The sequence below is a fragment of the Haliotis rufescens genome, unplaced genomic scaffold, assembly GCF_023055435.1.
Source record: "Haliotis rufescens isolate VD_foot unplaced genomic scaffold, xgHalRufe1.0.p SCAF_5, whole genome shotgun sequence".
Classification (NCBI taxonomy): Eukaryota; Metazoa; Mollusca; class Gastropoda; order Lepetellida; family Haliotidae; genus Haliotis; species Haliotis rufescens.
This window is the reverse complement of record NW_025964223.1, coordinates 54,775,105-54,846,540: the sequence shown is the minus strand read 5'-3', so window position 1 is coordinate 54,846,540 and position 71,436 is coordinate 54,775,105. Positions and strand designations below refer to the sequence as shown.

General features: G+C 40.8%; 1 protein-coding gene across 1 annotated transcript; it reads right to left on the bottom strand.

The window, feature by feature from the left end:
• Positions 1-40,628: 40,628 nt before the first annotated feature.
• LOC124127275 lies at positions 40,629-60,486 on the bottom strand. The gene is made up of 2 exons (XM_048384205.1): positions 60,122-60,486; positions 40,629-42,554 (listed from the first exon to the last, which is right to left on the bottom strand). Exons 1-2 carry the CDS (start codon positions 60,346-60,348, stop codon positions 41,492-41,494), a joined length of 1,290 nt encoding a protein of 429 aa, XP_048240162.1. The 5' UTR covers positions 60,349-60,486; the 3' UTR covers positions 40,629-41,491.
• Positions 60,487-71,436: the final 10,950 nt, after the last annotated feature.

The following is a 71,436-nucleotide window of genomic DNA, read 5'->3' as shown; positions in this document are numbered from 1 at the left end:
TTTGACGTGGCTTGGTTCGTGCTTAATGCAAGGTATGGAGACAAATACCCCCACCCGGCCAGACTCCCACCCCCTAACCCCACCCCCCACATTCACGGCCCTGTCTCCAAGCTAGACCCAAGGCTTTGAATCCACCATGGATACTACAGACGACATATCAGGGTCGTAACGGTGTGGTTAGTTACTTTAGCAAACAGCGCTAAGTATAAGGTTTTGTTCATCACCAATGTACTAAAAATAGAGACAAATCAAAATGTAAAAAATAGCCTCATCTATTCAAAAAAATTGATTTGGGGTTCATTTGCTTTGCCTGTTCTTTTTTTGATCAATTTGCTAGTGATCCGTAGTGTGTAGTTTTTTAGATAGTGTTATATATATCTATATGGTTTCTCATATTTTACGCATATTGTATCATGCAGTTGGTTTGTTGACATTCCTTGGAATATTAAATGTAGACTACGCTCCATGTTTCTTCATGCTTGTAAACACAACAGCTGCAGTAGACTTAGTGTTGTGTATATCACATTCCCATTATGAATGTATCAGTGCATTTTTTCAACGTTTGCTTATAGAATTTAGTGCACGAACATACATCAGTGTGCATACGGGTTTCTCTGAACACAGTAGACCGAAGTCTCCATGCTGTTGGCACATGCTGGTATCGTAACGACGTGGAATAAAGTAGTATGTTAGCCGACTCTTTCAGATAGCATCAGGTCATTGTACGTGATCATTATCGGGTCCTTGATGTTATACTGGGTATCAGGTCAGGTCATCTGTGGGTTCAGGTCATCAGGGAATCGGGGTGAGATTTAATCCCGTGCAATCTGAAACGGTATGGAAGGCAACCTTTGTAACTTGACATACAAATCCAGGTAAAATGTTTCAGCATAACGGAATAAGTAGCAACCTATAATGTATTTTATGAACATTTTTTGTGTTGGTTTTTTTAAATCAAAATATTTGAAGAAACATTGAAAAAATGATATTGTATGGCTATTATCTGGCTATTTTAGTTCCGTTTAGTTGAGTTTTCCTCAAAGGTCAACACGTAGATTTAAAATATAATTCAAATATTTCTATCGGATTTATAAGAAATATTCACCTTCTTGAAATTTAATGTGACAGAGATAAATTGTATTATGGCACATCATAAGTTTCTCAAATAAATTATGAAGTTTGACCTTCCTTAAAAGTGCTTACATGAATCTTAATATTAATATTGAAAAAGGTTCCGATAAACGTGTTCCATAATGGTACTGCATTGAATGCAACCCACAGCAAGGAATAAGGGCGATGAGCGCCATGTAAACAACATTTCAATATATTGCAGAACATTTGTTTGGGCAAAGAAACAACTAATAACGTCACATTCAATCAAGAGTGTCAGAGATTAATTATTATCATTCCTTTCTCAGTAAATTCTCTTCATGACACCTTGGTATCCTGATGCCATGTGGCTGGTATATTGCGCAAAACTTACTCACTCACTCACTGTTCCCTCAGATGTTACAAAATGGAAATCCTAAGTGGTTTACCTTAGATAAAACAAACTACTCTAATAACGAACGTGGTTCCAACACGTTCTTTCCACCCGTTCTTTTAATGTGCACGACAATAAACGCTTCAGGATTCCAAAGTGACGTCATTAAATATTAATCATAAATGGCATAATATGTTAGCCGTCCATTTTGATGATAATGTCCAAAATATTTTATTGTTACCCAGAATTTGTTTCAAAGGTGTAATCAATTTCACTCTAAGGCAGGTACATCCTGCCCCTTCTCGTGTATATCTATGACACCGTCATTAATCATATACTACCCTTACCGTCATGTAGCCTCGGAAACCCGACCCTCCCCATGTCTGTCCGCTCCCCCATCAAGACGTGCACATCTTCGACGCTCCTACCCACGGGATTAGGTGTCGCCCAAACACAGTAACCCCACCCCCTCCACTTTGTAATAAATGTCACACCTCCTTCATCATATCTGAAATTGATCACCAGAAACGGACAGCAGGGATGTACAGGCTGAAGGTAGACTTAGCGCCAGTGCTGTGGTCTTGTCACTCTGACGGCTTCATCTCAATAGCCTGATATGGACATTGATGTGTATGAAATGTACATGCAATGGGCAAGTAATGACATCGTGTTCTTATTGTAGATGAATCTGTGACTTTTATAACGGGTGAAATGAACATTTCTTGAATGAAATATACAAGCTTTTGTTGGTTGTATATCAGTATGTATGCAGATAGCAACCTTGACACAGGGCTAGTGTGTGATATGAACATTGATGTATGTGTAATATACACACGGGAGGTGGTAGCAGATGTTCTAGATAACAACTATGATGAACGACGATAGTGTGATATTGGCATTGATATAGAGACAATGTTCATGCTATAAATACATAAATCCACTAATTTAAGCGGAGGTCGCCAGTATGTAGGTAAATATTTATACATGCTTGAAACATTCATTCTGATACATAAATGTATGTAATTTTGTGTCGTTAGTAAACACAAATAAAATAGACATTGACATACTTGCAATGGACAATCACTTACCTGTAGAAACAATGTTTTTGTGTGGCGGAGTACAGGAAGTACATGGAGGACACCCAAAATGTAAAAGGACATTTGGTGTTTTGTTTGTGTGTTGTATAACGCCGCACTCAGCAATATTCCAGCTATATGACGGCGCATTTGGTGTAACCCTGACCTCACTTTAATTAGAGTTTAAATAGCATGACATGATTCATTTCACTGCAATAAAAACAAATCATTCCAGGAAATTATATGTAGATGATGGACTTATTCAATTTCAAATCTCTTTAAATAGTAATCTAATACGCTGATGCCAGTATGGTAATATGTTGATAAACACATTATTAGCGCTGATACATTCAAATTTATGCGCGTATAATATATATATGTGTCATAGACCATTACTGAATAAAACCGCTTTCACAATGATTATGTTCAATGATTATGTGACAAAATGAACAAAGACAGTTAGTCTTTTTTTAGCCAATTTTAACAGTATTACAGTTATATCGCGGCGTGTCAGCTTAATGTGGGAGGGAAGCCTGAAGTGATGTAGGCCTCAGACGTTTACCACTTTTGTGAAACACGCGAGCACGGGTATGGTGCTGACAAACCTGGAAATATAATCAGGACGAATCTGAATTCGAATCCGCGATCATCAGATCCTGGAATGCCTAAGGGATACAACTCTGCATAGCAAATTGTACCGCCTGAGACGACGTGACCACATCACCCCTAGGGAAACAGATATCAGATGAAACATCTAATTGATACAAAATGCCATATTTACCCTAAAGGTGGCCATCCTCGATTTTACAGGGTATAATATATCAATTCTATTAGCATTGATACCCTGAACCCATTGACAACCATTGGGTCCGATTAGAGATACACAACACGTCTAATCAGATGTCACTCCTAAGGGAGATAAATTATGTGCAGAGAACGCGCGATGGAGATGGTAACATCATTTCTCATCGAAGCTGTGTTAGCCAGTGGCTCCACTGTATTTATAATCATTGTATGGACATACAATACAAGATACCTGTGTCATCAGCGGAATGATTTTCTTTGTTTGTTTGTTGTTAAACGCCGCACTCAGCAATGTTCCAGCGCTATATGACGGCGGTCTGTAAATAATCGAGTCTGGACCAGACAATACAGTGATTGCATCATGAGCATCGATCCACGCAATTGGGATACGATGACACCAACCAAGTCAGCGAATCTGACCACCCGATCCCGTTAGTCGCCTCATACGACAAGCATAGTCGCCTTTTACGGCAAGCATGGATTGATGAAGACCTATTCTACCCCGGATCTTCACGGGTGGAAGCGGAATGAATGGGGTCTAAATGATGCCAAAGATAGACGGGTGTATATGAACGATCAGTTTGTGAAGATCAGTACACCGTACTGATGACATGCTCTTATGTTATAAGTATCATAATGAAATATAAAATATCAGTTTCAATATGTTTTATAACCATTGATTTATCCTATTGTTCGGCAGTGGACAGATATTGATTTATATAACGTCAGCGCGAACGCATGAAAGGAAAATATAGATGAGAAAATGATATGAATATATTAATCACTAAAACGCAGTGATGACACCAGGGCCAACTTGCACAAAGCGACCTTAGCGCTAAGACTATTGTAAGCCCATGTTAAAGTATGGGAGTTAAGATCATCTTAGCGCTAAGATCGCTTTGTGCAAGTAGGCCCTGGTGTTCACGGTAAAGCTGACCTGCAGGTCAAATTGCAAAAAGGGGAAAATAGAACATGACGATAGGTGACGCCACTAGAAATAGAATGACGTCAGAATGGTCATAAATGTCAGTCGACGTCTGATAGGGCAATAAGCAATCAGATTTTAGCTGGATTTTATGACGAGAAGTGACAACAGAACATAAGAAATCCCCGTACGGATTGCGGTTCAAAGCAGGTCGCAAGTAACCTCTGCTTGTCGTAAGATGCGACTTGATCTGGTAGTCAACCCTTTGATGCGTTTCGTCCTACCCCGGCGTGGAGCAATGCTCCTAATATCAGTCACTGGATTGTCTTGTTCAGACTGGAATATTTACAGGCCGCATTCATTCGGCAGTTATATTGCCACGTGTTATAACAAACAAACACAAACAAACAAACAAACAAACAAACAAACAAACAAACGTTATGGAATCATATCGAAATACAGATGGAAATTGTCTCAACTGTTGTGCGATATATTCTAGGTGTTACCATGCTGACTTTGGTTGTGACTGTGTGTGTTGTAGAACGACGTTCTACTGGCCCTAGTAAGAACGTTTAACACACTGCTTAATAATTTCGTTCACGAAGTTTCCATTAAAAATATTTAAATATCACATAGCAGTAGGCAGACACAATTCATCATGCGAAGACACTGATATTAAACAACAAACACAGCAAGCTGAAATGTATTGAAAATTGTATGTCTGGAAAGTCTCCTTTAATTAATTTCTGTTTAGGCTTTGATATACGACACAATTAAACCTAATTCATGATTGAATTGCAAAATTCCTCAACGAAGTGTTCTTTTCAAGGCATACCTTTTCACGTCATGGGGGCTTAAGTAAAAAAAATATAAGCTCGTTCAGAGCTGTCACATTCATTGGATATCCAAATCTTATTATACTCATATGAATTAAACGTGGATAGTCTTGATGTCACGTGTCAGTCTTCGGCCAATCAACGGTTTTGTTCAAAACCATAACGAGGCTAAAGGCCACGTGACTCATTTCCGAGTGCCAGCGTTGTCAAATCGGGGACATATTGCCATGTTTGGTTTGTAACTTAAAACCATCTAACTGCCAATCAAGATTCGTTTCTATAGCAACATGTGTAAATAACATAAAAGACTAACATACCTGCGAGAGATGTGACAGACGGAGAGTGTTTTAGTCGGCAGTGACGCTAAAGCTTGACGTAGGGGGGTCGTATTACAAACGCAATGTAAAAAAATGAAAGACAGGGCCTGCTTTTTATTGATTAATTGCGACAGGTGATAGTCGTTGGAACAAGGTTCATTAGACCTAGCTGAGCGTGAAATCGCCAAATGAGGGGTTTGGAGTAGGGGATGGTATCTGTTGCTGGTGGACAATGTCACGACTGGTCACTTCTAGACAGTACACACCGGTCAAATCATCCCCTCTTGACAACAGGTGATTTTGGTATCAGTGGATGGCTTAGTGCTCACAAACACCAACAGGAAAAAGATCTTGACAAATGAAAAACAGAGTATTTACATTGGGTTGAAAGAGTGGGCGGCGGCCCGGTTTGTCGAAGGTGATGATTATAATGCACAGCTTCAAACACCTTTGTCACATGTCTCCCGTGTGATTATCAGGGGGACATTTCTGAAACACGAGTTCCCTATTTGTCAGTCATAATGTACACAGGCAACTAACTGGCTGTTAATGTTCCGTGGAACTGGCATACTTTTTCAAACACGTAAATAATCTAGTAATCGTCGTCTCTTTTCTTCTACTACTGTCGGTTACTTGACCTGGCATCTGATGCTGTCATATCAATAAACGGATGGCACAGTCGATGGCTTGAAGAAATACAAAAGATTAGAGTAATAATATGAATTTATCTAAGAATTAATTTTGTGAACCTTCAACCAGCACGGGAAAAAGTACCCAAATTAACATGAATCAATGCACAGGTTTATTTGAGTTATGACGGTGTGGATAGGAAAATGTTCTCTAATTATTTTCAACTAATTTTTTTATCTCTCGTCCTATTTCCAAATTTTCTCACACACTCTGTAGAAAACGTCACCCGCGCCTTCTGCAAAAAAACAACAACTTTTGTAATTTTTGTAAGAAAACGGATAGTATTACTATTCCACTCAGAATAGCAGACTCATGAATATTTCTGACATCTTTATACCACAGAATTTGTAAAGATTTCTTCTCAGCAAAGCCACTATTTGCAAAATCAGTGTAACTAGTTGAACGTGGTTGTATGATATGTGTATTTAAATGTTAGATGCTGTCTCATAATGATATAACGTTTCAACTGTTTCCTCCACCGTCTCCGCTTATCGCATGTATCTACGCTCCATTGTACTTGATACAAATATAAAACTAAAAAAAATCTGCGGAGTCATGTTTTAATGCTCCAGATTTGCAGCAAGGATTTAACCACTTCTTTTGTCAGTGTCCGTACACATATCCCATGTCATCGTACATTTGTGCACACGGACACTCTCCTCAATCATCATCTTACCTCGACGCTGAAGCGATAACAAATATCATTAGGCACTTCAAACTCTGTAACTTAAAACTTTCATTTTTTTAATCATGCCATTCCTAGTTGCGTTGTAATTTAACCTGACTGTAATCATTTAAAACCCTTCTCCGCACATATCATATACCCAGTATACTATTCACAGGTATATAAATGGCACTTTATTTTCCGTCGTGTCAATGTCTAGGCGGACATATCAAATGCATCAGAAACTGTAAATGTGCTCAAGTCACAGCGACTGTTACTATGGGAAAATTGGTCTCAAACTATTAACAAATTTTCCGAATTTTGGCGTGTCGTTTTAAACCATAAATGTGTTTTAGGTTTTCTGTTGTGATGTAAATTTTGAAAAAAGATTAAAAATTGGGATAATGTTACGCAGTTGCATAGCATGTTGGGACGCGGTTTCATTGTTGAAGATTGCGAAGATGAATTACCTGGAAAAGCACCGATGATGTTTATACGTTGTGTGTGAAAAGATGGCAGGCAACTGGCGTCGTTCACGGGGGTTAACAAAATACATCAAACGACACGATTCAGATGATGATTGTTATGATACATTATCACCTTTTACATACCGAGCACAGGGAGGTTTAAAGAGGTCTACAGGTATCATATGGCCACTTAACGTGAAACGACTATTAACACCCGTAAATGTGCTTGGCAATAATTACAGAATAGGTATGAGATAGTAATGTGGTGTACATGTATAGTAGACTACCCCATGTTTAGCAGTGTCAGGATATATGTTGGTTATCATGGACATATATTAACAGTAATATGATGTATTATATGGAGTGCGCATTGTAAATAAATAGGGTATATCAGAGGAGTGATCAGACCCGATTATGTAATCTAGGGGATGCTTTGTTCAAGAAAAAGCTTGGAAAATATATGTTTCAGGTTGTCTTGAAAAGATAGGCGTTGTCGGTGCTCAAAAACATTGCCCGGATCCTTTTGTTCAGGGAAAATTATGTCTTGAAGTAGGGACTTAAAATACGGTCTGCAAAACTTACAAAATCACGCCCCACCCCGGTCGATAAAACATTGCCTGTCTGTTGCACTGTGGCTGTTAGGGTCAATGGACAATGGACAAACAACGTTCCCTGTTATATATGGTGTGTAGACAATGCAGTTTGCCTATCCTTGATAACGTACTGTCTGAATACATGTACATGACGAAAGCCTAATTCTGTCTCTTTTATTTCAATAATATTTGTCTCAACATTTCGACATTTTTCTCATTATTTTCGAAATTCAATATTTAAAAAAATATAAATATATACCTAAATTTAGCGGTTTTTCTCTCATAATTTCACTCAGTTTCCCGTAATGTCAATAAGTTTCTCGTTATTTCAATTTTACACTTTTGTAGACAGGTCTCAAATGTATGGGAAGGTTGTATTGACAGATAATTATATGTCATGTACATAGATGTTACAGTCATCGAGGTACACTTGGGGCGCCGCGAGAATCACCCTCAGTACCCGCCTACCCCTGCCCTCAGTACCCGCCTACCCTAAGTACCCCCTGCCCTCAGTACCCGCCTACCCTAAGTACCCCCTGCCCTCAGTACCCGCCTACCCTCAGTACCCTCCTACCCTCAGTACCCTCCTGCCCTCAGTACCCCCTGCCCTCAGTACCCTCCTACCCTCAGTACCCGCCTGAAATCAGTACCCTCCTACCCTCAGTACCACTGCCCTCAGTACCCTCCTACCCTCAGTACCCGCCTACCCTAAGTACCCCCTGCCCTCAGTACCCGCCTACCCTCAGTACCCTCCTACCCTCAGTACCCTCCTGCCCTCAGTACCCCCTGCCCTCAGTACCCTCCTACCCTCAGTACCCGCCTGAAATCAGTACCCTCCTACCCTCAGTACCACTGCCCTCAGTACCCTCCTACCCTCAGTACCCCCGCCCCCAGTACCCTCTGCCCTCAGTACCCTCCTACCCACAGTATCCCTGCCCTCAGTACCCCCCTGCCCTCAGTACCCTTCCTTCCCTCAGTACCCCCCTGCCCTCAGTACCCGCCTACCCTCAGTACCCCTGCCCTCAGTACCCCCCTGCCCTCAGTACCCCCTGCTCTCAGTACCCACCTACCCTTAGTACCCCCTGCCCTCAGTCCCCGCCTACCCTCAATACCAGTACCAGTGATACCCTCGTCCCCTGTAATCCTGGGTTCCGGTCTGGTGATTGTATCACTGGTACACCCTTCCCGGATACTAGCGTTAAACTGTCATCAGAAATTAAGAAGATTGTGATGTTTTTTATTTAATGAAACCGTCAAATACGATGCTATCGTGTGTTGATTTTAAATGGCTGGGGTATCTTGACATGAAATCTTTACCTGTCTGAGGAGATCTGGAGACGCCGACCAAGCCATCTAGGCTGTTTTGTAGATGTCGTTACATTACTTCCAGCCTTGCTGTCTGGTGGAGGGGTTCATATTAATGACGGTCCAGGACATCAAGGTTGTAGAACGAGCAAGTGGGATGGGGGCAGAAACATAGGCAGGAATCGGACACGAAGGAGGATCATAGACAACTAGACGGGGACAGACAGGGACGTGGTCAGTTGGTCAGGCACACATGCCGACAGGGACACATCTTCCCGAGGCAAGGGAGTTAACTGACTACAAAAGCCCAGTTTCCAGTTTCCACTTATTTCAGGGTTCCAATTTCACCAGTGGCTGTAACGAGTTATGTCCCTTCTATGTCCCTCCTATTGACCAATCAGATTCTACCTCTCACATCACATGCATTTGCTTCAAACAAAATGGTGGTGACCAGTCAAGACAATCTGATCGATAATCAAGATCTAACTTGGTCTTATAACGAGTCGTAATTCAGAGTGCTTCAGACCATGTGAGCACCTTGATCAAAAAGATGAAAATAGTTTCAAAATATCTGTTGATGCCGAGTTGGCGGTACACATGCTTTGTAAATTCTGCAATCGGCAGTTTACGAACCGAATGTCTATTTTGATTGGACTCGTTAGTTCAGCCAAAATGTAACTCTATAATACCAGCCCAGTTCGGCAAGGGTGGAAACTAAACATTTATAGTCTCGGGAAGTAACAGACACATCGAGAGGTAGACATGCAGACGGAGACAGGGACCTAAGGACAGGCAACCACCATGCAGCTGGACAACTCAGACACGTTATCAGGCACACAGACAGGGACATTGACAGGCGGTCTAGTGTCTACCAGAAGGGAATCGGATACACAGACACGCACAAAATGTACTGAGTTGCGACCTGAAGGGAGTCTTACACGCGCATGTTTACGTTGTCAGACACATAGCCAGACAAGACTTGTCAGACATGCAGACAGGTGTCATGACAAACACGCAGGCACGTAAGATCAGAAGGAAATAAGGTCAGACATGTAGTCAGACACTTTCAAACAAAACGACGGAGAAGCATACAAATAAACACATGACCAGGCAGTGTCAGACAGGTACACAGTCAGACACATAGTCAGACACATAGTCAGACACACAGTCAGGGTTACAGATTGGTATTGACGGCCAGACAGGCAAACATTCGACCATGAGGTTTTATACAAATACGCAGTCAGACACCCAGACACACTGAGCGGCTGCCAGACATCCTTAAGAATGAATTTACTATCACTACACATGACTATATCTGCTTAGATATCAAATATTCCTGTATCGTCTTCAACTCTATCTGAGACATGTTTCAAGTCTATGGCTGATAATGCTCCGATGATTCAGGGAGGAGAATGTTCTGGAGAACACGTACTTAGTATGAAGCAGTCTGAAACATTTTACAAAGCTACGGACTTCAGACAAATGGCATATAAATATTCACTGTTGTTGACTTCGTGAGTTTTAACGCCGCTTTGAACAGTGTTTCCGTATTTACCGGGAAATCCTAAAGTGATGCAGGTTTTAAGCGTTGACTTTTTTGGTGCTGTCAAATCTAGGAACATAATCAGGGCAAATCTAGGATTTGAACCCATCATCATAGGATTCTGGTGCGCCTAAGGGACGCAACTCTTCACATCGAATTATGAGTGAGTTTACTATCACTACACATGACTTTAGTTGCTTAGATACCAAAGCGTCTTGTATCGTCTTTAACTATATGTGGAGACTGTTTCCAGTCCCATTCTGATACACTGACATTTGCCACATTCACTTTATCCTGAATAAGAATACAGATCGATGAACATTGAGGTGTACATAACGACAGCAGGTATTGTCCCATACATGCTTCCGTGCCATAATTGAACTGGGCCTATCTAGGTCATTGCAATGGTGCCATTATGGTAACTAGGTCAAGGAGGAGACACAATGACCTCATTATGGGCAGGTAATGTGATGACGTAACCATGATAGTTGTTGCACTGATAGCCATCACAGGAACACCTACTGGAGGGATAATATTACCTGACTCTCGTAAATATGCTACCTGTCTCTTTGATGTTCGCCGAACATCATCAAGGCAGGAAATGAACAATTCCCACAGGTAATTCTGCTGTGTACGAGCGTTAGACAAGCCATTGACTTCAATACAGTTCATAGGTCGTAAAGCTACGAATACTCCAAACCCAATCAACGTTCTATGGTCAGTGGGTTTACGAGTATATGACATACAGAAACGCCATAACGAGACGTGCAACAAGATTTTAACTCCAGTTATAATGCATACATGTGCTCCCATTACATGCAACATTGTGTATTATGTATTTTATAATATTAATAACGTCGGGATTTCAGAATACAAGCCACGGTAAGATGGGTTAAATTTCATAGTTTTTTTGTGCCGGGTATGTCACGACAGACGGCGACAAAAGAGATTGAGTTCATAAAGCGAAGGATCATCATACAATCTCCACCTTCTGTATATATCGTGTAGACTCCTTATTGTACAACGTGCGTTATTATACCCCTAGCGTCTGAACAACGCGGTTATAGCCCTCCTGGTTATCTATGATCAGGGCATTAAATTCACGTAACTTTAATACGGAAACTTGAACCGTTGGTATTCGCCTTAAACCTCAGAGGCATCGGCTATTAATCCCGAACAATAGGAAGCATTGGGGTTGTGATCAGGTGCTAATATTCCCAACGACATTAATTGCATAAATGTTGGCCCCAGACTCAGGGTGGGCAAAATATGAGTAAGCTTGTGACATAACTTGTATTATCTCAACACTGTGTAGCGAACATCGTGTGACGTACCCGCTGTTGAACTGTTAACGTTTTTCAGCACATGTTAACATTGGACAATTCAGCTGAACACACAGGGTGAATGGAAAACATAAGATTAATTTTGTTTAAGGAATAAAGTTTTAAAGAGGAACATGTTATTTCAGTGTCATGTAATCAATCTTGCTTAAAAAGTACAAAAGACTTCCTGCCATGCAGGTTGTACATATGGAATAACATTGTAACACCTTGTGCGGATTCTGACTCAGCTCAATAAACAAGCATGTGATTCGTGCAGGTAAGATGCAATGCCACACGAAACAAGCCTTTGTTCTTCTTTTTTCAAGTTGCTTTTTGTAAATGCTTATATTATGTGAAAATGATTTCTTTTGAAATCTGAAATTGTTTGTTAGATCTCTGGCATATGTTATTATCCACTAATGAAATATCAATGATGTAGGTCTTTAGGGTGTTATTAATTGTGTGAATACAGTATGGCGCAGACAAATTTTGGTTCTAAATCTGCACCTAGATATTTAACCTGTTCGTGATCCTCGTCTCACCAGTAACACTCCGTGGGTTCAGGGAGGAGAATATTCCGGCAAAACACGTTATTAGTTTGAAGCATTCTGAATCATTTTACAGAAATTACGGATTCAAGAAAAAAGGCATGTAAATATTCACTGTTATTGACCTAGCGAGTTTTTAGAACCGCTTTGAGTGTTTCCGTATTTTTCAGGAAATCCTTAAGTGATGCAGATTTTAAGCGTTGACCACTTTGGTGAAACCCACGACCACGGGTAAACCTAGAAACATAATCAGGGCAAATCTGGGATTTGAACCCATCATCAAAAGTTTCTGGCACGCCTTAGGGGCGCAACTCTGCACATCGAATTTCGGCGCCAAGTTGACTGGGATAAAGTACAGGTATTTCGTGATGCACATTTTCACCTCTTCGCAGCGTTATTAAAGCCAGACGCGTGATTTAAAGCCAACCATGTCTGTTTCGCCCTGTTTTGTTATCAAATTACCATGTATACATTCAGATATTGTAAATAAAAAATGACTCAATTTTACTTACAGGTACATGCGGATTTAAAGGACGCCATCGCCGGTTACCTAAAAGGCTGAAAGACCTAAAATTACACGTGATTGAAATAACCACTTTGTACAACAGTATTACAGCTACCAAGAGGGAGTTCTGTGCAGAAAACCAAGCGACTCTAAACACAGCACGATAACGTAAGCCTAGTTGAGCAGCCTTTGGAATTGACGCTCGATAGTTGCCGTTAAGTTGGTTCATGTTCACAGGATGAAAACGAGACACGCAAGTACGGTCAGCTATTGATACATCAAGGACTGTTGTAACGTACAGTCGGCAAACCGGAAATCAGTATAATCCGACTGAAGTGGTAACAGAAGTTAGTATTTTTTTATTTTTTATTTTATTTTTATTTTTTTATTTTTTTTTTTGGGGGGGGGGGGGGGGGGGGGGGGGGAGTTTAACAAAACTTTCATAACCATTCATGTTGATCATTAATTTAACTGTAGTTCACACGTCGCAATAACACGGTAGAAAGATCTTTGATTGGTGGCTCTGACGATGTTAAATCCATTTTAAAAGCTATAGCTGTTGTATTTGGGTCATTCAGGCTGCTATCTGTTCGTAAATGGAACCTGGTATATTGAGTAATAATTCATGATCACGAAAAGACCATTTTGTCGATTAAATATAAGTTGTAAACATACACATAAAAACGTCATCTATGTATAATGAGCTCTGCAGTTAATACTTTTTTTCAGACGTTAGACAAAGAAAATCGGGGACTTAGGCGACATCCTTGTCTGACCCCTTTCTCCGCTAGACTATTAGCCACCATCCTCCACTGACATGCTACATTAACTGATATGCTTGGCCTGTTGCGAAAGGACAGGCTTATTGGATGCACGTGTTTATGATAATTTCTGTGGATTATCATCAACATTAAACATTCAGTTTCACTCAACAACAAAGGACTTTCTTTGGTGAATACATCAGCTTAGATAGTCAATAGCAACAACAGTATCGCAAAGACCAGCGACGACTACTTTGTTCGCTAAATACGCGTGTGTTTCACTTTCAAATGAATGTATGAAAGAGGTTAATGTAATTGGTTGTTTATGAAGAAAGTTATTTTAATAACAAGAAACAAACATCACTTTGTATTACATGAACTCTCCTCGTAGCTATAAAGGATTCGGGTCGACTGGTTTTAATCAAATGTACAAAATAACATATGCAGCTTTTATGTTTTGAAAATATGTTTGAATTATATAAATTCTCAAGCTGTTGTAGAGGTCATCAACATACTCACTCAAGCTTTGCATCAGTCATACATTCTGAATTACCTACGCAAATAGTGTGCGTTCCATATATTGGTCACATGATCTGACAGCTGTCGGAAAGCTGTTTATTCGGCTCCTTCAATATCGAACTTTGAGTGCGTTGTTGTAAAACGCACCCAATAACCCCATCTGAAATGGGAATAATATGTCATTACATTTTTGACGATGGCAATGTATGATTGACTGCTGCACTGGTCCTCACAGCGGTTCAAGTGGCATTAAACGCTGCGTATTACTAACTCTAAAGATGTTTTAAGAATTTAGGAATCAAGTTGTCACCGCTTGACAGTAATGAAAGTGGCGATGATTTAAATGATTTGTAGCATCTTTGACCGACCAAACACACAGCTGATTGTTGTGTTGTAAGTTGTACGAATGTTGTATTTCCGTGTTGATGTGTTGTATAGGTAGGAATCGCGCTGTGTCGTGAGTCCGAATCACTTCTACTTGGTTGTATATAAGATGTCCAGTATATAGTTATCTGTATAGAATGTGGTCGGTATATTAGTTGTCAGACATTGTCTGTTGTCCTCCATGTTGTGTAAAGTAAGTTTATCGGATGGCGTGTGTTTATGTCGTGATCATGTGTAGTCGGTGTCTGCATATGTTGTCTGCATGTGTAGTCAGTGTCTGGAGATGCAGTTAGCATGTGTATTCGATGTCTGCATATGTAGTCAGCATGTGTAATCAGTATCTGCATATGTTGTCTGCATGTGTATTCGATGTCTACATATGTTCTCAGCATGTGTATTCGATGTCTACATATGTTCTCAGCATGTGTATTCGATGTCTACATATGTTCTCAGCATGTGTATTCGATGTCTACATATGGTGTAAGCATGTGTATTCGATGTCTGCAGATGTAGTCTGCATGTGTATTCGATGTCTTCATATGTTCTCAGCATGTGTATTCGATGTCTGCATATGTAGTCAGCATGTGTAATCAGTGTCTACATATGTTGTCTGCATGTGTATTCGATGTCTACATATGTTCTCAGCATGTGTATTCGATGTCTACATATGTTTTCAGCATGTGTATTCGATGTCTACATATGGTGTAAGCATGTGTATTCGATGTCTGCAGATGTAGTCTGCATGTGTATTCGATGTCTTCATATGTTCTCAGCATGTGTATTCGATGTCTGCATGTTCTCAGCAAGTGTATTCGATGCCTACATATGATGTAAGCATGTGTATTCGATGTCTGCAGATGTAGTCGGCATGTGTATTCGATGTCTGCAGATGTAGTCGGCATGTGTATTCGATGTCTGCAGATGTAGCCGGCATGTGTATTCGATGTCTGTATATTAGTCAACATATGTATTCGATGTCTGCATATGTTGTCAGAATGTGTAATCTGTTTTCTGTACTTGACACAGCTGCCGCTAGCTGTCTGAATGTGCTGTCGTAACGTGTCTTCGACTGTCCCGACTAGAATACACCCGCTATGTCTGTAAAATATCTGGCTATATCTCACCATATACACCTGGCAGAGAAACTCTGACTGACAATCAATAGGACACTCTCCAGCATATCAACTATACCATTTATCACTCGAGTACTCCGTCATCGCACCTCGTAACCCCGACCATTAAGTGACAGTGAAACGTCACCTCTCTCTGCACTTCAGCGTTAGTGCTGAATCGTGTTCACACTGCCACGCGCATATTTCAGCATGGTCGTCACCAACTCAGTGATTACCCGCATTGAGGGCCGGGCGGGACAGACATGGGAACATGCATATAATCATAGCCTAATTACATATTCTGGTCCATCGCTGTGGTTGACCCTGTCACAAGTGATAACGAATTCTGGGTTGACACGTGAAAGGTTTGTTTGTTATGTATATCTATTTTCCAGTGACACTTCCTTCGGAATACGACGTCCTTGGTTATCGCGTTTCAGTTGTGACGTCGAGATACTGGAGAAAAAGAGTTTGTGGCACAATGCAATTATTGCAAAACGTCGTGGGATTGTATTGTCCGCTCGTCACTCCGAAGACCTGGGTGGAATGCCTCACTTCGGTACAATGTGTGAAACGTTGTGGTATTGCTGGAAAGCTGCGTAAAACAAGTCTCACTCACTACTGAACCTATAACGTGGCAGACGTGTTAGTTTCTGATGGAAGATGCTTTCAAAGAAGGCGGTGACATTTACATTGTAGGAAGATAAAGCTACTCCTCTTATTATGACAATATATATATATAAGAACCCTTGTCAATGGTCATAAAGACGGGTGTATGCCTGTAAATAACAGTTCGCACACCAAAAACTGAAACATACACAGTGTTCGCACACCAAAGGCTGAAACATACAAAGATCGCACTTCACAAACTGAAACATACAAAGATCGCACTCCAAAAGCTGAAACATACAAAGATCGCACTTCAAAAACTGAAACATACAAAGATCGCACTCCAAAAACTGAAACATACACAGTGTTCGCACACCAAAGGCTGAAACATACAAAGATCGCACTTCACAAACTGAAACATACAAAGATCGCACTCCAAAAGCTGAAACATACAAAGATCGCACTTCAAAAACTGAAACATACAAAGATCGCACTCCAAAAGCTGAAACATGCAGAGATCGCACTTCAAAAACTGAAACATACAAAGATCGCACTCCAAAAGCTGAAACATGCAGAGATCGCACTCCAAAAGCTGAAACATGCAGAGTCGCACTTCAAAAACTGAAACATACAAAGATCGCACTCCAAAAGCTGAAACATGCAGAGATCGCACTTCAAAAACTGAAACATACAAAGATCGCACTCCAAAAGCTGAAACATGCAGAGATCGCACTTCAAAAACTGAAACATACAAAGATCGCACTTCAAAAACTGAAACATACAAAGATCGCACTCCAAAAGCTGAAACATGCAGAGATCGCACTCCAAAAGCTGAAACATACAAAGATCGCACTCCAAAAGCTGAAACATAGATAGATCGCACTCCAAAAGCTGAAACATGCAGAGATCGCACTTCAAAAACTGAAACAGAATGTTCGCACTTCAAACACTGAAACATGATAAGCTTTGCAGTTTACAACTTCTGAAAGACGATAACCTGTTCTGGCATCATCCTTATTACCAGCTTGTATATAAACATCTCGGGAAAAACTAAACACAATTTCTTCATTTTCATTGCTTCTGATATTTTGTGTCTTAGAAATATCTACATATGCCACTGAACTCGTTTTGATATAGGTTTATGGCAACACCGATACCTGGTGAAATGCTGGTACAGGAACAATGTACGTTTCCTAGCAAGTACTGGGCCCCATCGCATGATGCACAGAGGCGGACGAAGCAGTTGAAAGGGCCGTCCGTCATCAATGAACTATTGCTATGTTTGAGTTCAGAGTGAGTGAGTGAGTTTGGTTTAACGCCGCTTTTAACATTATTTAGTTATATCACGGCGTGACAGCTTAATGTGGGAGGAAAGCCCGAAGTGATGCAGGTCTCAGACGTTTACCACTTCCGTGAAACCCACGAGCACGGGTATGGTGCTGACAAACCTAGAAACATAATCGGGGCGAACCGGGATTCGAACCCACAATCATAGGTTTCTGGCGTGCCCAAGGGACGCAACTCTGCACAGCGAATCGCGGCGCCTTAGACGACTGGGCAACCGGTGCCCCCGTTTGAGTTCAGAAGTCCATACGGATATGAAACCGTTATAGATAACAACCTTACAACAACAAAAAAAGTTGTTATCCATAACAGTTTCATGTCTTCATGTTGCCACGTACCCGTTACAGTATTAAACGCCAAGGCCAGAGGATAATCAGTGTCGAAACATGTACAAATTCCATTGGTCGTAAATGGCAAAATAGCTGTGAGAATGATATGAATGGATCACTGAAAATCTGTGATGACACCAGGTGTTCGCGAAATGGGTTATCGTGTCTTTTTCATAATCTGTTCCCGTGTGTCAATATGAGTTTGTCACTTTGTGTACAAAACCAATGTGTTTCCTCAGCATATTAATACACTTTACGTTTTCTTAAAATGGCTATTTCATATTGGAATATATAGCGCGCTTTGTTTAACCTTTCATGGGTGTATTAGGAAATGAATATACCGATTGTATATGTCTGAATTGACAACTGCTCTCCACGACATGTCACGCTGTTAACTGATCTGTCAGCTGCTGAGGATACTCATCTATCTGATACAGTGCAAGTTCAATTCTCGCGGGTTCCCGTGAAGTGTCCACTCTATCTAGCTGTCGCCACAGCCACTATCCCCAGTAAACACGAGTGTGCGTTACACACGTTTAGTTGAATATGATAACTCGATCTTGTTCTCAAGTGCTTCGAGTGTTGACTCAGATCAGCTCGGCAAACGTCCATATTCATTGAACCTCGGACCCTTTCTCATTCGGCACTAAATCAGATTATCTCGGTCGATTATCGGGTGTTCTCGGAAATACATCCCTCCATATTGTGGGGGATAAAGGGAAGGCAGGGTCTGAAGGGGCTATTGGGGGATAAACACATACAGTGAAAACATGACATTGAAATCAAATTACATTCAAAGGATTTTCAGTGATATTTGTGAACAGGGCGTTGGGTTTTGGAGTGATATTGGAAAAAGATACTCCTGTGATCTGTGAATCATGTTCTTTGTAGACTCCTGGCTGGTGTCACCTTTGGGGTTGTTCGAGTATGAGATAAGGGTTTTTGTTTCAAAAAACTTAAAATTCATGAGATATTGTTCGTGAAAGCTTGTCACAGGTGGGTGTGAAAGTGAGAGTCGGTTGGGTAAGATCTTTGTACCTTACTATACATTATAAATCCGTTGGGTCTTGTTGTTAGTTGGATCAAACAATGTTCCTTGTTGAATACCTGAATAAAGTCACGGCTCTTACAGGTGCTAAACAGCTCTTGTTCGCACATTTAAATAAATAATGAGCGGTGCGTGGGTAGAGTTTTACGTTGTTTTTAGCAACGGCCCAGTCATATCATAGAAGAGGGGTGGAGATAGCAGATATAGGCTTCACACATTGTATCTATGCGGGGAATCGACACGTGTCTTCTGCGTGACGGGCCATCGCTTAACAAGGCTACCCCATGACCCCTAAATCTATGATAGGAGAAACGTCATTGAATGAGTGAGTGAATTATGTTTAACGCCGCTTTTAACATTATTTCAGTCATATCAAGGTGTGTCCGTTTCAGGTGGGAGGTGGGGTGAGGTGAAATTGGGTTTAACGTCGCGTCCAAGATTATTGCACTTATATAGCGGCGTGCATGCACGTATATGTGTGTGTGTGTGTGGCTGCTTGTACTAGTCCGGACTGATGCCGATTTATAGTGCTAGTTCACAGAGATACCATGCCGCAGTTTAACATGAAGACCCGACTCAGACACAGTATACTGACTCCGAGCCGACCAGTCCTTGTTTTAGCCCCTTAATGCCGACTGCCAGACAGGGTAACAACAAGTTTCATGTTGGAGGAAGGTCCGAAGGGATGATGGTTTTCCACTCTGACTACTACAGTGAAGGGACGGAGTGGTCAAAGCGTGAATGTGTGAAGCCCATTTTTTGGTGTCCTCCGCCGTGATATTGCTGGAATATTGTAAAAAGCGGCGTAAAACCATACTCATTCATTCACTACAGCGAAACCCACGAAGATGCAGTTCCAGGACGAGTGGTTTTAAAATAACGAACAAATTGATTTTCTTTAGTGGTCTGTTATGAATAGGCGTCGGTTTTATGAACCGTCAGCCACACAAATTGAAGTACAACATTTCGTGGAAAGGGATCAAAAGATGAATCTGTCCCCCCAGCAACGAATGGGTACCCGGTAGGATGAGATGGTCATCAATGTGACTGTTAATCTTCTGGCGCACTGTTAACCTCACGTACAGTTTGAATTGTATACTCCCCAGGGAGCAGAGAATGAAAATTGAGTGAACACTGATCCACTGGCCAGCGTGATAATGGTTTCGCGCTTTGATTATTCGCGAGTATGGAGTTTGGCGTTATATAATAATCCTTATCGTAACATGTATACTCATTTATGGCAAATACACACACATAGTATTATACAACCACACTTCAGTGAAAACGAAAGCGGGTTAAGGAGGAGGATTTTGTGTTTTACGTCACACATGAGTACAATGGAGGGGGCGGCGAGCCATGTCGTCTAGGACGTCTTAATTCGCAGAGTTGCGTCCCTTAGAAGACCCGGAAATTGTGCCGCCATGATTATGATTCTTTGTTCGCTAGCATCACAACCGTGCTCATCGTTTTCGCCATGAAGTAAACGTGAACCAGATCTGCATCACATCAGGCTTTCCTCCCATGCCGAGCTGACACGCCGTGATGTAACTGAAATACCGTTAAAAGGGTTAACCCAAACTCTGATGATAACGTGAATGCTCCTCCGAAATTTAAGAATGTGACAATATTAATGATGTAACCGACGCCCATGTGGTGTTTCGTCACAGGTAGAACTACTTTAAAACGAAATGTTACTTTCAAATTTAATGAGTACCCTCATTCGAGTGATTTGTCTTCAAAACTATTTCAGAATCACTGTGGGCCACCCTACCTCCTACACGCCGTCTCACCGCTATACGTGCAACAGACATCCGCACCTGGATTAAGTGCGCAATTTGTCTATTTCCCCCGCGATGTCAGCAAGGTCCCCCTCAAGCTTATAACGCAGAGCGTGCAGTGTCGGGGGAGACATAGGCGATTGGGACTATTTTATCACACCCAAGGATTAGTGCGCAACTGTTAGTGTTTGTCGGTCTCTGGGGGTTGGCGTAAGAATCGTTAATTTGTATCCGATTACCCTTTCGCTATCATTCGCCCCTTTCCGTAAATTACAAGGTCATTCGTCTCGTCCCGGAATGGTACGGATGTCGATCAATGTGTCTCGAAATATTCAAAAGTTTTTTATATGCTGATGAGTGGGCAGATGTGTCAATATGAGTTTCAAAAGAATGTTTACTTTCACTGCAATTTGATTTTATATGAGCTTATACTCGTGTTTACTTTCGCCATAAATGAGTCTGCAATTTTACGACAATGAACACCTCCCTTTTCATTCCTTCTCGCTGACGTTGAACATTTGCCGCAGTTCACGGTACTGAAACGGACGCTCTTTCGCAGCAGGACAATGACGACGATTAATGTAAACACAATCAAAAATCTTTTTAAGTCTCGGCCGAGATTACAGTTACGTCTATTGTCAAACAACTGTGCCCTGTATCGAGTCATTGTCGAGTCCATTCATCCCATGCTGCCGGAGACACGATCTGTCTGTGGTTATCCTTGAAGGAGGAATGTCTTCGATATAAAGTTGCCGTTTTATTATTGAATGCCCTGTTTACAAACACAATGCACAGAGACGAATAAACATAATGATATGATGGAATTCGTGAAGGGGTTCGTGGCAAGGAGGTCATGGGGTTTGTTTAATTTTTTGTCGATCAAGTTATCGTTTCTTTTCAGTGAGGGGAAATATGATTGCGTCTCCCGATACTTAACCAATATTTAGATTATGTATAAAAGAGAAACGTCGTGGTCATTGATCTGTCATTGTGACAATAACTTACTGATTTATTTCACGGCTGCCTGTAAAAATGTAATTGGGTCGCATATAGCTGTGGTATTAGTAATGATCTACGAGTACGATGCTACACCAAGGCAGCCAGGCAGTAATTACTGTTGTCATTGTCAGTCCATGTGTTAATAAATATATTTGGTGAGTGAGTGAACGTTGTTTTGTCTCAGCCAGCAATATTCCAGCTATATCACTACGACAGGTATCACCTGTATATAACCGAGTTGCCAGGCAACCTAGCGGTTGACAGCATGAACAACGATTTACGCTGCTGCCGGACTCCCCGCAAGACAGTTTTATTTCACCTCAAAGTACTCGACTTCAGCGGCTGCTGTGGTGTCAGTTACATCTTATGTGACTTCCGAAAGTTTGCGTAGCGTTTGGTTTAGTCACCCACCCGTTCCCTTCTTCAAAAGCGAGATGGGCAGATGCGTGTGTATCGGCGACAGAATGGTGCGGACAGGGAGGCTTCAGATTCGGTAGAATGGTCATGGTTGGTTGGTTGGTTGTTTAACGCCGCACTCAGCAATATTCCAGCTATATGACGGCGGTCTGTAAATAATCGAGTCTGGACCAGACAATCCAGTGATTGATATCCTGCGCATCGATCCACGCAATTGGGATCGATGACATGCATCAACCAAGTCAGCAAGCCTGACCACCCAATCCCGTTAGTCGCCTTTTACGGCAAGCATAGGTTGCTGAAGACCCATTCAACCCCCGGATCTTTACGGGTCAGAAGGGTCATGATGTGGGGATGTGGGGAGCTATCTCTTATGGGCGAAGAACAAATCTTGTTCATATCCGGGGCACCTTAACATTTGTGTATTATCGTGACGAGATCATACGTCTTCATGTTGTCCCGGAATTTTCGGAACATATACGTAGTGCCGTTGCCGTCAAGGATATGTGGGAGGAGCTTGACAGACGTTCACGCACACGTCAACCAGGAATACATTATCTTCATGAGCATCGATCCACGCAATTGGGAGATTCAATTCTTTATTTCAGTATAAAGGCCATAGGCCCACGTACAAATACTCATTGAAAAATACAGTATGAGGCAGATGACAGAGGGTATTAAGTGACAGTATTTCGGATTGCAAGTGCTTCCAGTATATACTTAACACAATTAGTTACAATACTAGTGCGGTTACAAGATAATAGTGTATTATATTAAAGTAGGATTGGAAGAGTAAAAAATAGGTAAATACTTATTTCTTTAATATCTGTAACATGGGCAGACAAGCATAAAATGAAACTCATCTTCAATTTCCTGTAAATTACAAAATCTGCACTGCCTATTACAGTACTCTATACCGCATCTTCTACCTAAATTTACCATCAATGGCAACTCGCCAACTCTTAACAAACAAAACATACCTCTATACTGACGAATTGTGATTTCACAGAGACACTTTTCAACTGTTAGCAATGACTTATATTCCTTATACATTGATAATTTACGTATTTCACAAACTTTACAATACCAGTCCTGTTGATTACAGTCTTTTAACCTTTGAATAAATGCATTAATAAAGAGGGTCTCATTACCAACTTCCTGCGAAATCCACACGTGGCCAAATCCATAACTGAATAATAATCTTTTGACACAAGTTACCCATGTATTGCGATTAACTTCATCTAAAGATTTCAGCATTAAATAACATTGCTTAGGGTATCTATAACTGGGTAAAAATAACAATTTCAACCAATATTTAATACATCTCTTGTGATAATCAATACATAATCCATATCTACCACATTCGCCAAGGGCAGCAACATTTGTAACATGACTTCCAATTCCAATAGTAAATTTACAGAATTTAATCTGAAATTTTTCAATTGCTGCAATTTTTGAATACCCCCATTTTTCTGAAGTGTATAATGATACAGGCTTTATTTGACTGTCAAATATTTTAAAAAGTATATGTACGGGTATGTTCTTCAAACAATGCAGTAATTTCTTAACAACGAACAGAGCCTTATTTGCCTTCTTAACAAGAGAGTTGATACCAGTCGTCCAACACAGCCGATTTGAAAATAACAAACCAAGATAAATATAATAGGTAGATACATTAACATTAACATCTCCAAACCTCCATTTCTCAGTACTCCTAAGTTTTCCACCATTTCTGAAAACTAAAATGTCAGTCTTACTAAGGTTAATTTCTAAACCCCATTTAGTACAGAAAGATTTAAGGATATTAAGTTTTCGTTGGAGACCAACTACAGTATCATCAATTATGCACAAATCATCGGCATATAATAACAACAAAATGTGTAGAGATTCTTGACTCACAAATATTCCCCTCTCCCCGGAGGACTGCAACATTGATTCTAATTCAACAATAAGCAAAGAGAATAATATTGGGCTAAGGGTGCAGCCTTGGCGTACACCACTTAGCGTTTCAAAGTAGCAAGTTGCTGTGCTATTTGATAACTTTACAGCCGATTTTACTTTTAAATACATATCTTTAATGACATAAGATAACTCTCCATGTATACCCTTATTTAACATGACATACCACAACAATTTTCTATTTACACAATCAAAGGCTTTTCTAAAATCAACAAATAAACAGTAAAATCTGCCATTAGCTTTAGATAAGTATTTCTGTATTAGACTTTGAAACACAAATATATTATCAATGGTGCTGTATCCAGCCCTAAAACCTGCCTGAGACTCTGGTATCTTATCGTAAATGTCACAAAACATAGTAAGCCGTTTATTAAGAGTAAAAGTAAATATTTTACCCAATACATCACTAAGTGTAATACCCCTATAATTGTTAACATCAAATTTGCTGCCTTTCTTATGAAGGGAGTAAGTAACCCTCGAGCCCAATCCTCAGGAAAATTACCACTCTGCAAAATAGCGTTATATATAATATAACTAGATAAGGAAGAAGATTACCCTTGCAACACTTTATCATGTCTGGTAGAACTCCATCGGGACCAGCCGCCTTACCATCTTTCAAATGATTAATAGCATGTAAAATTTCAATTGGGATACGATGACATGCATCAACCAGGTCAGCGAGCCTGACCACCCGATCCCGTTAGTCGCATCTTACGACAAGCAAAGTCGCCTTTTACGGCAAACATGCATGGGTTGCTGAAGACCTATTCTACCCCGGATCTTCACTGGTCCCACTTTTACAAGTTTTGAGTAAATGCTATTTTTACAATTTGAAGTGCTGGATGGTATTAACTTTCACATGAAACAAACAAATACAAATTAATAGATATTGTTTTTAAAGCCAAAGTAATTATCCATCTTCTTATATTTAGATAAATGTTATTTTTAGCTAAGAGTACCAAAGAAATTAGGACATTTATTTTCAGATCCATACTGTTCTATCTCTATTAGTAGATTCAATAGGCGTATTCTGATTAGTCTTGACTAACGTTTACACCCAAAGGAGAGATCACATACTTGAGACACCTTATTGTAATGAAGTCATCACATTTTATTCAGTGTTTCAGCTGACAGATCACAAAATTCACTCCCAATGTTGACATTCTACAGTTGATACTTGAAAACCTAATGGTTCTGTCTCCAAATGACTGAGAACTATGTGGTCCCATCTCCTTGTCACATGATCTGTGTCAAGAATTTGATTGGACACACTGACATTGACATGGACATAGATAATTCTGGTTTTAAGTGACTTTTGCCTTTATGGACATAGAATCACTGAAAAAACAGGCGCTTCATGAAATTTACAACAATGTTGGAAAAACATCCATTTTGAATGAAAATGCAAAAACATCATTTGTGGTCAAATGTGGACATAGGACGATAATGAAACAAGGGCGACTCATGATATAAATCACTTGATTTTCTGGTCCAGTTTCGATTATTTACACACCGCCGTCACACACACCGCTGGAATATTGCTGAGTGCGGCGTTAAACAACAAACAAATAAACAAACATTTGAAACTGCGGCATGTTATCTCAGTGGGCTAGCACTTTAAAATTGGCAATACGTTTGGACTAGGACACATACACACACGCACACACACACACACACACACACACACGCACACGCACGCACGCACGCGCGTACACACACACACACACACACACACGTCGCTATATTCGTGCTTTAATCTTCAACGCGACGTGAAACGGCCATTTCATATCACCTCATGTAGTTAGTGAGTGAGTATAGTTTTACGCAGCTTTTAGCAATATTCCAGCAATATCGGGGCGGGGGACACCAGAACTGTGGAGAATCGAACCAGTGTCTTCGGCATGAGGTACCACTTTAACTACTTAACTACCCCACCCCCAACCCCCTAAGAAGTGACCGCTCCGAGTCTTGGTATAGAACATAGAGTTTAACTAGTCCGGCATTGTACTATGTGTATGGTCAGCTGAAGTGCAGAAAAAGACAATGAATGCCAGACAACATATATGCCTCTTCTTGGTGTTAAATGGTCATCGTACACAAAGCTCTTTGTGTATCTGTACAAAGTAAGCACCAACGTCCTAAAACAAGAAACACACCTTATCTGAATTGGACTTACAAACAGGTTAGGGTCGTGATGCAACATGTTGATTTCAGGTCAATTACATAGTGCGTGCTGTTTGACCAATCTCTTCACAACAGCAGTGTAGATAGCTCTAATCAGTTTCAGGCAAGCAGTAGCAATTTACCTGACGCTATCAGCCCAAATCCACCCGATATCTCGCCTGTGTCGACAAAACTACCCGGTAGAGAGAATTAGGAAGGGTGTCAACTTAAGATGAAATTGACAACTCTCAACACAGACATGTTGACATAGACGGTGTAATTACTGCCTGTCATGTTTGCCCATCACACCAAACTTGTTTATTTCACCCGATTGTGTTCAACCACAAGACAAACGTCAGACCGTGGGGCACGAGGTTCACGATCTGCACGCCCTGTACATGACCCCACGTGCGGTGGGGCCATTCACGATCCCTAGCCTTGTACATTTCTCTGCAGCAGATCGAACAACGCAGGTCGGAGATATTTTTGACATTTTTTAAGTGTTTGATCGAGTTGTTTGAAGGCAAATCCTGACAACAATAACGCTACCCTATGTAAATATGTTCAGTTGTTACTTTCGTAAGGCTTAACGAAAACGTATTTATGGGCATAGGAAATGCGTAATTTATGTTTGAATTAAATCCTAGGTAGATAAATAACCGTTAAGTAAATGTTTACATTTGCTGTATTTCAAACAATGAATTCACAATATTATTTCGTTTTGATATGTTTTGATAGTATGAGTTTGATTATAGATGCAATCACACATTTTGTTAAAATAAATACATATATTTTAAACGTATAAACTTGAATATCTGCTTATGTCGTCTTTATAACAGAGTGATAGTGCATGCAACACTCACACATTGTATGAGACACTTGTTTCCCACGGTTCGTCGTTGGATACTTAAACCTCGAATTCTTCGCTTTGATAAAATTTCCATACTTGAATACCGATTATGCAAATCATGGAACAGATCCCGTGAGACCTCACGCAGTACTTGCACGTGCGTTCCAGGGGGATGACATCACAAATCCTGGTCTGTCTTCCTGAATAAGCGCATTTCTTTCAATGTCTTTTTTAAAACACATAAACGTACTTCATGTATGGATATATTGAAATAAATTTGAATCTTAGTAAGCTAAATCACACGTTCTACAGTAAGCGTATTCAAACGTCCCTACCCAATGGAATGTGTCATGCATACATCGAGAGAGGAAATAGCTGATTAAGCACTTTTGTTTTGCACACCTTCTTACTTTGTTTTGTAGACTTTTTAAAACATTCTTGACAGCTCTGGTTTATGTTTATGAAAACCAACCGTTTTTTTGTGCTGATCTAAAAAGGAGCATGAGGTGAGGTGAAATTGGGTTCAACGTCACGTTCCATTACTTAATAGCACTTAAATAGCGACGTGCATGCACGTGTGTGTGTGTTTGTGTGTGTATGGCTGCTTGTACTAGTCAGGACTGATGCCGACTTTATAGTGCTAGCCCTCTGAGATACCATGCCGCAGTTTAACATGAATACCCCTCTCAGACACAGTATACTGACTCCGAGCTGACCAGTCCTTGTTTTATCCCCTTAATGCCGAGAACCAGACAGGGTAACAACAAGTACCATCTTGTACCGTCTTTTGGTATGACGCGGCCGGGGATCGAGCCCCGGACCTTCCGCTCCCCGGGCGGACGCTCTACCACTAGACCACGGAGGCGGTCGAGTACGATCAGAGACATGTTCTGACAACCTACCACTATTACAACAATGGTCTGTAAACCGTCGAGCATAGGAAACCGTAGGGCGACAGCATGAACAACGTCCCACGCCAATGATACACAATAAGCCAGGTCACACAGTACAGCCACCCGATCCCCTTTAGCCAACTCTTAGCACAAGCATGGGTTACTGGGGACCTAAACTGCCCTCAATCGCCACAGGTTTCTCAATTTTAATCGAACATATGCGTTGAGTTTCGTCCATAAAGAAGTACCCTTTATCCTACGTATTCTGAAATAGCGAATGAGTGACTGAGTATGGTTTTACGCCGCTTTGAGCAAAACTCAAGTAATCTTTCTTACGGAAACCCATGCTTGTCGTAAGAGGCGACTAACGGGATCGGATGGTCAGGATCGCTGACTTGATTGATGCATGTCATCGTATCCCAATTGCGTGGATCGATGACCATGATGTCAATCACTGGATTGTCTGGTCCAGACTCGATTATTTACAGACCGCCGTCAACAAACTGGAATATTGCTGAGTGCGGCGTTAAACAAACAAACAAACAAACAAACCACAAATGGGCTTCACACATTGTATCCATGTGGGGAATCGAACGCTTTAACCACTAGGCTACCCCACCGCCCCTCATTCTAAAGGAACACAATCGCAGTTGATTATATAATTACCACTACTTTAAGGAAGCTTAGTTTCTACTATTACTGACCTAAGATAAGATGAACCTCAAGGGCTACACTCTGTTTTAACAGTATACGTTGTGCAAATACAACCCAAGCAAAGAGGCGGGCTAGTAGACACCTCAACCACCAACACAAGGTTGTCAAGTAGGCAATGCTTTAGGAAAAGATAGATATGTTTACCATGGCGCACACATTGATAAATGTAATGACTGCGTAATGGCAACCTTTTAGCTGTCCAAAATCCCAGTACTATTCTTGTGAAGGTCAAACATAATCATATGACACAGAGCCAAGTCCCCAAACCAGGAGATTTACAACTCACAACAATCTCATTTATTACAAACAGCATAAAGGGTGGCTAAAGCCGACTCAAGGTTCATTCTTTTAAACTCGACAGCTATTTAACCCAAATCTCCAATGCTTTTTATATGTGGAAATAATGTGTTCTGGTTACCTGGATGTATAGGAATTGATCAGAACGTTATCGCCACCTGCCAAAGTACAAAGTGTCTCATGATTACCTGAAGAATTTCTCCTTGTGTCAAAGTGGTTTATTAAATACCATATATCAACAACAATATAAATCCGTTATGGGTGTTTTACAAACTACATTTCTCTTACTTAGCTTTCAGTCAATACACTGAAACTCATCTAATCCCCCGGCAACATCACCGAGACTTTAATCGCCAGGTTATTTTGCAGGATGGGCATTCTGCATCGATTTTCATTATCGTTGTTACTGTTATCTGTGTGAGAACTCTCTTGAATGTCACAGCGTTGAAATATTGTCCTTATTTAAATATATTAAGTGGCTATCTGTGCGGTGTAGACAGCGAATAGTATCGTATCTGTTAAGAAGCAGTTTCGGAATAATTGAATTATGTTATTACAGACATTGGGAAATCTGATTTATTTCATTTTACGATTTTTCAATTATTCCGTAACTTGCTTGATTAAACTGCGCACTTATGTGGCCGAATCAAGTTCTTCAATTAATTGAAACTATCTTTCTATCATCGGGAAAGGAACCAGTCTAATTCAGTTATGTTTTTTTCTGTGGTTGATGTTTGAGTCGATGTCATTGAATTAGTAACACATGAATAAATATGACTGATGATTTAAATGTTGTTGAGGAAGATTCCGTACGGCATTTCCTTTAATATCCCAATGATGTACTGCTACAAGTTCTCTCACTGTCAAAACACGGCCACATACCACACTGTGCACGGACCGCACGTGCAGCACGCAGTGACGTGTGGGGTCTGATGTACATTTATCAGGCCAGGCACCTGCTCCGCGTGATCTGAATGTCGATTTCACTTGCCTTAAGTTTCAGCTCACCAACGTTTCGTCTCGCAAACAGGTATATACATTACACTTTACCACAAATTTGGAACTGTAAGTGATGTTTATGTAAAATGGCACACAATTGGATAAAGAAGGGTGTGAAATACTTACAATTAATCTTGCATGGTGTTTGAAGTTCGTTGACAGAAGGAAGTGATAGAAGAATTCAGAGTCAAAAAGCAATGAACCAGTGAAACCGATTCCTCCTTCAATGTTATTTTAAAAGGGAATAACAGAAGAAACAAACTGTAAGAAAATATACACTCGAAAATTGATTTTTGACCAAAAAATGACAAATGTTATCTAAATGTTAAACAGTCGCCAAAAACTCTACAAACTTAAGGTCCTATGTTAGCCGTATCAAATTGCTTGTTTGTTTCACATCAGCCACCATCAAACATGGGTGTGTACTTTCGATTGCCCGACAATTTATATAGGCTAACAGTTATTGTTACCCCTATACTAACACGCATATATATAGGGAGTGACAATAATTATAAGCATGGGTATATATATATACTTTCTTTAAATATTGCCCAGAAATATATATATATATATATATATATACCTTTTTCTCAACCTTTAAACACCAATATATGAACAATACAATGAATGTGTGTTTAAATATATAGATTGTAAACATGAACAACATCCGAAGATTTAGCACATTCGATATTCATATCATAAACGATAGTGAGTCAAACAAACGAACACTATAACAAAGTGACAACAAAACGCAGTGCAGTTGTATTTTTTGTATGACAAAACAGCAACGAGGTACCACACAGCGACGTCTTTTACGTCCACATCCATGATATATAATTCATGAAAATCTTCATCAATCGTATTAATTCCCTTTCTACAAATGTAATTTGTAAGGAATGGGGTAAAGTAGGATTTTGACCTCTCAACCGCGGTGTGAATGTGAATAATTAATACTAATTTCTGCACAGAGGCACTAATAATATAATTATTTCGCAAAGTCAAGTAGAGTAGATGTAGTTGGTGGAATTCTCCTGTATTAAACATACCAGTGTATCGTGGGATTCTGTCGAATCGGGATGCTGTGTTTTATTATTTTACTCTTCCGCTGGGATATCCCCGTGGCACTCGGTTACAATAAAACCTCACAGACTGTTGCGTGATTCCTCATTCTGGTTATTTTCTTTAGGTTTAATGTATTTTTAGCTTACCCTACCTCGTGGCAATACTGATACAATTGTTTACGTGGGTAAGAATATATATACTCACCGCCAAAATAATACCATGCATGTTGGTTAATATTTGAAGACTTACTTATGTTTAAGAGATATTAGATTGGTTCGATGCACAAACGAACATACTGCTATTCACACAAACCGATGCTCAGGAACGCATCACATGTGACGACATGGATCCGTGACTCGATATGCACCATTTGTCGCGTGCAAGATTAGCGTGTAAAGTTTGGAAATCACGTGCAGCATGTCGTGATAAGAATAAAGACACTCTATGACTGAATGTTAGTTTGTTCATTAATTGGTACATATTGGAAACATCTCTTCTTAACGTATATACTTCTCTGTATGTTTTGTTATGATTCGCGTTTCTTTTAAAGGTGAATATATTATTGTCGCTTCGTGAACTCATTAATTTCCTTAGTTGTTTATATTGTGTGCATGGTTATTCCTGTATAATATCTCTTTGCGTCAAAATATCAAAGGTTGAATTTTTGAAATGGTAAAATACGCGGAATCTGAAACTGATTCCTATAACACATAAATTATGCTTCGAAGTGTTATGAATTAGCCTCATAGAGTTCAGTAAAGTGAAACAATGAAATTAAAACATTATATTGTTGTTGGATACATATTTGTCTAAATTGAAATCTAATTTGACATCTGGGCTTGTGCATGAATCTAAAAAAAGCTTCGTCCTGGCAATATATAGGCATATGAAACATGATAGGATTATATATTCCTGATTTAAGAGTGGCACAATTACTACTGTATTTAACCATTTCGCGTGTAATTAAAACACGATAGGAATCAGGGGATGAACGGATGAATGTGCCAGTTAGCATAATGTCATGCATACGATTCTGTTGTCGGTTTTGCATAACACAATACGGTTCTCTGGCGATGTCGTTTGATTTTAACATATTTTATAACGGAAAATCAAATGGATTAGGTACAAGTGACACACTTACGAGGCCTCCTACATACATTTCATTATATTGTAATATTTGAAGAATAATAGTGCAGAATAAATGTACAGTGCATAGGAAATATATACAAGTAATGAGAAAATATAATAGCACACGCACACACACACACACACATGTATGTATATGTATATATATGTGTGTGTGTGTGTGTGTGTGTGTGTGTGTGTGTGTGTGTGTGTGTGTGTGTGTGTGTGTGTGTGTGTGTGAATTACATACAAACACATATACCTACATACACATACACACACACATACATTTACACGCGTATACAAATATACATGAGATACGTTTATATTTATTTGTATACAATGGTGAAAGATATTTAAAATATTTATATAATACAACAGTGGTTAATAAACTAATTGACATTTAAATCTAAGTGAATGTCGTCGCTACATGCTGATACAATGCCGATGTAACGTAGGTGAGCTCTCCCGCACTTAAGCGTACATTTCCACTAATGAATTCTGCAAATATTACCCCGGTCACGAGCATTGATGGGGCGCTTCAATCAGTTATATCATGCTTCAACCACAACCCTCGCATTAATAACGTTTCCATCAAATACCATCTAGACTTACATCTAGTCTCTGAATGAACGTGTTTTACAGATAAAAGCAGTTTTTGAATTATAGTTATGAAATATAATTAAAAGGGGCCACTCTTCATTTTCAGAAACTGCAATACTCTAGACTTGCCAAATATTAGAGACCTGAATGGGCTGTATTGGATATATTTGTTTCAGGGTCTGTATGACATACTACATATGCATACATGCCCTCTAGCACAGTACGCTAATGATGATAGGACTCGTCCAGGACAATGTGTAAATGTCACAACAATGATGTGGTTCTGCAAATGTGAGTTCACAAAAATTAAAATATATTCCAATTTCTTAAAATACTCTGGGGAGACGTCAACCACAAACCTTCAAAGTTAGCCTTTCATAAGATCCACTGCCATTGTTACGGTTACAGCGAGCAAGAAGAACATTTCTCAGATGCGAAATATTATCATGGAAGTTCAAAACGTATCTATATACAAAACAACCGGGCGAAACTATACGCCCATGTTTGATGGTGACTAAAAGTTTAACAAACAGGAAATGGTTATTCGATGGTGATGTATTTGATTTAAATTTACATATGTTTGGTTCACTGTAATAGTATGTTGGTAAGTATTTTATTCTTAGTTCTAAATATAATGGCGTCTGATAAGGAAGTGATACTCGTCTTCTATTTCATTTAAGTTACACATGTTACATTTTCTTTGTTCTCGTGGGGTATTTATATATCTGCCTGTTTCAATACGTAGATCACGCGACATGCAACGAAACCGTGCCAATGCTTTTCTATATTTTGGTATGGTAATATCCACGAGATTCTCTATAAATGTAAGATTTAAAAAAGTTTATAATCAAAGTGTTTATTTGATAATGCTAATGAAACATTCCATGATTGTAAATACATATCTTTTAGTCTTTGTTTCAGTGACTGGATAAACTCAGCAGTATTATTGACCCGTTGATCATACCAAACATTACTCAAACCAGATTCAAATAAGAGTTCCCTAACACCAGTTGCCCAGTTTCTTTTACCATTTGAATCAAACAACAATTATAACATATTACAACACTTTTTGGGAAATCTATACAAGGACATATTTAAAATTCTTAACCAATATTTGATAACTTTAATATATGCAAAAATATACAGTGGATAGCGACCAGAATCACCATAAACCATAACCCCGGGTGTATTAACTTTTACACCCAAATTTGTCTTACATGCATACAAGTGAATCTTTTCTATAGCATCTACTTTTGAGAGTCCCCTAATCTCTGCACCATACAATAAAATTGGACTTATTTTTACATCAAACATTTTGAAAAGTGTAATATAATCAAAGTTTAGACTACATGCATTTCGTTGTATACCAATGAATACCTTTTGAGCTTGTAAGGATGTTTGGCTTACATGATATGTCCATGAAAGACGGTTAGTAAAATACACTCCTAAATATTTATAAAAACCAATTGGTTACCTTTATAGTACCATTTTTTATATTTTGATAAATTACCGCCGTTTTTAAATACAACAATTTTTGTTTTATTTCTATTTACATTCAATTTCCATTCATCACAATACTTTTTAAACTCATTAATTTGTGACTGGAGACCTTTAATATAACTTGAAATAGTGCAATATCCCCTGCAAACAAAAATAAAAACAATTATATTTTTTCTGGGTGTAGTTGAATTCCACAGGAACAACTATTATATATTTGCATTGCAAATTCATTGATGAAAAACGAAAACAGAAACGAGCTTAAAATACAACCCTGTCGTACTCCTAAATGACTTGAAAATGTAGGAAAAATAACTTGGACATATTTCACGTCTGTTGCGTTTTTTTTGAGATATTTAATTTTCAATTGTCCAGTGTTACAGATTGATTTGCAACCAACTGCTAGACCGCCTCCGCGGACTAGTTGATAGAGGGTCTTCCCGGACAGACTCGCAGGAGTTATTTCCCTTAGTCATTGAGGTCCATCTTCTTAAAGCTGCTGTAAAATATTCTCGAATTGCTATTTACAAATGTCGGATGATATTTGCTTCCATGAGCCAAAACGATTACCTGTCCATAAATGTAATGATTTAAGCAACTCTTTTGTCAAATCTATTGTTACATATGTTCCTCAGAATATATTATATTCATACACATTGGGCTAACGGGATCGGGTGGTCAGGCTCGCTGACTTGATTGACGCACGTCATCATATCCCTTTTGCGTTGATGGATGCTCAGGGTGTCAGTCATTGGATTGTCTGTTCAAGACTCGATTATTTACAGACCGCCGTCATATAGCTGGAAAATTTTTGAGTGCGGCGTTAAACAACAAACAAACAAACAAACAATCAAAGGAACAGACGATTGCCCGAAGATATGTATCTCAGACATATTTCACGTCTGTTGCGTTTTTTGAGATATTTAATTTCAATTGTCCAGTGTTTTTGATTGACTTGTAACCAACTGTAAGACCGCCTCCGCGGGCTAGTGGATTGAGTGTCTTCCCGGACAGCGGGAGGTCGGTAGTTCGACCCCCGGCCGCGTCATACCAAAACACGTTGAACGATAATACGAGGGGCGTTCAATAAGTTTTGCAACTTCAATATAAGACCAAGTCGTAGAATATCTTTTGCACTTTCATTTTTCAATATAATCTCCATTCACCTCAATACACTTATTCCATTTGTCCTTCAAGCTTTTAATACCACTTTCATAGAAATCTGCAGATTGGCCCTCTAACCACGCCTCTGTGGCAGCCTTTATGTCCTCGTCATCCTGGAAGCGTCTTCCACGTAGGGCAGATGTCAATTGCGGGAGCAGGAAATAGTCACTGGGGGCTAAGTCTGGGCTGTACAGTTAAATCACCCACCGTACAGCCCAGACTTAGCCCCTCGTACCCATTGTTACCCTGCCTGGCTCTTGGCATTAAGGGGTATTACAAGGACTGGTCGGCGCGGAGTCAGTATTGGTCTGAGTGAGGTATTCATGTTTAACTGCGGCATGGTATCTTAGCACTACAACACCGGCATTAGTCATGACTAAAACAAGCAACTACCAACACACTACATAAGTGCAAAAACATAGAACCCGACTTCAAACCCCATTTCATCTCACCTGGCAATGCGTCAACCACTCGAACATTTGAGCATTGATATTGAAAGAGTGGCAGGCCCGCAGGAGTTATTTCCCTTAGTCATTGAGGTCCATCTTGTTGAAGCTGCTGTAAAATATTCTCGAATTGTTATTTACAAATATCGGATCATATTTGGTTCCACGAGCCAACACGATTACCTATCTATTAATGTAATGATTTAAGCAACTCTTTTGTCAATTCTATTGTTACATATGTTCCTCAGAATATATAATATTCATACACATTGGGCTAACGGGATCGGGTGGTCAGGCTCGCTGACTTGATTGACGCATGCCATCATATTCCTTTTGCGTAGATGGATGCTCCGGGTGTCAATCACGGGATTGTCTGGTCCAGACTCGATTATGAACAAAAAATAAAATAAAATGATAATTACCACGCACTCTACAAAAATGCCTTACTGTGGGCTCGAATCCCGAATTTTACACCACCCAAACAAGTACTAGGATGTGTACTTTTCTAAGAACTTTTATCGCAAATAAAACATATAATTACATTTTACCACTTTTTGAAAGGAATTGTTTATTCATGTCCAAAACAACTTGGCGAAATGTGGTTCAATTGTGTACCCCACCAGAGTGAGTGAGTGTGATTTTACGCCGCTTTTAGCAATATTCCAGCAATATCACGGCGGGGGCCACCAGAAATGGGCATCACACATGGTACCCATGTTGGGAATCGAACCCGGGTCTTCGGCGTGACGAGCGAACGCTTTAACCACTAGGCTACCCGACCGCCCCGTACCCCACCATAACTTCGGGGAAAACTATTCCCTATTGAGATATCTACCAATACCGCAAGGTATGCACGTGCAGCATAACGTTGAGTTAAACATGCACTGATGTTTCAGTCACGTGTATTTGCAGGTGTCGCTTACAGGCGTGGGACTTTATACATTCAAATACGTGGTCAAATGCGCCGTCATTAACAGCTCTTCAATGCTGGAGTGAGTGACTCTCCCGTTCTCAATCCCGTTGTATCTACCGCATGGTACAAAACGACCGAATCGGTCCCGGCAGCGTCCCGATTCTCCCGAATGCGACCCGACAGAGATCAGACAGTGATCGGATAGTGAACCGACAAAGACGGTTGGCATTCGGCGAGATTGGACCCAATCTGGAGTCAATCGACAAGAAACGGCAATGAACAATTCATGCCCCTCCATCACTACAGCGTCCCGATCCACAGGACACCGTCCTGAAACACAGGACATTGTTATGAATCAGAATCTGTCACGACATAGTCACGATTGTAATCCGACTTGACAATATCGGCTGAGTTTCCCGAATGTTACGGGACGCACCATACTGTCGGGAGTGCTTGGCCGACCTCTCTGGACCTTTCCCGATCCGTTGGACTCTGTTATGAACGTATACGATTGCGTTCAGACAAGGATATTCCAGATCATTGAGGATAGAAATTTACAGCAATGTAGAATTTACAGACCGCCGTCATATAGCTGGAATATTGCTCAGTGCGGCGCTAAACAACAAACCAACCAACCAACCAAGTTGTCCGACTCTTTCACTTTTCGTGTGGTAGCGCTGTCTGATCTCAAACGGGAGCCATAATCGGCACTGTGTGAACCTGGCCTAAAAGAGATAAGACAGTCAGGCTCTGTCACTTGACAGGTTGTCTGTCATCAACCCCGATATTGAGGCTCATTGTTCATGCTTTCAGTCACTAGTTTACCTGCTACAGACCAGATAATGTACAACAATGATATTGCTGAGTGGCGGTAAAGAACATTCGGTCGCTTTCATTGTATCGCTAGCTCACTGTCAAGGTATGAATCGGTGTATCTTCAAATCCCTGTGGGGGCGGTCGGGTAGCCTGGTGGTTAAAGCGTTCGCTCGTCACGCCGAAGACCCGGGTTCGATTCCCGACATGGGTACAATTTGTGAAGCCCATTTCTGGTGTCCCCCGCCGTGATATTGCTGGAATATTGCTAAAAGCGGCGTAAAACCGTACTCACTCACTCACTCACTCAAATCCCTGTGATGAAGTTTCGGGACGCGTCCGAGTTTGACGAAGAGCAAATGAAATATAACATCCGCTTGAGATACCATGCCGCAGTTTTAATATGAATACCTTAACCAGACACAGTATGCTGATTCCGAATCTACCAGAATGCCCCGGCTTTAAGAATTTACCCTTTAACCTTATAAACTAACCTTTTGATATGAATCTAATTTTGATTGGTTAAAAGTCACAATTGTATTTTCATTAAACGGCGGGCGTGAATCGAGCCTGCTACCTCATATAACGTACTTAGTTTTGTAATCCACTGAGCCACCAGGGCAGGTGATGAAAGGGTGATCAATCACACATGTCATGACTTCAGTTGTGTGCATGCTGCACGTGGTCTTTCTCTCGTACCCTTTCATCGAAATCATTTTATACCGCGAAGCACTGTATTGTGTCACAATATAGTACCCCGAAGTCTTCTTATTTTTTGTGGTATTTCTTGCACTAAGACGATTGGATATACAGCCCCTCCTCGGTCTTGACTGAAAATGTAATCCCGGGGCAAAGAGTGTTACTGGGAAGGGCCGACGGCAAAGGCCCTTTCCAATATGCCTCTGCCCCGGGCTTCCATTCTCAGTCAAGCCCAAGGAGGAGGAGGTTGATACTCTTCACATACTGCCGCCAAAAAATAAGCAAACAACTTTCAAATTAAAGTTAAAAAAACATTATTGGTCTTTTCCAACAAAACTCCTTCAGTGAACAAGTTTATTGACTTAAATAACATTTCAAAGATTATCTTCAGACGAAACGTCAAAATAGATTCAATGTAAAAAAATATTGATACATATTCAGCTGGTAACCAATCTCACTAAAATCGGATCTTTACGGAAGAGCTAGCAATATCTGATTTTACTGTTATTGGGCTGTTAACAATTCGACACCCGCACATGACATACCCGATATGTCTACCAACTACTTCTATAAAATTAATATACCCGGTGGAACTATTCCTCGGTCAGTCAATGACATTTAAACCATGTTCGTCAGCAAAAAAAACCTACCGGGCAAAAAAATGTATAATCTGAACATTGGATTTGACCAAAACGTTATCCAAACGTTACTAGGCTGAAAACAGACGCCGAAACACTGCAAACTTAAGGTCCAAAACACAAGTATGATACCCGTATAAAATACATCACCACCGGATAACCATTTCTTGTTTGTTTCATATTAAGCCGCCATTGTTGTATACTTTCTTGTGTCCGGCAGTTTACATCACATTAGCTATAATGTATTCTTCCGCCCCACCATTAAACTGTCACGTTACGATTTCAGTCACCAGTGACAAGTTCGCGATTTCATTTGCCAATTCTGTCCTACCCTGATTTCAAAATTCTTCTTTGTTTCCGAAAGTATAAAAAAAATGAATCTGTTGGGCAGGTCAAAATGATTCCGATTTCAAGACCACAAAACATGTACATAGTATAATACATGTCACTTGATTTACATAAAAAAATTAAAAAATCTACTTTCGTTTTAACATTTTTCGTTTTTCGACATGGTGACTTTGATTTTTGATATGGTGTTTAAGGATTATTATCCGTCTAAAGAGTAATATCAACGGTGGATGTCTGCTTCATCTTTTGATGAACACTAATTATAGCAACAACTAGCTGTAATATACAATAGAACTATTTCTTCTAACTATGTTGTCTGTTTGTTGTTTAACGCCGTACTCGGCAACATTTAAGTTATAAAACGGCGGTCTGGAAATACTCCAGTCTGAACCAGACAATCCAGTGATCGATATTGTCAGCACCGATCCATGCCATCGGGGTAGAAGGGCCCTGACCACTCTGTCCATGTGGTCTTACGGCCTCTTACGGCCAGCATAGGTTGCTGGGGCCAAATTCTAACCTGGAATCCCTGCGAGGCTTCATGTGATTTTTTCACACGTTAAACCTGTTCAGTTAAACAAACAGATTAGTCCAACAGTCTTTGTGCTAGCATTGGCGCTGCTATCTCTGTAAAGAAGATGTTATGAAAGGGGAGATACGAGGTCGTAGATTTGGTTTCATGTCCCATGTTTGTATCTAAACTGTCGGACAAAAGAACGTATGTATTTGAATTTTGAATTGAATTTGACCAAAAACAGAAACGTTATCAAAACGTTACTAGACTGGAAACAATCGCCGAAACACTGCAAATATAAGGTAAAAAAAACCTATGATACCCGTATCAAATTCATCACCATTGCTTGTTTCAGTTTTAGCCGACCGGTGAAGATCCGGGGTAGAAAAGGTCTTCAGCAACCCATGCTTGCTGTAAAAGGCGACTATGCTTGTCCTAAGAGGCGACTAACGGGATCGGGTGGTCAGGCTCGCTGACTTGGTTGAGGCATGTCATCGATCCAAATTGTGTGGATTGATGGTCATGATATTAATCACTGGATTGTCTGGTCCAGACCCGATTATTTACAGCCCGCCGTCATATAGCTGGAATATTGCTGAGTGCGGCGCTAAACAACAAGCCAACCAGCCAACCAAGTAATCGACTCTTTCACTTTTCGTGTTGTAGCGCTGTCTGATCTCAAACGGGAGCCATAATCGGCACTGTGTGAACCTGGCCTTAGCTAGTCTGCATTTTTACCAAATAGGATGTTGCAATTTGCTTGCCAAGTTTGAGGGAATGTTAAACTCTTCAAGTTGAGTTGAGAACATACGGCATCGCTCTTAAAATATGAGCCACATTTTGACTTGGGTTGGGTTATTTATTCCCTTTTCACGGTATCCTTTTTGGTGGCTGAAAACGTCTCCCAATCAAAACTGGAATTGACGCGATAAAATATATCTGGGCCAACTAATGTTTTAATTTAGTTATATCCTTAACCGTTTTACTTTACACTAATGAGAGTTGGTGGAAGTGGTCTTACGCAGTTATCAGCAATATTCCACCATTATCACGGTGATGGACACCAGAAATTTGATCCACGCACTGTACCCATTTGGGGCATCAACTACTAGCGGGGCGGTCGGGTAGCCCAGTGGTTTAAAGCGTTCGCTTGTCACGCCGAAGACCCAGTTCGATTCCCAACATGGGTACAATGTGTGAAACCCATTTCTGGTGTCCCCCGCCGTTATTTTGCTCGAATATTCCTAAAAGCCGCGTAAAACCATACTCACTCACTCAACCACCAGCCTACCGCTCCGCTGAACATCAAGTTTAAAGAAACTGTGCTGGATATGACACTCTTTCGCTAATTTGATTACCAATCTACAGAAGAACAAACAAGAGCGACCTCGGTGAAGACATGTCAGAAGAAATGTGTTAGCTGGTATCCAAAGAAACTAACGTTGGAAAATCGTCCAGTCTTTCTTTCAGACTTTCTCCCCGAATAAATGGCTCTCTTTCTTCAAAGTTACGGCTTTTTCGTTGCTTATCCTTATTAAGGGGTTTCGCAGGAGACAAAGTACGCCTCGATATTACACGAGTCCGTTTGGGAATTCCGTTGCCGGGTTTTGTTGAGTTCAGATAGTTTAATTTGTTGTTCAACGTTGGCAATGCCTTGGAAGACATTGTATCGGTCTCCTGATCACTTTGAGGTTCTGGAGACTGGTCGTTGCAGTCGCCGGAACTAGGCACAATATTTGGTAAAAATAAATGCAACTCAGTACCCTGAACGCCATTTTGTCTGTAAGCCACTTTGATATTATCCGAGAACGTTCGAGGTGTCACGTGATGTTTTCCTATTGGACGATCAGATTCGAAACCTTTGAACTCTGACCTTGGGTCATGACTTGACCTATAACCTTTATATGATTTAATCGCGACGTCATACAGGTCTAACGACTGATTGGACTGACTGTCTGTGTCGTCAAGGGTCGAACTATCCTGAGCACTGGTCCCATCTGTGTCTGAGGAGGCTGTAGACGTGACCACTGACCGGGTCACCGTGCCTAGCAGACGACTTAACTTATCCGAGGCTTGAATAAGGCATTTGAAGGTCGGCGAATGGCTTCGAGGGTGGTAGCCATATTTGGAAGGAACGATAACTCTGTCACTCCTCTTGTACATTCTCCGTCGAGGCGAAGTCAACATTCCATTGGAAGACGCATAATCGTAATATTCAGTCTTGCTTCTTACAAACGTACCCTGTCGAGAATTCAAGGCAGAGGAGTTATCTTTCCTTAGCACAAGTGACGTCACACATAACCGTTGAGAGCTTCCGTTTGCACTTGACCGAGAGTCATTGCTCCTAACACTGACACTGTCTGGGTCATGTGACTTTGTCGAAAGGGAGCCAAACGGAATTAAAGATGGCGCTGTTTTTGGAGGGACGGATGTACTCCTGTGAGATTCTCGCGCCTTTCCTAGTCGCCTGTCGCTAACCCTGAAACATGATATAAGTCTTGTTAGTTTCTCTCGCTCAATATATACAGATTATACTTGTGTGTAATGGAGTAAATGTGTGAACAGGGGAACAAGTGAGATTATTTTCAATCAAACGGCCTCCCTGGTTATAGGGCGGTCGGGTAGCCCAGTGGTTAAAGCGTTCGCTCGTCACGCCGAAGACCCGGGTTCGATTCCCGACATGGGTAAAATGTGTGAAGTCCATTTCTGGTGTCCCCCGCCGTGATATTGCTGGAATATTGCTAAAAGCGGCGTAAAACCATACTCACTCACTCACCTCCTTGGTTATAACGCCACCTTTCGGAAATTGTGGCATTATATCGAGGGAGCTGAAAAACCTTACTGACGTGATATATAGCTACTAGTATATGGCGGCGGTCTGTAAATAATCGAGTCTGGACCAGACAATCCTGTCATTGACAACATGAGCATCGATCCACGCAATTGGAATACGATGACATGGGTCGACCAAGTCAGCGAGCCTGCGGAAATACGCGGAGAAAACATGGCATTATAACCAGCTTGGCATTATAACCAGGTTGGCATTATAACCAGGGACGATTGGTTATTACCATGAACTGTATGGTTTCGTACACAGCCACTGAATTTCAAAATTGTTTTCTGAATGTCGCGAATAGAGCTGCAAAAGTGATATTGTCGTGATAGTGCCGCGTTAGCACTGGGAACATTTCCCCTAACTGGTGGAAGTTACTTATGGAATGTAGTGTAGTCGACTGACTATTTCGTTGTTGAATGCAGATCTGAGAGACGAATGAGTATACATTATACTTGGTAGTTCTGACCAGTTGTATAGGCGAGCTTCTTGCGTGTGTTGTATTGTAAGTTGTACGTGTGTGTTGTATTGTATCTAACATATGTAGTGACTAAGTGACTTTGTATCAAAACATGCTCACCCATTGTGTGTATGCGTGTAATAACGTGCCACACAACATAAAAGTCTGTGATATAACACGTGATAGTCTGTGCGTTTAACCACAGTCGCTTTGTTAGTTATTAATAACCGCATATTGTATTGTTACAAAAGATAAACATATGATATGCCGCCCTTGAAAAAACACACGAACGCCTTAGTTTCTGAACATTATTGTCCCTGGTCCGATATTGTTTAGGAATGGGCGTCATTTTCAAAGGTGACGGCAATTGTTGCCATATTTGACTGAGCAACTGATTGATTTTAATACAAAAACCTTTTTTTTCTTTTATTAGTTTCGTTTACGGATTTTCACATTTGGTCAGTGGTCGAAATAACAATACAAATAAACTTAGTACATGTAATAGAACATGTATCATTTATCTGAGGAACAATGTGTGATTTCTTGTTTATAAGTACTATGCTAAATTATTAAGATGATCTGTTAACAAAACAAATGTTTAGGGTCTGTGGATCCTTAAACAAAGAAACAGAAAATTGAACGCCTTCGGTGAATAAATTCGCCTTGACGATAGCCCCGTGAAGATCCGGGATAGAATAGGTCTTCAGCAACCAATGCTTGTGTGAAAGGTGACTATGCTTGTCGGAAGAGGCGACTAACGGGATCGGGTGGCCAGGCTCTCTGACTGGGATGATTGGAATGCTAACGTAACGCGATAAATAGGATTGTTGCTCATAACATCAATCACTGGCTTGTGTGGTCCAGACTCGACTATAAATTTACAGGCTGTCATGATATAGCTTGCATATTGCTGACTCAGGCGTTAACCAACAGACAGAAACACAAAAATATTATATTTCCCGTTTAAATACGTTTTTAACAATGTCTTTCGGGACTGGTTACAGTCATTACGGTAGTATCTTATATGATGAGTACATTAACCTTTACTCAATGTGAGTCATTAACACGGTTCCACAGATTGGTAGGACTTTAAGGGGAACCCTAATAAAGTTATGAACGTAATCTGAGTGGATACATGCTTGCCAAAAACACATTTGTCATGACTTCAACAGCCGAGCTCTGACTATGGGCGTTCATTTGCATCATCTTTCATTTAATTAATGAATATCAAAACTACGGATCATAGATCGATCAATATCTTAACTTGCCATCGATGTATTGCACCGGACATTGGTCAATTCGATAAACACGACTGTTCGGCCTCCCAGGCCAACAACATGAAATAACATAGCCTTTGGAACAAACAGATAGGAATAATTCATACGTCGTAGTGGTTCTTATACCAGTGATACTAATAACGTTTAAATCTAAAAAGGCTACCTACCATAAAATATTAAATCCACCTTTTCCGAATTCATCATAAATACTGGCAATTTTTATTCTCAAAGTATATACTTCGAGAGTTAATCTAAACCCGATTAACTTCTAATGCACGCATTGGCTCAATAACCAATGTGGTAACTTAGATATTATCTTCGCAGAATAGACAGAATTTTAATCTCGGAGTCCAAATCCCCGTGCAGTAATCCCACTTACCTGTGTTCAATATGAGATAAACGTTCCTTTGTAATTGACAAGCCAGCTGTCAACTTGTCACATTAATTGACAAGATGTCCATGTCGATATCGACCAGTGTAGCGAGGCTATAAGCACGGTGTGTTAGTCGTGATTTAACCGTTATCTGTCTGTGTGATTGCGAGGCGAAGATATTGATTACGTTTCAGCGTTTCCCTTCTACCATGTTCAGTAATTTGTAGGTATTATTTGTTTAGCTGATATACACTTTCTATTGACACGAATGAATGTTGAAAACAAAGTCTTTGCATAGCTGAAATACGATGGACTAAAATACAGTGAAACTTTGTTAATTCGAAGTCGGAAATAGTATGGAGCTATCCATTGTTCGAGAGAAGCGGAGGTTCGACATAGGACTATATTGACAAAATATATTCTTTCGGGACTATGCACTTGCACCGACATAAACTATATATTGAGAGCAGTTTCAGTGTAATTTAACATTATTCATATTCAGAAAGTATTGCGTGGAATGTATTTTGTTATTGTTTAAATGATATTAAACTCACGAACACGCCTTTCCTTATGTATTTTCATCTACTGAAATTTAATGTGATAGTACTATTTTGATTATACAAACGAATATCAATATCAATTTATACAGAATGGTATCTCGTCAGAATAAAGAGACTGAGATTGTTGTTTTACGCCGCACTATTCCCGCTTTATTACAGTGGCCTGTAAATATTCGAGTCTAGACCAGACAAACCAGTGATTGATTATATTATTAATTGTACTACGTGTAGTAAGTTAGTCTTTTCATTATTACATTTAATACATTGAAAAATAGTTATTCAAAATTTATTTATGAACCATGTTTTGATAATGGACATGTACATCAAGTGCTCTTGTGTCTGAGGGACGAGACAACGATGAGGGTGGTTTCAATCTATGACCTATGAAGATTATGAACCATGTTTTGATAATGGACATGTACGTCAAGTGTTCTTGTGTCTGAGGGACGAGACAACGACGAGGATGGTTTCAATCTATGACCTATGAAGATTATGAACCATGTTTTGATAATGGACATGTACATCAAGTGTTCTTGTGTCTGCGGGACGAGACAACGACGAGGATGGTTTCAATCTATGACCTATGAAGATTATGAACCATGTTTTGATAATGGACATGTACATCAAGTGTTCTTGTGTCTGAGGGACGAGACGACGTAGAGGGTGGTTTCAATCTATGACCTATGAAGATTATGAACCATGTTTTGATAATGGACATGTACATCAAGTGTTCTTGTGTTTGCGGGACGAGACAACGACGAGGATGGTTTCAATCTATGACCTATGAAGATTATGAACCATGTTTTGATAATGGACATGTACATCAAGTGTTCTTGTGTCTGAGGGACGAGACGACGTAGAGGGTGGTTTCAATCTATGACCTATGAAGATTATGAACCATGTTTTGATAATGGACATGTACATTAAGTGTTCTTGTGTCTGAGGGACGAGACAACGACGAGGATGGTTTCAATCTATGACCTATGAAGATTATGAACCATGTTTTGATAATGGACATGTACATCAAGTGTTCCTGTGTCTGAGGGACGAGATAACGATGAGGATGGTTTCAATCTATGACCTATGAAGATTATGAACCATGTTTTGATAATGGACATGTACATCAAGTGTTCCTGTGTCTGAGGGACGAGATAACGATGAGGATGGTTTCAATCTATGACCTATGAAGATTATGAACCATGTTTTGATAATGGACATGTACATCAAGTGTTCTTGTGTCTGAGGGACGAGACAGCCACGAGGATGGTTTCAATCTGTGACCTATGAAGATTATGAACCATGTTTTGATAATGGACATGTACATCAAGTGTTCTTGTGTCTGAGGGACGAGACAACAATGAGGATGGTTTCAATCTATGACCTATGAAGATTATGAACCATGTTTTGATAATGGACATGTACGTCAAGTGTTCCTGTGTCAGCGGGACGAGACAACGACGAGGATGGTCTCAATCTATGACCAAAGAACGTGTTTCGCTGTACATGCTATTGACCACTGGTCCAGATTCGAATTGTTCATTTCAGCTGCGACGTAACGTAAAACAACTTTGACTCACCTGACACTCGGATTCTACACTACAAGGATTCGCAGTTCCTGGATTTGAATCCAATGTTCATCACGAACCTTAGGAGTTATCAGAGCCATACAAACGCTCCTGGTTTCCACAAAAGTCAAACACCTGCGTGACATCAGACCTTCTCCCACATCAAACTGACATAACTGCAATACTCTCCAAATTGAAGTAACTCCAACTAAATCTCTAAGAAGTGACTTGTACCGTCAACAACCTGCATGACTCCAAAAGGGTAACACACTGGCGATGTGGTAGACAGGGAGGGAAACAGAATATCTGACACATGGGTGAAGTGAAGCTCCAAGTGCAGATCAGCCCAAATACTGAGTGTTACATACGGGTCTCCGATTATATTTAGCCAACGCTTGTTCTACAAATACAGTGCTAAAGCTACCACCTATGGCAGTTGAACAGTGTGAATTTCGCTGGAAGGTTGAGCTAAAGACTGACCAAATATTGTCCGTTCGGATTAGGAATACCTACCCTAATATCTACCATGCTCGGGATAATTTGTTTGACTTACTTGGAGGGTGGGGTATATTTGTTGTACGATTTAGCCGAGTGTCCCCTGTAGGGTTGTTTGTGTACTATATACTCTCTTGTTTACCTGTCTAGTGTTATTGGTCAACCTTGAAGTTAACATAATATTTTGCATTTCATTGGAGAATCCATACAGATGTTGTTGTTTTTTAACCAATGTAATAGTTTGTATCGTTGTTGGTATCCATTGCTATTTAACACGTTGATAGGTGAGTAGGAGAGAGAGAGAGAGAGAGATAGAGAAGAGGGGGAGAGTGAGCGAGAGATATATAGTGAGCGAGAGAGTGAGAGCGAGGGGGAGAGACAGAGGACGAGAGAAGAGAGTAAGGGAGAGAGATTGAAAGAGAGGAGAAAGAGAGTGAAAAAGAGACAGGGTCTGAAAGAGTGACCGAGAGAGAGAGAGAGGGAGAGAGTAAAAGAGAGCGAGAGGGAGAGAGACAGAAAGGGTGACCGAGAGAGAGATTGAAAGAGAGGAGAAAGAGCGAGTGAAAGAGTAAAAAGAGATCGTGAAAGAGTGAGAGAGAGTGAGCCAGAGAGAGAGAGAGAGTGAACGAGAAAGTGAGAGAGGGAGAGATTGAAAGAGAGTGACTGAGAGAAAGTGAACGATAGGGAGAGATCGTGAAAGAGTGACCGAGAGGGAGAGAGTAAAAGAGAGCGAGAGGGAGAGAGACAGAAAGGGTGAGCGAGAGAGAGAGATTGAAAGAGAGAAGGAGAAAGAGCGAGTGAAAGAGTAAAAAGAGATCGTGAAAGAGTGAGAGAGAGTGAGCCAGAGAGAGAGAGAGAGTGAACGAGAAAGTGAGAGAGGGAGAGATTGAAAGAGAGTGACTGAGAGAAAGTGAACGATAGGGAGAGAGCGTGAAAGAGAGTACGCGAGAGAGGGAGAGAGACAGAGATAGAAGAGAGCGAGTGAGAGAGTTATTAAAATAGTGAGTGAAAGAGAGAGAGGGGGGAGAGCGAGCTTTGAGAGAGTGAAAGAGAAAGCGAGAGAGAGAACATGAAAGAGAGAGGGGGTGGGTGGTTGAGTGGATCAAGACAGTGGTAGGTGATGTGATATTTAGAGGGAGAGTAAACTTGCTCAACTAAAGGCTAATACAACAAAGAATCTCATAAGTACTGAACACGAAACAACGTACATTTCACCTGCCAACGCTTCTTATATAGCTATAAAAATATATGACTTATAATAAATAATAACGATACGTAAATCAAAACTACCTGATACTAAATGTCCCGATAGCATGCTCCGTCCCGCACCTCCTCCGTACCGGGCGTCGCTTCTGACACACTCAATATATCTGGAGTGAAAACACTGGCCTTTTCAAGTATATAAACCCTTGCGCTAAATGTCTCCTAACCGCCCAACAACAGAATGAAAGAACTCCGAGTCCTCGTGCCTCCATTCAAGCAAAACTGCCATTAAGTCGTATTTGTTCGTCGTTGAGAAACATCGTGAGATATATCATCTACCTGGCACTGACCTCACGGTATATAGGTCTTGTCACGTACAATGGAAGTGTTATAGGCGCTCGTCTGTGCTGTCATTGTCACTGATCGACCGAGGTCATCCAGTCACGATGAAGAATGAAACTAGTGTAATGGAAGATACAGACTTAAGAGTGGTCACTAATCTTGACCACCCACCCTTATTCTTATGCTGGACAATCAGAAAGGGAGAAGTTTATTATCTGGAAAGAATTAACATACTAGCGGGTCGGTCAGTCGATAGAAATGTTTGTTGGAGTTTGTTGGAGCAAGTTTGTATGCTGGACAAATACGAAGTGGACAAATACGCAGTCTTTGTGGACGAGAACTGTAATGTTAGCGCTAGGAGTGTGTGAGTGAGTTGGGTTTAACGCCGCTTTTAACAGTATTCCAGTTATATCAGGGCGTGTCAGCTTAATGTGGGAGGAAAGCCCGAAGTGATGCAGGTCTCAGACGTTTACCACTTCGGTGAAACCCACGAGCACGGGTATGGTGCTGACAAACCTAGAAACATAATCGGGGCGAACCGGGATTCGAACCCAAAACCATAGGTTTCTGGCGTGCCCAAGGGACGCAACTCTGCACAGCGAATCGCGGCGCCTTAGACGACTGGGCCATCCGTGCCCCCGTTAGCGCGTGGAACGTTACCCCGACAGTCGTCCGTTATTTCAGAGTTTGTCTTTGCATATTGTTGCTGCAGTGGGGCGGTGGGGTAGCCTAGTGGTTAAAGCGTTCGCACGTCATGCCAAAGACCGGGTTCAATTCCCCACAGGGATACAGTGTGTGAAGCCCATTTCTGGTGTCCCCCGCCGTGATATTGCTGGCATATCGGTAAACGCGGCGTAAAACCATACTCACTCACTGTTGCTGCACTTTTCTATGTATAATGATGAACCTAGGGCTGTGTGACGCTGTGCACCTTTCATTTCATAGAAGATATAATAGCTTTAATTTCTTATCATACTCGGACCAAGTAAACCAGAGACTGATATTGAGTCTCAGACCAAGCGTAACGTCGCTGTGTACTAAATGTCGTCCCTGTACACGTACTTAAGTCATATCTATATTGTATAAAGTTGATAAGTTGCTTCTGGCATATTTTTTCATTGATTACTTCTTCTTCTTATTATTAAACATATTTTATTGTCCAAAAAGACAAAGGGATTGGGCACAAGTGCAGCACTTATTACCGCCTTCTCCCTTCTTAGGAGGAAGTACAAAAGTCAATCAATTACACTTTCCATGACTTTTTATTCAATTCGGCAGGCAGTGTTATGTTCTGATGAAAATGATCAAATATATGTCTGATGTAACATGTGTATATAATAAACACGATAGATAGGGCACTTGCTTACATCAATATATTTAATAATGCATGGCATACTGTTCGACTGAATAAAAGGAATTACGTTTTAAGCCCATACACAGAAATATCTTTAACTCGAACATTCACAACTCGATATGTCATTATCGAAAATGTGACGACAATTCAACGACACCACTCCTCAAGATCAAGATGATTTGGACCGCCTCCGTGGCCTTGTGGTAGAGCGTCCGTCCGGAGAGCGGAAGGTACGGGGTTTGATCCCCGGCAGCGTCATACCAAAAGACATAAAAAGATGGAACTTGTTGTTACCCTGTCTGGCACTCGACACTAAGGGGCTGAAACAAGGACTGGTCGGCTCGGAGTCAGTATACTATGTCTGAGTGGGGTATTCATGTTAAACTGCGGCGTGGTATCTCAGTGGGCTAGCTCTATAAATCGGCATCAGTCCGGACTAGTACAAGCAGCCACACAAACACACACGTACATGTATGTCGCTATATAAGTGCAATAATCTTGGACGCGACGTTAAACCCTATTTCACCTCACCTCACCTCACCTCACGGTGATTTGTTAAATCCAGCTAGATACACGAGAAATTTCTTCGCATAACACCGAGTTACCTACAAATCCGTATCCCAGCTTTATTTGTACATTTTATGCACCCCCGCTATGTCCCCCACAAACAAGATAAAACTACAAACTTTCATTACTAATTCATACTCATGCGTTTATCACATTTTTCAATTTGTGGTGCATATCTATTACTTAAACATGTACCCCACAGCTCCTCCGCCCCACGGGGTCCGGTGTGTGTCTTGTGGGGACGGGGAGGTATCTACTTTAGGCAGTGTCGCCGTCTTCCTGGTTTGGTACGACTGTAGATCAATGACACCACGTGTTCGCCTCTATTACCGTGGGCACACCAGACAAGCGGTGGGTCACAATATACGGAGAGCATAATATATTTTATGGTCTCTTCTATATGTAACCAGATTTATGCTCTGATATAACTAGGTTATCCTTTTAATGGTTTGTCACTCTGGTTCATTTTTTACGTTTTCAAAATCTCAGATAAATGTCTTTTACACTCAAAATTATTTGGGATAGAGCGTGGCTCATTCTCTTGGGCGAACGTTATGAACATATACATGGTATGGGCTATATGGAGTGTAATGTAAGAACTGACACTGGCCCTGGTCGAGTCTATATAGCCAGTTGAGTCGTGATTAACTCTATCAAGCCAGTGGGGCCTTGGGCATGTACAGTAAACCAGTGGGGGTTAGGTTAAGTCTGTCCAGCCAGTGGATCCTAGATGAAGTCTCTATGAAGCCAGTGGAGCCTAGATGAAGTCTCTATGAAGCCAGTGGAGCCTAGATTAAGTCTGTCCAGCCAGTGGATCCTAGATGAAGTCTCTATGAAGCCAGTGGAGCCTAGATGAAGTCTCTATGAAGCCCATGGAGCCTAGATTAAGTCTGTCCAGCCAGTGGATCCTAGATGAAGTCTCTATGAAGCCAGTGGAGCCTAGATGAAGTCTCTATGAAGCCCATGGAGCCTAGATTAAGTCTGTCCAGCCAGTGGATCCTAGATGAAGTCTCTATGAAGCCAGTGGAGCCTAGATTAAGTCTCTATGAAGCCAGTGGAGCCTAGATTAAGTCTGTCCAGCCAGTGGATCCTAGATGAAGTCTCTATGAAGCCAGTGGAGCCTAGATGAAGTCTCTATGAAGCCCATGGAGCCTAGATTAAGTCTGTCCAGCCAGTGGATCCTAGATGAAGTCTCTATGAAGCCAGTGGAGCCTAGATGAAGTCTCTATGAAGCCCATGGAGCCTAGATTAAGTCTGTCCAGCCAGTGGATCCTAGATGAAGTCTCTATGAAGCCAGTGGAGCCTAGATTAAGTCTGTCCAGCCAGTGGATCCTAGATGAAGTCTCTATGAAGCCAGTGGAGCCTAGAAGAAGTCTCTATGAAGCCCATGGAGCCTAGATTAAGTCTGTCCAGCCAGTGGATCCTAGATGAAGTCTCTATGAAGCCAGTGGAGCCTAGATGAAGTCTCTATGAAGCCCATGGAGCCTAGATTAAGTATGTCAAGCCAGTGGAGCCTAGATGAAGTCTATATCAAACGAGTGGAGCCTAGATTAAGTATGTCAAGTCAATGTAGGCTTAATTAAGTATGTCAAGCCAATGGAGCCTAGATGAAATCTATCAAGCCAATGGAGCCTAGATTAAGTATTTCAAGCCAGTGGAGCCTAGATGAATTCTATCAAGCCAGTGGAGCCTAGATGAAGTATGTCAAGCCAGTGGAGCCTAGATGAAGTCTATCAAGCCAATGTAGCCTAGATGAAGTATGTCAAGCCAGTGGAGCCTAGATGAAGTCCATCAAGCCAATGGAGCCTAGATTAAGAATGTCAAGCTAGTGGAGCCTAGATGAAGTCTATATCAAACCACTGGAGCCTAGATGAAGTCTCTATCACGCCCGTGAAGCCTAGATGAAGTCTATCAAGCCAATGTAGGCTAGATTAAGAATGTCAAGCCAGTGGAGCCTGGATGAAGTCTATCAAGCCAATGTAGGCTAGATTACGTATGTCAAGCCAATGGAGCCTAGATGAAGTCTATCAAGCCAATGTGCCTAGATTAAGTATGTCAAGCCAATGGAGCCTAGATGAAGTCTATCAAGCCAATGGAGCCTAGATTAAGAATGTCAAGCCAATGGAGCCTTGATGAAGTCTATCAAGCCAATGTAGGCTAGATTACATATGTCAAGCCAATGGAGCCTAGATGAAGTCTATCAAGCCAATGGAGCCTAGATTACATACGTCAAGCCAATGGAGCCTAGATAAAGTCTATCAAGCCAATGGAGTCTAGATTAAGTATGTCAAGCCAGTGGAGCCTAGATTACATACGTCAAGCCAATGGAGCCTAGATGAAGTCTATCAAGCCAATGGAGCCTAGATTAAGTATGTCAAGCCAGTGGAGCCTAGATTAAGTATGTCAAGCCAATGGAGCCTAGATTAAGTATGTCAAGCCAATGGAGCCTAGATTACGTATGTCAAGCCAATGGAGCCTAGATGAAGTCTATCAAGCCAGTGGAGCCTAGATTAAGTATGTCAAGCCAATGGAGCCTAGATTAAGTATGTCAAGCCAATGGAGCCTAGATTACGTATGTCAAGCCAATGGAGCCTAGATGAAGTCTATCAAGCCAATGGAGCCTAGATTACGTATGTCAAGCCAAAGGAGCCTAGATTAAGTATGTCAAGCCAATGGAGCCTAGATTAAGTATATCAAACCAGCGGAGCCTAGATGAAGTCTCTATCGCGCCTGTGGAGCCTAGATGAAGTATATCAAGCCACTGGAGCCTAGATTAAGTAAGTCAAACCAATGGAGCCTAGATGAAGTCTATGAAGCCAGTGGGGCCAAGATTAAGTCTATCAAACCAATGTAGGCTAGATTAAATATGTCATGCCAGTGGAGCCTTGATTAAGTATGTCAAGCCAGTGGAGCCTAGATGAAGTCTATCAAGCCAATGTAGGCTAGATTAAGTCTATCAAACCAATGTAGGCTAGATTAAGTCTATCAAACCAATGTAGGCTAGATTAAGTATGTCAAGCCAGTGGAGCCTAGATGAAGTCTATCAAGCCAATGGAGCCTAGATGAAGTCTATCAAGCCAATGGAGCCTAGATGAAGTCTATCAAGCCAGTGGAGCCTAGATGAAGTCTATCAAGCCAGTGGAGTACAGGTCAGTTATATCACATCATGGAGCCCAGATCACGTCTATCACACCAATGGGGCCTAGTATTTAGGCACAGGCTTGTGCAGCTCAAGAAAAATGTAGCCCTCGACCTTCCATACATATCAACCAATAGGTTTACATTATTATCAACTTTATCCAGCAATTGGGCCTACGAAAGTGACCAGCAAACGCTATAATTGCCAAGATGTGGTCTATCCAGCCTTGATACAGACTCTGACATAAGATATACGAGGGTATTACACAATGGTGAGATTGCCGTCCTTCTGTATGGTTCATACGGCAAGGCAGAGACGGTCATCAATACAGGGTTGTATCACGGTGTGATGCCCATGTTTACCATAAAAGGCGACTATGCTTGTCGTAGGTTCATACGGCAAGGCAGAGTTGGTCATCAATACAGGGTTATATCACGGTGTGATCAGGGAAATATACAGTGTACATCGTCGTATGTGTACGTCATTCTTAGTTAGGAACTCAAGCATGTAATGGACCTCTAGTTTCTGATCACCAGCTCTTTGTCTTCAAGCTTGAGTTGAATGTCAATACATAATTAAGTCGCCCCTCTCGGCGCTTCAAGGCGCTCGGTCTCAAACAGAGAATAAATCACATATTATATATCGGTATGTTTAATGTTGCTTAACGTGCTAGTTAAGTGCACATTGTTGATACGTGTATATTTGTAAACCTAGATTTGGATCTACAATGCCTAATCTGAATGACCATCTCCTCACATCTGCTATATACAGAATGTCCACGGTTCGTGTTTTGTGACGTGCTAGGAATATCATAACAACTTATTGTGTTGGGTGTATGATTACCCATAAAGGTCGCTAAGTGTGCGTTGAGTATAATGTCCCATTATCTACAAACATAACATCGTTTAATGCGTTATTTGACTAATCGTAATTTTCTTTTGGATATATTTCCTGTTGTTCAAAGCATCAAAGTCAAACTCATCGGAATTTAAATTCAATTGAAGTGAATTCAATACGACAACGCCAGAGAATAACCACTCGTGAATATCTGTCTCATATCAGGCGAGAGAAAGGACAAAATGTGATGCAAATTATATGAACGGATCACTGAAAATCCGTGATGACACCAAGTGTTCGCGAAAAGGGTAAGCGTGTCCTGCTCTAACGATAGCGCCCACCACTGACTTAATTTTTACAAAAACAAAAATGTACCAGTGAGTGAGAAGGTGATAAAGGTCATTAAAAGGTCATAGTTCAGGGTACCATCGCGCACCATGTTGACAAGCTACGTGTGATATTTAGCAAATTTCTCCGAATGTCTCCGACTACCATAACACCTCTGGAATTACTTAACCAGGAATTGTTGGTGATACCTTCATTGGTAAGCTTATGATTATTAGTTGTAAGCAAATGTACCTTGAAATTTGAATACATTGTACATACTTTAAATCACATAAAGAATTGAGAAATGTAGACGCGGTAAGCTATAGCTGTATATTTCTCGACATGAAGGGAAAATTAATTATTGGAAATCCGAAACCATCCGTTCACCTTTGTACAGAGGCTGCAGACCCGTGAAGATCCGGGGTAGAATAGGTCTTCAGCAACCCATGTTTGCCGTAAAAGGCGACTATGCTTGTCGTAAGAGGCGACAAACGGGATAGGTTGGTCAGGCTCGCTGACTTGATTGATGCATGTCATCGTATTCCAATTGCGTGGATCGATGCTCATGCTGTCAATCATTGGAATGTCTGGTCCAGACTCGATTATTTATAGACCGCCGTCATATAGTTGGAATATTGCTGAATCTGGCGTTAAACAACAAACAAACAAACAAAACAGAGGCTGCAATCTTATTGAATTTCCATGCGTAGATCAAAATAAGGCACTGAATATGGTTTCTCAGTTGTTTCTTTGATTTCCCATGCTTGCCGTAAAGGGCGACTATGCTTGTCGTAAGAGGCGACTAACGGGATCGGGTGGTCAGGCTCGCTGACTTGGTTGGTGCATGTCATCGTATCCCAATTACGTGGATCGATGCTCATGATGTCAATCACTGGATTGTCTAGTCCAGACTCGATTATTTACAGACCGCCGTCATATAGCTGGAATAGTGCTGAGTGCGGCGTTACACAACATAGAATGAAAGAAAGAATAGAGACCGTTTCAAAATCAACGGGGGAGTTAGTTAGATATAACAGATATTTATCAGATATAAGATATTTAGGTGAAATGAGATCTACACTCTGAGATACTGAGGTATATTGCTTATATACCGCGAAAGAAATACAGGGGATGTTCGGCTAGGAGATTGAACTGATTGACTGCGAAATGTCTGTGAGATTCAACCCAAACAAAAAATAGTCTGCACCTTTGTTTTCTTTGTTTCACTGTTTTCTGAATAATTATGGAGAAGAGTAAGCATTAATGTTTGGTTTTTATGCGTATTACATATTTAGTGAAGAGTTCTCAGTTGATGATAATGTTCACAAATCAATTAAACATTACATTTGTCTTCAGTATAACGACTGTAACATTCGTACATTCACCCTTTAGAACTGAAATAACTGATTTATTGAGGATTGACCCGACAACAACTGAACTATGCTCATATATACAGGCGTTAATACTGAGATAAAATTGCATGAAATACAGTAAACTACGGTTATAACGAACACGCTCATAACGAACTGACGGATATAACGAACTATGTTTTTGGTCCTGTCTATTTGCTGTATATATTCCGTACATTTGCTTATAACGAACTACGGTTATAACGAATACAAATTAGTGGTATTTTGAGTTCGTTATAACCGTAGTTTACTGAAGTGCATTAGTGCTGACACTATTCCTAACGTCAGGAAATATGCTTTTTCGTGTAGTGTAAGACAGCCATACACTCGTTGACCCTGCAATTTTAAAAGAGAAAATAACCAACAGATGTCTATCTAAAGCAGATTAGTTTCAGGATGAAGTAAGAGTGAAGGGATTTATATCTTGACATCATTATCAAAGCATAAGCAGACCCAGACATCTCTCTACCTTCATAAATCATATCACTTGAAAGCCATGTTAAAACACACCGTGAAATATACGGCAAATGCATGCCTTTAAAAGTGACACATTCCGTATCGCCATGAAAGAACACATTTTCCGTTATAAATGTGTTCCGGTTTGTGTCATGTATTTTGTAAAGATTTGCGAGAGATTTGCCAGATTATTGATGTAAAACTCCATTAGCCAGGTTCGCTGTGAGTTATGGGACAATCGGTTCTCAGGACTCTGGTTTATACGTAAAGCAAGGGTTAGAAGGTGCCGGCTAGGTGGTAGGTAAGTCATTGTTTTCTACACAATGCTCATTGAGCTGGTACAGCTATTTCCTTTTACCAAGGACGGTGAGGAAATATTTAATAACGCACCTGGTCTGACCTCATGTTAGACCTTATGAATTTATGAAATATAATTTATGTCGCGTATAAAGTACTGTCGGGTATGAAAACATCACTATTGATTTTTAAAAGTTCTACGCTATTATGAGGCAACAGATGAGCAAAAACCTGTTTTTTCGAAATATTTATAATTAATTTATGGTGTACACTTAACGTGATGTCTCTGTTTTGGGCCGGTAGGAAACGTGGGTTGCCCTAATTCTCCGTAATGTATTGTGGTGAGTTGCGTCCCTTGGCAGTATCAGGATTCACTGATCAAAGCTTAAAAATCATTGTACCACATGTTCCCGTGTTTATCAGGTGGATAATTGACTTGCCGTTGCATGTGTTTTTGACGGGCGCTTACGCTTACTCATCCGCGAACACCTGGTGTCATCACTATTTGATTTTAATTTATAAACATATGCTCATGAAATAATCGGAATCGTACACTCAACTCTACTTTTAGATTTCTTTTAAATATGGAAAGGGTTTTGTCGCATGTATTTGTTTAAATAATGATAAAACAGGTCGACTCCGACTGCTTTAAACAGGTTTTATAACTGTAAATGTTAATTATATAAACCATTCGGTACAGTTTCTAGTTCAAGAACTGGAACGTGCGCAAGACGCGTTCTGGTGGTCTTATTATTAGATAAGATTACAGTAAACTACGTTTATAACGAACACGCTTATAACGAACTGACGGATATAGCGAACTTACTTTTTTTGTCCCGACTATTTGCTGTAGTTGAGCTATATATACGCTTATAACGAACTACGGTTATAACGAACTAAAATTAGTGGTCCCTTTGAGTTCGTTATATCCGTAGTTAACTGTATATATGCTAATGTAAAACACTTTATAACTTTAAACTTGCTGGTGGCTTGTCAGCTTGATTAACCTTGCTGGTAGACTCTGTATGTCTTCTAGTACTTTATGAATGAAAATGTGTTGCCGATTAGAAGTCACTCAATCGTGATGTAGGACTTTTTTTAAATCATTTACATTAATACTTTGATGTCAAGTGCTTGTCAAATAGAAATAAACAATACCAACAGTATCATTACTCCTCGGGAAATCATTTGCTGTTATGTCCGTGACAAAGACGTCATATTGTTTTATGAGGATATCACCATTAGAGCGTCAATTGAAGTATTTGTAAAAGGACCACTGTGACTTAAAGAGCCTAATAACACACACCTCCACATGTCAGCCTGTAGCTAGACTGTGGCAGGCTCCTTTGTATTATTACAAAAAGCAGTGTCTCCCGGAGCATCAAAAAGAGAAATAAAACCAAATATGATTACAATAGTTGCTATAAAGGTGTTTAAAGTAATTCGCAAAACAATAGACAAGAAATCAAATTTTCCTCAGATTTGTGCAATAATTGTAAAAATATGTTTTAAAAGGAGACTGCGTCCAGTCTAATGTCAGCCATGTTTTGTACGAAATACCCAGTAAAAAATGCCCCGACAATACCGAAGGTATTTGAATTACCAATTGGTGTGGTGAGAACCCATCACACTGTAATCAAAGCGGATAAAGTTACCATAAGTCTCAATAGATTTTCTGCTGTCCCCAACTAGCTATGCTTATTAGCCAGTGGCCTTTGTAATCATTGTGTAGTGTACCTGCGTGCTTATGTTGGGGGTATTGACAGGGGGTGGAAGGGACGTGCTTGGTGTACAACGGGGTTGTGTTCAGAGTTGAATGTCGGGACATGGAATAATGCGCTGTAATATGTTATTTGCATGTTGTATTCAACCACATTAATTTTGATAAGGAACGAATGAGTTGGCGATTCGGTTTGAAAATATTTGAAGTTCATGAATATGGAATTGTTTCTTCACACGATTTGCTTCAGGTCATGTACATATCTTGAATAACAACAGTAGCATATGTGATTGTTACATGAGGATGATGTGTGTCATACTGATTTTACAAACGAGTTTCAGGAGCTTTTAATTTACCGCCGGTTACCAAGGGAAAAATATGCAGTCTTGCACAGTTGCATAATATAGTATGTAATAAACAAGTTATTGGTCGTTATATAATAGAAGCCCTGAGGACAGTGTGTACTCTATAAGGTAAACTGTATGGTGTTAACATCTTGTAAACAATGCTATAGGGCATGTAAAACTATCATATATTACATACGCTTCGTGTGAAGATTCATCAACTCGCTTGTGTTGGACCTTACGAACTATACACTACTGTATAGGTTAAGTCGACATGGAATATCAGCCACGACCATTATCATACACGGCACGCATGTATTACGCCCACGATGTAAATGAAACTTGGTAAAATTTGAAATTTCAGCATATTCAGATAATTTGGATTATCACGTCAGAGACAATTATTACATCGAAAAGTAATAAGGAAAGTCGGAAATGAAATAATCGCTTGATATCATGTGAATCTCAATATCACTACAGCAACTTACCTAGCTCGCCCAGTCTGTCTGAAGAATAATTGTGTATCCTGCCTTGTCGGTCCGAGGTTCGGACATCTATGTCCAGCTGATGTCCGTCTGTCCGTGCTTCTGTTCTCATTCACCCTAGTCACATCCAGGCGAAAATCTGCCCGAGGGGTGCCAGGGTTGAGCACCCCCCTCCCAAATGACCCCCTTCTCCATGTAGGCGAAGGAGGCATGACACACCCAGGTGGCATCAGAAGAGGCAACAAATCATCCTCAAAGACTCCACAGAGTGTCCAAGGAATCTCCAGATCTACCCACACCGTCCATTGAGTGTCTCAGAAACTATATACCTTCGAGAGACTCTAAATCACGGAGTCTTAAAATACCTTCACTATCCACACAGATCACGGTAAGGCACTAAGGTGTATTTTCAACAACTGAAGTAGGTATATGTCTTGGTAGATGGGATCATTACGCATAATCAATCACGCTTGGAGTCATCTGCCCTTGTAAGAGCAACAGAACAGTGTGGTGTAAGAGCAACGTACACAAACGAGAGACCAATACGGGCAGGGGTCAAGGGCTAGTCCTCGAGTTCTTCTGCACACACTGGTCTGTGATATGTGCCTGTATGTATATGTATCATTACCCTACAGCTCTTGACAGAAACCCTTATTCTCACACAACACGTATAGGAAATTCTCATGAAGTTCGATCCGTCGTTCTCTGATATACTGATAACATACCACAGCGTTTTCTCCGTGTGTTATAGAGAAGAGAGGTTTACGTCAGCAGAGTGGGTCTTGTCGCTATGCACCTGAGAACGTGTGACGGTGCGGTCTGAATATCCTGGAGTTCAAGGTGTTATTAATGCCCGAAATGCTTCACATCCGACACTCAGGTCGTGTTCCAGACACTGAACAGTCCATATATTCGCTTTCAGATACGATATTGAAGTTTGATGCTATGTCTGTTCTCGCTGCTTTTTGGAGAATTCCTGTGAACATTAATCCGTTGTATCAAGTGTTTTGTTTTTTAATATGAGTTTCAAAACACCCGATCTCGTCTGATTCTTATGGTTACAGTGTTCTATACCATTTCTGTTGTGTCACACTTTGGAGTTCTTGTGTTCTCTACGACCCTGACAGATTTAATCCTGTCATTCGGTAACTGCCGTCATTTCGCATTGTTATCTTGTTCTTGTCTAATCCAGTTATCCTAACTTTCAGTGGCATTGGTACTAACATATTGCATAACAGTCCATGTAGCCTTGAGACTGGACTGACACTGGATCGTGTCACATGCTATATTCCTGAAAACACCAATTTTCACCCTTTCTTGTGTTCCCCATAATTCCATCAGGTTCTGTTTTCTTGTCGTTTCTGATGTTCCTTGTAGTCTGTGAAATACCACATGTGAGTACCACGTGCGTCTCGCGGAATGGCGAGACGGGGTCCGTTGACTACTGTTATCCTAAACACTGCCCATTTCTCTGGCGCTAACACGCGATGTTATATTCTTGCCCTTGTCGCTTGAAGCATCCTCACTGCTGAAGAAAGTCCTACTGTCTTCTACAGTCTATTTCAAAATGACATATCACATCAGCTTCGGGTTGATTACATCGCCAGGGAGCCGCATGCGTAGCCGAGAGTTATTCCTTCTTCGCTGCCTTGCAAATGAAACTGATTCACGCAATTTATATCCAAATAAATTAATTCCTCTATCCATAAATCAAGACCCAAATCAAATTTATAGTGTGTGACTTGTAAATGAATACACGATTTATCAACACCGATTCCGCGCATATGGGTTATTGACGGCTATTGACAATTGTCAATTTCATCAGGTGTGGATATCAACAACTGAAACAGGATTAACCGCCGTATTCCATTTCCACTCCATCGCAATCAATATCAGATTGATGGATGAAGAACAAAGTATCACCACACCACTACGATGTAGATGATAGCTGCAGGTGTCCATGTGCCTATCCCCGCTCTAGTATATCATCCGTCTGTGGTCACGAGCACTTCAAGTATGGCTGTCTTTCTCATAGCATTAACACATTATTCCTCACGCTCCCATCAAGTCAATGAGCTTCCTATAGTCATATTGAATATTCCCAGTCAATAGATTGTATTTGGCACACCGCGATATGAAATAATCTCCGGTTTATTCACCGGTGCCGACATAATGTAGACTCCATGTAAGTGTATGCTAGTACGGTTGGAGTTGCTTTACCTGTCGTTCACTGTACTTCATGGGGTAGTGACAAATTGATTCACTGATCCGTGACGAAATCTCTCTTCGCGATTCAACCACACGCTCTCAACGAAAGAAAGCTTATAAGATCCTTCCTTGAAGCACATCCCAAACTGATGAAGTTATGGTTTGAGTTAAACATGTTTTTGTCTTTGAATTCAATACTCATCATTGTAACTAAACCCCAAGGCAAAAGAAAGTATACACTTGAAAATGGCTTTTGACAAAACAATAACAAACATTTTAAAACGTTACTAGGCTGAAAAAAGTCGTGGAAACACTGCAAGCGTTAGGTCCAAAACACAATGATAATACCCTTAACAATTGTGAGTGAGTGAGTTGGGTTTAACGCCGCTTTTAACAGTATTCCAGTTATATCAGGGCGTGTCAGCTTAATGTAGGAGGAAAGCCCGAAGTGATGCAGGTCTACGACGTTTACCACTTCGGTGAAATCCACTAGCCCAGGTATGGTGCTGACAAACCTAGAAACATAATCGGGGCGAACCGGGATTCGAACCCACAATCATAGGTTTCTGGCATGCCCAAGGGACGCAACTCTGCACAGCGAATCGCGGCGCCTTTGACGACTGGGCCACCCGTGCCCCCACCCTTAACAAATACATCACCATCGAATAACCGTTTCTTGTTTAATGTTATGGATGTACACTTTCTTTTAACCTGCAATTTAAATGAGTACACAGGTATTTCATGAACAAGTTACATTCGCATGTATTTGTATGTATTATATCTCCCTAGATTTATGTTCATATGTTGTTCACGAAGCGCTTCATAATGCACAAGCTATATACATTTCACAAAAGATCGGAGGCATATCAGATTTTGATACTTTAAGCATGTACTCAATACAGCCGTTTTGTGTCCATGCTCTACAGCCGTCAATACACCCGATTTGAATCGTAAGGGAATTAAAAGTATCAGAACTTGTCAGGGCGAAACGTTATTGTACACATATTTCCTTAAGTTTCCATTGAAATTTCAGCTACACCCCAGGCCAAAGATTAAACGGTCGCCGTCGATGCGATGAAAGATTAGCCGTTGGGGTCTCATTATGTTAACAGATATATGCTGGTATAGAAATGTGCTGGAGAAACATTCATATTGACAGCGTGCCTGTTTGAAAAGCAATATCAATATTTGGTTGACCTTTGTGGACTTGTGCTAAACGTGCTCTTTGATACGTCAAACGGTTAATTTGCGTTTTTATTAGAATCGATCGCTCAATTGAATATAAACATAAATGAAAATGGAATGAAGTATTTTTTGTAGGTTTTGTAAATATTAGTGTATACTGAAGGTCATGCCATGCTATTGGTCTTATGATCTTACGATCATGTTTCGGTTCGTAATTACCTATGTTCATTTGGAGAATTGTGTCATATGAGAATAACGGTTTTTGATGAAACTTCACACATTGAACGTGTTTAGCGTGTTGTCGTCGTGTTATTGTTCGTGATATGTTTTACTTGTATAACGAGATGAAATCATTACAAGACAAGTATTCAGGTATTAACTGCATCTTGCCGTGACTGAATTGGCATCCTTACTGCTGATGCCACCACTGAAACAAAGAAAGATGGCTGCCTCCACTGCCACGACTGCTCTTGTTTCTAAGATCGTTACCATTTATGCTGCTACTGCTACTACCACTACTACGACCACGACCACCACTACTACAACTGCTACTACCACTACTACTACCACGACCACCACTACTACAACTGCTACTACCACTACTACTACCACCACCACTACTACTACAACTGCTTCTACCAGTACTGCTGCTGCTTCTACTACTTCTGCTACTACTGCTTCTATTACTACTACTACTACTACTACTACTACTATTGCTACTATTGCTACTATTACTACTGCTGCTACTACTGCAACTATTACTACTGCTGCTACTACTACTTCTACTACTGCTAATATTACTACTGCTGCTACTACTACTACTACTACTACTACTACTACTACTACTATTACTACTACTGCTAAGAATAATAATACTTTTAATACCACTATTAATACTACCACTGCTACTGCTTAGGCTACTGCAACTGCCACCACTACTGCTGCTACTACTATCACAACAGCAACTACTACTACCATTAGCATTACCACCACCGACACTACTACTAACACTGTGCTATTACTACTATTATTCTTATATTTCCACTACTACTACCACAACAACTACTACTACTACTACTACTACTACTACTACTACGTCCCACCACTACCACTACCACAACAACTTCTACTACTACTACGTCCCACAACTACTACTTCCACTATTACCACTTAACTTCTACAATAACTAGTACTACTGCTACCACCGCTATTATTACTACCACTACTTTTACTACAGTCAGTATTACTGATACCACTACCACAACTATCACTTCCCTACCGCAACCACCATCACTACTACTGCTCCTACCACCACTATTACTACTACCACTACTATTACTACAGTCACTATTACTGATACCACCACTACCACTACTGCCACTTTAACCATTTCCCTGCCTCAACCACCAATACTCCTACTGCTTCTACCACCCCTATTACTACTACCGCTACTACCTCTACAACAACAGCCACAGCTCCGTGTGATTGCTACAGAATGGCCTCCATCGGGAACCGCCCTAGAAACCTTAATAGATGCACGCTACCTGGAGCAAACCGGAAGTGACCCGCCTGTAAATGACCCCAGAGCGGATATGGACTAATCTCGCGCAGAACGCCGCCTAATCTCGCGACACAGGCAGACGTCAATTCCAAGCTGCAGTGATTGCCAGTAACAGAAGACGCTCTCTCCTATCGGACTGAATCGATACCAGATCGATCAGCTATCATCTGTGCTGGCCCGTGTGAAACCATGCGATAAACACCCTGTTTATATAGAGACAGGCGTTGTGACGTCAATAACTGGTGAGGAATATTTCAATATGGCGGACAGTGGTTCATCGTGTTTTAGGATCTCACATGTGAACATTCGCTGAAATATTACATAATTTAGAAAAAAATATTTTCAACCATGTTTATGTATATAAACTGACGTTCATCAGCGTCATTCGTCAACACTCGCCCCTTTCTGTAACCTGCAAAAGACTCGTCCCCCTATCGATGAATGTTTTGAGCAAAAATACGACAAACCAATCAGAATGCGCGTATGAATTCAGGTACTTCGGTCAAAGAATCCCTCAGGAATAAAGTTTTGATGTTACATACATGTGTGTTGCATAGACCCAAGATATAGTTAAATGTGTTCAATCATACTGTATAATACTGTAAGTCCCAATGTTTTTCCAATAGCATTTTAAACATATAGGATATAACCGGGAATTATACGTGAATCATTACGCAATTCTTTTAACTATGCCCGTTTGCGCTTAGACAGAACCCAGTCGCAAACATGGCCACGATGAGGGCACGAATCGCTATTCGGCTTGTCCCAGAATAACACGAGTTGGTCACGAATGTCATAAGCGTATGAACAACACAATTTGACGTTCATACGTTTTGACGTCTTCGTGAAATGACGTAAACACTGACGGAATACTTCCACATACCTGGGGAAACCCCTGGGAATTCCCTTGCACGAATACACACAAAAGCGTTGTTTCTAATCATTTAGACCCTTTGAACTCATGAGAAACGTCAAACTGCATGATCGTTCACGAATATCCTCGCTACGACCCACCCAAGTGAGCAAAACGCTGAATTGGACATCCACTATCGTGTATCGACTCGGTACGTGTCTAGACTGACAGTTTGTCCACAGCAGTCTATGAATTTACCTTGGTATCTATTTGACACATCTATATAATCACCTTTCAATGATCGGCCAACTGATCTGTAATGACCAACACATGAAGCCGCCACAGGTTCATGATCAACCTCCGAAATCTCTCCCGTCACGTTTATCGTGTCGGCCATTTTGACGTTTTGTACTTGATGTAAATGTATTTCCACGCGCTGTCACTGTGACTGACTTACTGAGGTATTTCCTAACAGACCTTTCTCACCCAGTGATGATATGATTTGAATATATTTCTTGTTAACAAACTACAACAGATGTTCCTGTAAAGCAAGTGGAGCATGCATACGCTCATGTCACCTCTCAATTTGGGGATCTATGTTATTTCGCAGTACAGCTGGTTGTTGTATGGCCGTCAGTGTAAACATGAAGTCGCACATATAGGTCAAGCGCTACGTCGTTCGAGGTATAAAATAGTGATATGAAAATGATTAGAATTGACTTTCACTTTGGGTGAGCCCATTGGAGTATGAGCCTTCACAGAGTGAGGTCCAAACATTGTATGAACGTCGTCGCAAGCGTCGACGTTCATACAGATTGGCCCTATATATATCCCGAACCGGAAAAGACGTCACCGTGGATAGATATATGAGAAACCTTATTTGTCCAAACACTGTAAACATACTTTGAGACATATTAAAAAGATGAAGCTTGACAAAACTGATCATCAAGGTTGAAATTAAAGTGTCAAATGTTCTTAAAGTAAAACACAAGGCTCCGAGAAAATAGCATTACAAGTCAGTATCTCGTGTGTCCGCCATGTGCATTGATGACTGCCGTGCAATTAACGTCGAAACATGGAATGGATGAGTTGGTTGATGAAGGCCATAGGCCACACTCCGAGGAACGCCTGACCAAGTTCAGCTGCAGTTGTCGGCCTTGGTCGGACGTCATTCAGCCGTCTTTGAAACTCGTCCCATAAGTGCTCAACGGGATTTAAATCGGGACTGTGGGCAGGCCACTGCATGGTTGTGATGCCATTCTGCTGGAGAAAGTCTCTTGTTGCTCTCGCAGAGTGGGCACGGGCGTTATCATGCTGAAACTCGTGGTTGCGGCGACGTACCAAATGAGGTGTGGCGTATGGGTTGAGACTTGATCAATGTACCGAGCTGCTGTGACACCATTGCCTCTCCCAGGACCGATGTTCTGGAAGACCACAGGGCCGACCCTCTGTGCAAGACCAATTCCACCCCACACCATGATGCTCGGACCACCCCACGAGTCTCTCTCAACAACACAAGCATCCGGACTCTCTCTCTCTGCCATCTGCGGTTAAGATACAGTGACGGCTCTCGTCTAACAAGAGGACTCCTTCTCCACTGCTGGTGCTTTTTTGCCCACCGAAGACGGTCCCGGCGATGACGTGGTGTCAGAATGGGACCTCGGTGTGGCCTGTGACAGTGAAGGTTTCTGTTCGTCAATAGTCGACGCACGGTGTCCACACTAATGTGTCGCTGGTGTGTCCCCATGGTCTGTCGAGCAGTTTCCGCAGCAGTAACAAAGCGATCTTGAAGATGTTGTTGCACAATCTGACAATCCTGACGTCGGGTGGTGACCCTTGGTCTTCCACTACGTGGTCGGTCATCTGTAGTGTTGGTGGTCTGGTACCGTGTTTGGCCTTACCTGGACTTGAAATGCATTGACTACTTGCCAGGCGGTTTGTTCAGCTTGCAATCGTCCAAGGGCTTGGTGTCGCTGATTTCTTGTCAGTCTTGACATGTGGTATCAATTCAATAACGAATGAATGTTATCCGATCTGGGTGGATTTTTATAGGGCAAGAAATGGGGAAACGCATGTGCATTTCAATTTACACTGAACTCACGTGCATCGGGTTACCATGGACGTTGCCGTGGTGCGTTTGGGCGATCGGTTTAATTGTCATCTGCTTTGGGGTTTTTTTATCATCAAATTTCATTTTTCCGGACACGGTAATGTTAAATTTTAGAAACTTTGACAAAAATTACCCAGATAATTAAATGACAACTTTTCATGCAATGTTACTAGGGTGACGTTTCTTTTGCGGTTCAGTATATATTTGACGTGTATTTTGCTTATTATTGTGATATATCCTATCGCACGATATTCAATGATGTGAGGTGCCACAATTCTCTGAATTGCAGGTCATGACGGATGTGAGAAATGTCACAAATGTTTTATTTGGGAAAACACTTTCTTAGTAAAGTACAGATTCTAGTTCTTATTTCTGGGATTCGAAATCAGTACTATGATTTGAACCCGCTTTGCCAGAGTGAGGCACTTAATTGCCTCCTTTCTTGATTGCATCACTGATTATGGTTAATTTTTTAGACATGTGCTTGACTCAGTACTATATCTCTCTTTGTACGCATTTTATGGAGCTTTGGAATCCAGTACGATAGAGGAAGGAAAAAGGGTTTTAGTGTAGAGTCAAAAGTTAATAATACGGATGCGTTGTTTGGGCAAATTTCTTCCTCGATTAACATACAGGCCTTATACTAGTATGTGGTATTATTTCAATTGTCCCTTATACCAAGCTATTTCATGCGTTTTAGTACCAATATGACAATATTCTTTTTCTTTCAACAAAAGACTTTACTTTAATGAGCAATACCAATGAAACATGGCTTCCATGATTCACAGAAAGATACACATCCTCAACATGGCCTCGTTTTTGGCTTATCGGCAATCTGAAAGGCGGGAACAAGGTATAAATTAGATGTTGAAAGGCGTGAACAAGGTATATATAAGATGCAGAACGGCGGGAACATGCTATAAATTAGATGCTGAACGGCGGGAACAAGGTATAAATTAGATGTTGAAAGGCGAGAACAAGGTATAAATTAGATGCTGAACGGCGGGAACATGGTACAAATTAGATGTTGAACGGCGGGAACAAGGTATAAATTAGATGTTGAAAGGCGAGAACAAGGTATAAATTAGATGCTGAACGGCGGGAACATGGTACAAATTAGATGTTGAAAGGCGAGAACAAGGATTAAATTAGATGTTGAAAGGCGAGAACCAGGTATAAATTAGATGTTGAACGGCGGGAACAAGGTATAAATTAGATGTTGAAAGGCGAGAACAAGGTATAAATTAGATTTTGAAAGGCGGGAACAAGGTATATATATTCATCCCAAAAAGTTATATACTGATACAAATCCTAAAGTACTTTCTTGAAACAAGGCGGACCGCTGCCGTTGTGGAGAGGATAGAGCGACTGTCCGGAGAGCGAAAGGTCAGTGGTTCGATCCCCTGGCGGCATCATACCAAACAACGTTAAAGATAGTGCTGGTCAGCGCGGAGTCAGTATACTGTGTCTGAGTTGGGTTTCCATGATAAACTTCGGCGTTGTAGCTCAGTGGGTTGGCACTATGAAACGGCTTTGGTCCAGACTATAGCCCTCGCCACTTGAAATGGAATCACGAAATATCGCGATGATTAATAAATGAAGATAGCTGCATGTGTGCTGATACTTATAAAGTGAAAACAAGCCATTCGATAAGGAATTATATTACTTACAGTAGTGATAAAAAATACAAAATGCGATTTTCGTGAAATATCCACTTTGCTAGCCATAAACGTCATCGTTGAATTTTGATCACGTGCTTTCAAACCGGGTTGAGAGCGGCAGTCAGGTGACAGCGAGCGGCGATATGTGACAGTGAGTGCAGCGTAGGTACATAACAGCACGAACTTAAAGAGTGAGTGAGTGAGTTGGGTTTAACGCCGCTTTTTACAGTATTCCAGTCATATCGCGGCGTGTCAGCTTAATGTGGGAGGAAAGCCCGAAGTGATGCAGGTCTCAGACGTTTACCACTTCGGTGAAACCCACGAGCACGGGTATGGTGCTGACAAACCTAGAAACATAATCGGGGCGAACCGGGATTCGAACCCACAAACATAGGTGCCCAAGGGAATCGCGAATCGCGGCGCCTTAGACGACTGGGCCACCCGTGCCCCCACGAACTTAAAGAAAAACAACGTACAGATGTAGTATTTAAAGCCCTATTGACCAAGTTCACTCGTTAATATTACCGCTCTACAAAGATATCAAACATCGTTACAGTAAAACAACTTACCAAGTAATTGTTCTACTAAATTGAAAAACAATAACTAATGAATGCCAAATATGATAAAAATGGTATTGAACTCCACAAATATACATTTATTCCAGCCTACCTAAACTGATTGATTAGCAGAAAAACCGAAAACTAGAAACTAAAACATGTGTGGCTTAAGACGCACAGTACGTCGGTGTTCGGTTACCGCCTCTGTGTGGCGGCGGGCTGTGTTGTGTAACATTAGAGTGACTGTCTATTACTACAGGACTCTGGCTGAGGGTGGACCATTAGAGTATAGGTGCTAAGTATTTACCATCAATTATAACTGGAGGTGGGGAAATTGGGTTTAACGTCGCGTTCAATATTATTGCACATATCTTGCGACAAAGTACACTTACGAAGTGTGCTCCGTGTGTGTGTGTGTGTGTGTGTGTGTGTGTGTGTGTGTGTGTGTGTGTGTGTGGCTGGACTAATGCCAGTTTCATGATGTCAATCACTGGTTTGTCTGGTCCACACTCGGTTATTTACAGACCGCCGCCATATAGCTGGAATATTGCTGGGTGCGGCGTTAAACAACAAAGAAACAAACTTTGCCGAAGATTAACATTGAAACCTCACTCAGACACATTATACTGACTCCGAGCCGATCAGTCCTTGTATTATCCACGAGCGCGAGGCTACAAGTGCCATCTGTATAATGACATTTAACCCAAAAACTTCATACCTTTCACCAAGAAATCCGTTATACAAAACCTGAATTCCTAACGCCGTTACTAATTTCTTACGTTGTGAAATGACATTAAGGTCAATGACAACCACAGTGGCACTTTACTGAACACAGGCCGGATATTCTGAACTGAGCACGATAGCCCAGAAAATTTAATCAACACAGGTCTTTAAGTTTCGATGTCTGTCAGTAAATGTCATTGTCTGTCTGTAAGTTTCGCAGTGTCAGAATATTTACTTCCACCATTAAACACACCAAGGATGTTGCACGTAATCTCAAGAGAAATCTTTATGTTTTGGTTTTAAGTGATGTAAATGCTAATTATAAAATTTGTCGCACTGTGCACGTTGGAAACATTACTTAATAATTTAAGTACACAAAATGTATGTACTTTTGACGATGAGGCCTTAATTGCAAATCAACTTTAAATTAATAAACACACAAATTGACTACGATCAGCTA

Bases quoted from the DNA above. Each gene is read 5' to 3' on its own strand.
- LOC124127275 (XM_048384205.1), bottom strand. From the start codon at position 60,348: ATGCCACCTGGGTGTGTCATGCCTCCTTCGCCTACATGGAGAAGGGGG. The intron at 42,555-60,121 runs GTAAGTTGCTGT...ATCATGTTTCAG, and splicing joins AGACAGACTGGGCGAGCTAG to GGTTAGCGACAGGCGACTAG.